The sequence below is a fragment of the Gastrolobium bilobum genome, unplaced genomic scaffold, assembly GCF_033153095.1.
Source record: "Gastrolobium bilobum isolate Gb01-03AN ecotype WA unplaced genomic scaffold, APGP_CSIRO_Gbil_v1 utg66262, whole genome shotgun sequence".
NCBI lineage: Eukaryota > Viridiplantae > Streptophyta > Magnoliopsida > Fabales > Fabaceae > Gastrolobium > Gastrolobium bilobum.
The window spans coordinates 1-72,089 of NW_026895848.1; the positions used below are offsets into that span (position 1 = coordinate 1).

At 35.7% G+C, this 72,089-nt stretch overlaps 5 protein-coding genes and 1 pseudogene across 5 annotated transcripts; 4 read left to right on the forward strand and 2 right to left on the reverse strand.

The window, feature by feature from the left end:
* Positions 1-95: 95 nt before the first annotated feature.
* On the forward strand, positions 96-1,445 carry LOC133296396 (uncharacterized). The gene has a single exon (XM_061495366.1). The coding sequence runs from the start codon at positions 96-98 to the stop codon at positions 1,443-1,445; it is 1,350 nt and encodes a 449-aa protein (XP_061351350.1).
* A 797-nt stretch (positions 1,446-2,242) lies between these two features.
* On the forward strand, positions 2,243-4,275 carry LOC133296383 (uncharacterized; annotated as a pseudogene).
* Positions 4,276-19,340: 15,065 nt separating this feature from the next.
* Positions 19,341-20,920, forward strand: LOC133296395 (DNA topoisomerase 6 subunit A). Its single transcript, XM_061495365.1, has 2 exons — positions 19,341-19,888; positions 19,969-20,920. Exons 1-2 carry the CDS (start codon positions 19,382-19,384, stop codon positions 20,713-20,715), a joined length of 1,254 nt encoding a protein of 417 aa, XP_061351349.1. The 5' UTR covers positions 19,341-19,381; the 3' UTR covers positions 20,716-20,920.
* Positions 20,921-23,870: 2,950 nt separating this feature from the next.
* LOC133296394 (zinc finger CCCH domain-containing protein 11-like) lies at positions 23,871-28,632 on the forward strand. The gene is made up of 8 exons (XM_061495364.1): positions 23,871-24,214; positions 24,333-24,417; positions 24,508-24,648; positions 24,754-24,842; positions 25,055-25,243; positions 25,324-25,454; positions 25,673-25,775; positions 28,008-28,632. Exons 1-8 carry the CDS (start codon positions 24,044-24,046, stop codon positions 28,188-28,190), a joined length of 1,092 nt encoding a protein of 363 aa, XP_061351348.1. The 5' UTR covers positions 23,871-24,043; the 3' UTR covers positions 28,191-28,632.
* Positions 28,633-42,319: 13,687 nt separating this feature from the next.
* Positions 42,320-42,951, reverse strand: LOC133296384 (uncharacterized). The gene is made up of 2 exons (XM_061495353.1): positions 42,712-42,951; positions 42,320-42,604 (listed from the first exon to the last, which is right to left on the reverse strand). The coding sequence occupies exons 1-2, from the start codon at positions 42,949-42,951 to the stop codon at positions 42,320-42,322; spliced, it is 525 nt and encodes a 174-aa protein (XP_061351337.1).
* Positions 42,952-43,714: 763 nt separating this feature from the next.
* LOC133296385 (uncharacterized) lies at positions 43,715-45,316 on the reverse strand. The gene has a single exon (XM_061495355.1). It carries the CDS (start codon positions 45,314-45,316, stop codon positions 43,715-43,717), a length of 1,602 nt encoding a protein of 533 aa, XP_061351339.1.
* Between the last annotated feature and the right edge of the window lie 26,773 nt (positions 45,317-72,089).

Here is a 72,089-nt window from a genome sequence, read left to right on the forward strand (position 1 = left end):
CACCATTTCAGCAGCAACAGCCGCAACAACAGCAGCCGCAACAGCAATACCAACAAACTAGACAACAATTTGACAACTCTAGTTCGTTGGAAAATATGCTGAAAGACTTCATTACAAGGAATGATGCTACTATTCAGAGTCAATCAGCATCAATAAAGAACTTGGAGAATCAAGTAGGGCAGTTAGCTGATGCCATGAGGAGCAGACCTGTAGGCACACTGCCTAGCAACACTGAAAATCCAAGGGGAGAAGGAAAAGAGCAGATCAAGGCTATAGCATTAAGGAATGGAAAGGCTGTAGATGAACCAGACCATATTAAAGACTACCACAAGATGAAGGAGTCAGAAGGCCAGAACGAAGTAGAGCAGGTTGTTGTGGAAGAAGAAATTGGAGAGCAACAGGTTGACAAACAGACCAAAAGTCCAGAACAGAATGCTGCAGTAAGAAAGCAGCATAGTCAGCCTGCTGACAAAGCAAGTAGACCACCACCTCCTTTTCCTCAGAGGCTTCATAAGCAGCAAGATGACAAGCAATTCAAAAGGTTCATGGACGTGCTGAAGCAATTACATATCAATGTTCCATTGGTAGAGGCTCTTGAACAGATGCCTAGCTATGCAAAGTTCATGAAAGACATTTTGTCAAGAAAAAAGGGAGTCAAGGAATATGAGACAGTAGCTCTCACTCAAGAAAGTAACAGGTTCTTGAACAAGTTACCACCTAAATTGAAGGATCCAGGGATTTTCACAATCCCTTGCTCAATTGGTAACACCTATGTTGGGCAGGCACTATGTGATCTTGGTGCATCCATCAATCTTATGCCCAAGAGTATTTTCACCAAACTGGGAATTGGAGAAGCACGTCCAACCACTGTCACCCTACAGCTTGCTGACAGATCCATCACTTACCCAGAAGGAATAATTGAATATGTGTTAGTAAGAGTGGATAAATTTATATTTCCTGCTGACTTCATTGTTCTTGCTTTTGAAGCAGATAGGGAGGTACCTTTGCTCTTAGGTAGACCATTCCTAGCTACTGGAAGAACTCTTATTGATGTTGAAAAAGGAGCTCTGACTATGAGAGTCAATAATGAGCAGATAACTTTCAATGTGTTAAATGCCTTGAAGTATCCAAGTCAAAAGAAGGAGTGTGCTGCAATAAAAGATGCTGATGAAGAGCTGCTACAGCAACAGGAGACAGAAATTGAGAAGGAGCCCTTAGAAGTTGCTATAGCAGAAGAAGGTGCAATTGATGAAGAGGAGGTAGAAGCATGTCTAGCTTGGATTGATGCCCAACCAGTGATGCCATTCAGAGCAAGACACTTTGAATCTCTGAACTTGCCAGGAAGAAAGACTCAACCACCAAAGCCTTCAGCTGAGGAACCACCAGTGCTAGAACTTAAGCCACTGCCTGATCATTTGAGATATGCATACTTGGAAAAAAAATGACATTCTTCCCGTAATAATCTCATCTCAATTGACCACGTTGCAAGAGGAACAGTTGCTAGAGGTTTTGAAGAAACACAAAACAACATTGGGGTGGACCATTGCTGACATAAAAGGCATAAGTCCATCACTGTGTATGCACAAAATTTTGCTAGACGAAGGCTATAGTAGTACCGTACAACATCAGAGGAGGCTGAATCCTATGATGAAGGAAGTTGTGAAGAAAGAAGTCATAAAATGGCTAGATGCTGGAGTGATATACCCTATTTCAGATAGCCAATGGTGAGTCCAGTCCAATGTGTCCCTAAAAAGGGAGGAATTACAGTAGTGGAGAATGAAAATAATGAGATGATATCTACAAGAACTGTAACAGGATGGAGAATCTGCATGGACTATAGGAAACTGAATGATGCAACAAGGAAGGATCACTTTCCCTTGCCCTTCATTGATCAGATGCTGGATAGACTTGCAAGCAAGGAGTTCTACTGTTTCTTATATGGGTACTCAGGCTATAATAAGATTGATATAGCACCTGAAGACCAGGACAAGACTACTTTCACCTGCCCTTATGGCACCTTTGCATTCAGAAGGATGCCATTTGGCCTGTGTAATGCTCCAGCAACCTTCCAGCGTTGTATGATGGCTATATTCACAGATATGGTTGAAGACTTTGTGGAAATATCATGGATGATTTCTCAGTTTTTGGGGAGTCATTTACTTCATGTCTTGCCAACCTATCAGATGTACTTCAGAGATGTGAAGACACTAATCTCATACTCAATTGGGAGAAGTGTTATTTCATGGTTAGAGAAGGCATAGTCTTGGGTCACAAGATCTCAAAGGAAGGGCTGGAAGTGGATAAAGCCAAGGTTTCAGTGATTGAGAAGCTGCCCATACCTATTAATGTGAAAGGGATCAGAAGCTTTTTGGGGCATGCTGGATTTTACAGAAGATTCATCAAAGACTTCTCAAAAATTTCAAGGCCACTTTGTAGATTGCTGGAGCAGAATGCACCATTCATTATAGATGAAGATTGCAAGGAAGCATTTGAAGAACTGAAAAAGAAACTGGTCACAGCACCTATCATAGTAGCCCCTGATTGGAGTCTACCATTTGAAATGATGTGCGATGCTAGTGAGCATGCTATTGGAGCAGTGTTGGGACAAAGACACAACAAAGTGTTTCATCCCATTTATTATGCTAGCAAAACACTCACATAAGCTCAGCTCAATTATACAGTCACTGAAAAGGAATTATTGGTTGTGGTTTATGCTTTTGAAAAATTCAGATCTAATTTGTTTGGTGCTAAAGTGACTGTTTATACTGACCATGCAGCTATCAAGTACTTAGTAGATAAGAAGGACTCGAAACCGAGGCTAATCAGGTGGATGCTCTTGCTACAAGAATTTGATTTGGAGATAAAAGACAAGAAGGGCACAGAGAATCAAGTGGCAGACCATTTATCAAGGTTGGATGAAGGTAAAGCGGATAAGCCTGAAGAGTAAATCAAGGATGCATTTCCAGATGAGCAGCTTTTTGCAATTACCATTGCTCCAGCACCATGGTATGCTGACATTGCAAACTACATAGTGAGTGGAATTCTGCCCAACAACATGAGTTCACAGCAAAGGAGGAAGTTCATCCATGATTGCAAATACTATCTTTGGGATAAACCATACCTATTCAAGAGATGCCCTGATCAAATCATAAGAAGATGTGTACCTGAAGGAGAAATACAAGCCATATTGGAGCATTGTCATTCATCTCCATATGGAGGCCACTATGCTGGAATCAGAACTGCAGCAAATATTTTACAATCTGGTTTTTACTGGCCTAACATTTTTAAAGATTCACACTCTTTTGTTTCAGGTTGTGATAGATGCCAAAGGACTGAAAATGTGTCAAGAAGGCATGAAATGCCCCTTAACCCTATTCTTGAGGTGGAACTGTTTGATGTTAGGGGGCTGAATTTCATGGGACCATTCCCACCATCATTTGGAAATCAATACATTCTAGTGGCTTTGGACTATGTGTCCAAATGGGTGGAAGTCATGGCACTACCCACCAATGATTCAAAGGTTGTCTGGAAATTCCTCAAAAAGAACATCTTCACAAGGTTCGACACACCAAGGGCAATTATCAGTGACGAAGGATCCCATTTTTGCAGCAAACAATTTGAACATCTATTAGCAAAGTATGGGGTTAGACACAAGATTGCTACAACATACCACCCTCAGACCAGTGGGCAGGTTGAAGTATCCAATAGAGAAATCAAGAGGATATTGGAGAAAGTGGTGAATCCTACAAGGAGAGATTGGTCACTGAGGTTGGATGATTCTTTATGGGCATACAGAACCGCATACAAGACTGCCTTAGGTGCATCACCATTCAGAATTATCTATGGGAAGGCATGCCATATTCCTGTGGAGCTGGAGCATAGTGCTTATTGGGAAATAACTAAGCTGAATTTGGATGCTAAAGCAGCAGGGGAAAACAGAATGCTGCAGGTTAATAAGCTTGATGAATTCAGGCTGGACTCATATGAAAATGCCAAGTTATATAAAGAGAAGATGAAAAATGGCATGACAAAAATATTTTGCATAGGAGCTTTGAGCAAGGAAAGCAAGTGCTATTATTCAATTCAAGACTCAAATTATTTCCAGGAAAACTTAAGTCAAGGTGGTTAGGACCTTTTAGAGTGGTCCAAGCATTCCCACATGGAGCTGTTGAAGTGATGAGTGAAAATGGGGGAGACACATTCAAAGTTAATGGCCAACGACTTAAGCATTATTGGGGAGGACATGCAGACAAGGACTTGGGAGAACCTAATTGAGTCCAAGAAAGAGCAAGTCAGGCTGAAGACTTAAAATCAAGCGCTCTAGGGAGGCAGCCCTAGGATACTAACAATTCATTTTGATTTAATTAAGCTTTTTCATTAATTTTTTCAATTAGGAAGCATGTGTTTTGATTCTAAGTTCTTAATTTTTGGGAGCAGATAGGAAAAAGGAAGGAAAATCAACGCTGTAGTAATGACACAACATCATCACAGGCTATAACAAAGGAGCTGTGGGCTAGGAAGAAATTAGGCCGCACTAGGCCACTGCAAAAGCAGGAAAAGCCCAATGATGCTACAGCGTGGGTTTTGCTGATTAACCCAACATGACCGTTGAGCATTTAAAACTGGAACGTTGGAGGAGAGAGGTTATCATGCCCTGCAGTTGAGCAGTGGGCCAATGGGAATGCCGCAAATGGCCATGAAGTAGTTATAAAAAGCTGCCAACATCCCTGCATCCTTATCCCCTCTCTGATCGTGCAAAAAGGTACCCATTTTCTCTTCATCTTCACTCTCTCTCAATCCTAAAGGAAACCTCAGATTGTTCCAAAGAGCCAAAGCAAGAAACTGAGTTTGGAGTCCCCATTGTCAATCACGACTGATAGCAAACATCTGAGTTTGGAGTCCTAGCAATGGAGGGAACATCAACCAGGAGTGGAAAAATTAAGGGTATGAATGTAAAGCACTCTGGCACCCCTAAGAAATTGGAAGCCATACCCACCTTCATCAATGCACGGGCTGTACAGAGGCATGAGGTTATGATGAAGAGGAATCTCTTCTCTGATAGAGGTTTCGTACAAGTCAGCATCGATGTTGGGGCATATGACCCATACATCACCAACATCATCGATGCACATCAATGGGGGAAATTCTGTCTCCATGAAGATGAAGCAGTAATCTCTATTGTTAGGGAATTCTACGCCAACATGCTCCAGAGCAAATTGACCAAGGTGATGGTCAGAGGAACAAGTGTGTCCTTTAGCAGTGCTACCATCAAGAAGGTGTACCAATTGCCCACCATTGTGGATGAATATCAAGGTCTGAAGACCACCAATGATGAGAAATTTCTGAAACAGGTCCTTGAGGACTTGTGTGTGGAAGGGACGACATGGAATGAGTCGGCCCAAAAGAGTCTCTCCTTTCTGAGAAGTGCACTGAAACCCGAAGCAAGGGTGTGGTACCATTTTTTGAAAAGTAGGCTAAAGCCTACTTCCCACACTGAAACTGTGCACAAGGAAAGAGCAATATTGCTCTCTTGTATTCTGGATGGAAGGCCCATTGATGTGGGCGAATTATTCAAGCCGAAATTATGGCTTACTCCAAAGCTGATTTTGGTTACCTGTTCTTCCCTGGATTGATCACCCAGTTATGCCAAGAAGCCAATGTTCCCATTGCTGATGATGAGGAACGGTTCTAGATCACAGAACCAATCACACCCTACACCACTGAAAGGGTCAGCAAGAAGGCAAAGGTGCTTGCTGGAGAAACTATATCCTCACCAAAATCACGAGGAAAGAATGCTGCAGCATCAACCTCCACAGTAGCAGTGGAAGAAAATCCAATCTGGCTGAAGAGGATTGAAGACAGACTGAAGAAGATTGAGGACGACCAGTTGAAAACCAGGAAAGAAATCATGGACAAACTGAATAACATGGACAATTTCATCCTATCTCAACTTGGTTTTCTCAAAGCTCCTGAACAGGAGGAAGGCCAGAACAAGGCTGCAGCATCTGAAGAAGAAGAAGCAGAAGGAGAAGAAGATGAGGCAGCAGAGGAAGAAGAAAAAGAAGGAGAAGCAAATGAAGAAGAGGAAGAAGAGGGGGATAATGATTGATCTCCTCTGATTTTAGAATAAATTGAGAAAGGTTGTTTTGTTCTTCGTTTTTCTTTTCTTTGTCTGTTGTAAATCTGTCCACTTGTCAATTGAAAACGAACTTAGTAAGAAATTGCATGTTGTAGGAAGTATTTTCTATTCAAATATTTTGTGTGTTTGCTTTTGTTTTTATTCTGAAGTTAGGCAAAATACAGAGAGAAAATAAGGGACTCAAAAGAGCAAACTCAGTACTAATGCTGAGTTAAGAGCAAAGAGAAGACTCAGTACTGATGCTGAGTTAAAAATACTGAAGGGTTTTAGCACGACATCAACCAGGCAATGATGTATCTGTGCCCATTCTGTTATAATCTGCATTCCTGCAAGATTGCTACAACACTGTGTAAGCATGGAAGTCAGTGATTTAAAGCCAAAGTCTAAATGGAAACTAAAGTCAGACTTGAAAAGCAGAACCAACTCAGGGTGAAAGGCCAATGGATGAACCATTCAAGCACAAGGATCAATTCAAGGGAAGAGAAATTAAGGAATGAATAGCGGAAGAGGGTTTAGGGTTCAATAATTTGTTAGGTTTTAATCCCATCACATGAAACAGATTTGAGGGCTATAGGGGTGAAAGAAGCCAAGCTACAAAGTGCCAATGCACAAAGAATTCTTCCTCGAGAAAATAGAGTCAAAAGAAAAAGAAAAGAGGGGAAAACCCTAAAAATAGACTAAGTGCAAAAGCACTAAAAAAAAATAGGAAGGCAAAGTTAAAAATGCAAGGTAGACACTCGTTCCTTCAAATCTTGTGTACATGGATGTGGATTCAATCCTGACAGAGCATGAATCAAGCAACTAGACCTGATGATTTTTAGTTTGAAGTTTCAAGATGGATCAACCTGAGAAGCAAGCTCCTAACACACACACACTGAATCATCCAAAAGCTATGAATCCCTGGGAAGATGAAGCCAACAAGAAATACTGAAGTTGAAGTAAGGATGATGCCTGAAGATCAACAATCAACTGCACAATGCTTTGGCAATGCTGCTGCAATCTGGAGAATCTCAACAATGGTCTTTGATACAGAATTGATGAATGTTTACCTGAAGAGAGTTTTTGTTGCTCGAGGACAAGCAACGTTTTGAGTTTGGAGTGTGATAACTCTCCAAAAGAGAGTTATTCTAGGCTTAAATGTGATGTTTTGGGTACTATGATTGCATGTTATTCTATTGATTTTATATGATTAATGCATGAATTCTGTGATTTCATGGTTTAATGGAGAATTATGTTAATTATGAGAATTTGGGCATAAATTGGGGTTTTAGAAACATTTAAATGCACTTGTTATTTTATTGCAGGTCGATGCTTTAGCATCAGGAAACAGTGATGTAGCAATGGAGATGAGGTCAGCAGTACATACTGTTGACATCAGCACCAGCAAACCATGGGTCCAAGACCAATTTGGTTGATGAAGCTTTTGTACGTGTACGAAAAGATCTGATTGGAAGACGCGCTCAACATCATTAAGAAATCACAAGATTATCTTCATCAAATCAATGATTACAGATCGGATTCAAATCTGAATTGTAAATATGGAAAGAATCCTGCGAGATATGCCATAGCACATGCTGTCAGCTTGACAACAAAACATAGTGCCAATCTCAATCAATCACAAGGCAGCTTTGAGTGATGATTTGCATGGACTGGAAGAGATGATTGAAGTCCAGAATGTCAAAGCTATAAAGGAACAAACTCTACACAAAGAACGGACGGCTGATATGTTTTGAGACACCCAATTGGAGGCAGATTTAGAGAGAGAAAGTGGATGAAGCACTTGGGAGGAATTTGAGGGTTCGTTGGGAGAAATCTCGCGGATCAAATGAGGAAGCTGAAGTTCAATTGAGAGATCATTGAACCCAGCATCTTGCTGCACTATTCCGGTGGCTGAGGCAAGGTTGATGGTGGTGGAGCTCATGGTTGCTGCGATAGCAGTGCTACAACATCGTCCCTGTTTTCTTTACTTTAGGTCTATGGAGTCTTATTCTTCCCTTGTGGTTTCTGTTCACCCTATTATGGGCTAATTGTTAGGATTGGGTGATAGAGTACCCTTATTGTAATGTAGTCAGTATTGCTTTAACTTTGTTACATGATTTTTCTTTCAGTTGCTTAATAAAGTGCTTATTTTTATTCTTGTTGACTTATCGAGAGAGAGCTGCAAGATAATTAGGGTTTGGGCTATAGAGATATAGGTGAACTCAGAAAGTTATTAAGCATTGTGGTTTAACTAATTTAATTAGTTAATTGTGGGTAGAGAGATCATTCACACCACAAAATCAAATGGAACTTGCACTTAATGATTCATAACTATATTGGCCATAGAGATGTGGGACTTAGTATACATGTATTGATGGTGAGAGCCCTTGCATGCATTGGTGTTCTGATTGCTGTTTGGTTAATTGTTGTAGCATGGTTACTGCATTCTTGTGACATTACAATAATGGGGAAATTGATCCCAATCTGTCTTGATACATTTGAAACACTTCTTTTGATACTGAATTTTTGCTAAGTAAATCAGTAGCCTTATTTTACTTTGCTTTATTTTAAAGTGTTAAATTAGTCTTTAGTTTCTCAACAAACCATATTTGTTACCTTGATTGCTTCACGAAAGCTATAGCATTATATAGTCTCTGTGGGAACGATATCTGGACTAACACATCCACTATATTACTTGTTGATACGTGCACTTGCGTTTTTGTGTGATTTAATTGATTACGAAATATCACAACAATAGAATGAGTTATTTCCTGGGCATCTATGATGTTGTCTTGAATATGTCTTTTAGGAAAAAAATTAACTTGAAAAGGAGATACTGCATTCCATTAAAGGCTTTAACCTATTTATAATGACTTTCCTTAAGTTTTTATATAACATATTACGTAATGAGATAGGTCTGTACTGATAAATAAAATCAAGCTTTTGGAGTTTAGATATCAAGACTAGTAGTGTGCCATTAATAAAGTTAATAGAAAAATGGTCTTGTATATGAGAAAGGATATCTTGGCAAACTTGAGTACCAACAATGTCCCAATTACATTGGAAGAAGGCGATTGTGTATCCATCTTCTCCTGGAGCCTTAGAACTGTTGGGTTTTTCTCTTTCACTAAAGACCAATAGGGCCTAGTGTGTAAAAAGAGTCCAAGAAACCTAAAACCCATTATGTTTAGGGCTAGAGTTTCTTGGAACCCATATATATTCTAAACTTATAGTCATCAGCCTCTCTGGTCTTCACTTGGTAGTTGCAGAGGCTGAGGTTTTGCTATTTCACTAAAGCTCAATAGGGCCCAGTGTGTAAAAAGAGTCCAAGAAACCTAAAACCCATTCTGTTTAGGGCTAGAGTTTCTTGGAACCCATATATATTCTAAACTTATAGTCATCAGCCTCTCTGATCTTCACTTGATAGTTGCAGAGGCCGAGGTAAGGTCATCTCCTCGAAAGTGAAAGAGTGCCCACACACTTTCTATTTCCCCTTGAGACATAGTCTGGAAGATCCGCCACTGTCCAACTTCAAGGAGGTTGTTCGTGCTGCGGCGTTGAGGTGAGCAATTCGTGAAAAAGAATCATACATGGGAAGATTTTGCACGAGATCTGCTGCCCATCAAGAGGTAATTGTAAATAATGATGATCCATTACATCCAAACCATAATGGTCTAAACGCTTCCGCTGATCCAATAATTCATACAAGAACAACATATGTTTAAGAAGGAATTCTGAATTTCTTGATTGGTGATAGACTGATTTTGATGATGAAACATATCATTATCAAGAATGGGCCAGGTATAGTTCGTATTATGCCAAATCCTTGAAGAATCTTCTTTTGTAAATAAATTAATGAAAAATATGAAATAAGCGATTCTAGACCAGAGAGTTCTTTAAACCAATGACCCATCGAATTTTTTAATGCTGTAATCTTATTTTTATTGCGGCGGATAAGGGTCTTAATGTGATAGTAACGAGTGTTTCTATCCCCATCCGTTAACCATTTATCTCTAGATTTTTCAAACCAAAGTTGCTTTTCTTGTTCCATAATTTCATCTAACTGTTTTCTGAGTTTTCTTTCCAATCCTTCTAAGTGGAACTCTTGGATTTCAACTATGGCTCGCTGGATTTCATTAATGCGACTGATTAAAACATTCTTTTTGTTAGTAGTATTACCGAAACATGTTTATTCCAATCTTTAACACAAGGAATGAAGGTGACCAGGTTCTCAAACAGAGAAAGATTAGGGTGCCACTTGTCTTTCAAAAGTTGACGAAATCTTGCATGATCTTGCCAAATTTGGTGAAATTGGAATGGTCTATCTTGCCAATGATGATATTCAATCCAAAGATGAATAAGTAATGAACTGTGATCACTATGAAGGCGAGGAAGTATTTGAACATAACCTTCTTCGAATAGAGTCCTCCATTCCAAATTACAAAAAACCATATCAAGTCTTTTATAAATTCGATCCATATGTAATAGTTTCTGTCCACGCCAAGTAAATTTAGCTTTATTTCCTTCTAAGTCTACCATACGACATTCATCTAACACTGAAGAGAATACTTGGCGGCGCTTAAGATTAATTGGGGATCCCGTTTTTTTCATGAGAGAAGTCAATTTCATTAAAGTCCCCTACAATGAGCCATGGATCAGAAACACTGGTATTAATTCGTCTAAATTCTCTCCATTGAGATCTTCTCCTCTCCTCTCTTGGACATGCATATACGAAGGTACAAAGTGTTGGGTATGGCTCATACTTCGCATGTTGATGAGGGCCATAGTTATTGGGGTTAGCAGAAAGGCAATTGGGGTCCCATGAATAGTTGCTGTTAGGGTTTTCTAATCCTATTTATATTTTTCTTATAAATCGAGTGACTTGTAACGAGTGGTGGTGAGGTGAATATAGTACAGACAAGTTGGACATAGCCTAAATTGAGTGAACGAGGGTAAATATCTGTGTCTATTATCACTCCCTCTCTTTTATTTTCTCTTTTTTGTTTGCTATTTGTGTGATTGTCGATTTCTAACATTTGGTATCAAGAGCTTTGGTTTTGCGACAAGGGTTCCTGTGACAGATTGAGGTTTCGCGATTTGGGATTTTTTCTTGGCATAAAGAAAACTGCGAAATTGATCTGGAGAGGATGTCGATTGGCCAATCACGGATCGAGGTTGAAAAGTTCGGAGCAAAAGGGTTCGAGTTATGGAAGCTGAAGATGAAGGGTTTTCTCGTTGACAGGGAGGTGTGGTACGTGATTGAAGATAAGAAGCCATCGGTACCAACGAAACCTGCCGGTGTTGTGACGTCAGGTGAAGGCTAGTCGAAGGAGTTGAAGGCGTGGACCAGAGACGATCGAAAGGCGCGAAGCCTGATCTGGTTATGCCTGGCATATAATGTTCTGGTGAACGTAACTTCTGTGAAGACCGCGAAGGATCTCTGGACGAAGCTAGGAGGTCTCTATTAGAGCAAGTCACTCGTGAACAAGTTATTCCTGCGAAGGAGGCTGTATAATCTGCGGATGAGCAAATGTGATTCTTTCTCTGCTCATTTAAATGAATTTAATACTATTTTTGTGCAACTTTCTTCTATAGACATTAACTTTGATGAGGAAGACAAAGCTTGCACCTTGTTGTGTTCACTGCCCAACTCTTAGGAGCACATCATTGTGTCAATTGGTACTGATGTTAATAAATTGTTGTTCGAGACGATTGTTGCTTCCTTATTGTCTGAGGAGATGAGAAGTGTAGGTTCTGAAGGTACCAACAAATCTCTGTTTGTTAGAGGAAGGAGTGGTGAGAAATCAAAGTCTGATAACAGAGGTAGATTGAGGGAACAGTCAAAGTCCCGTGATAAATCTGATAAATTTGAAATAAGGTGCTGGAGGTGCAAACAGGTTGGACATTTTAGAAGAAATTGCAGAAGCAAAAACGTAAGTCCTGAGAAGCGGGATGATTCACAACTTTCTGCTTCGGGCACAAAGAAGGATGATGATGATAGTACAGGGGACCTGTAAATGGCGTTTGACAGTCATAATGATTGCAATGACTAAATTATTGACACTGGAGCATCGTTTCATATGACACCTCATATGGAGTGGTTCTACACCCATGAATCATATTCTGGCGGTACAGTTAGAATGAGAGATAACACGACTCATGCTATTGTGGGTCGTGGAAAGGTAAAGTTGAAGATGAGTGACGGGACAATCAAGAATCTTTCGGGCGTGATGCATATTCTGGGGCTTACCAGAAATCTGATCTCCGTTGGTAGTATGGCAGATGCTGGTATTAATTTCAACAGTGACAAGTATTCTTGCAAGCTGACTCGAGGAGCTTTGGTTATTGCAAGGGGAGAGCGCCATGGTAAAATATGGAAATTGTTGGGTAGCACAATATTCAGTGATGAAAGCTATGTTTTAGAACAGGCAGAGGAGGACATTGTTATGTTATGGAATAAGAGGCTGGGGCATATTGAAGGAAAATGTTTGGAGACTCTAACATCAAAGAAGCTGGTGGATGGAATTTTGAGCTGCTCTATGGGGTTTGGATTTTGCGAGCATTGCCTGCAAGGGAAGCAAAAATCGGGTATCTTTTGATTCCATAGGAGGAAGAGCTGAGGGGATTCTGGACCTGATACACAGCGATGTGTTTGGCCCCACACCTGTAGCATCACATGAAAAATCAAGGTATTATGTTTCTTTTACTGATGATTTTTCAAGATATGTGTGGTTATATTTCTTGCGCAGGAAGGATGAAGTGTTCAATAAGTTCTGCGAGTTTAAGGCTTTGGTGGAAAATCAGTTTGATCGAAAAATCAAGGTACTGAGAACTGACAATGGAGGGGAGTTCTGTTCAACAAAATTTGACCAGTTTTGTGTGAGTAATGGAATTGCAAGGCAGAAGACTACGCCCTACTCATCTCAACAGAATGAGGTGGCAGAGAGGTTGAATCGATCTCTCATAGAGAAATCACGGAGTATGCTGAGCGGTGCAGGCTTGGCAGCTGAGTTTTGGGCAGAGACAGTGGCTACTGCTTGTTATATGAAGAACAGATCTCCTACATCGGCCTTGAAGGAGAAGACTCTATATGAAGCACTGTTTGGAAAAAGGCCAGACGTATCTCATGTCAGAGTGTTTGGCTGTGAAACATATATGCACGTACCCAAGGAGAAAAGAAGCAAGCTTGACAGTAAATCTGAAAAATGTATCTTTATTGGTACAAGGATGGCGTCAAAGGTTAAAAGTTGTGGAATCCAGATACTAGAAGTGTAACTTACAACAGAGATGTTATATTCAGGGAATGTAAGTTGAATCAAATTTTTCCTGAAGCTCCTAAAAATTCACAGATAGTGGAGTTGGATGTGGGTTTGAAAGAGGATATAGTAAACTCACAAGTTGAATTTGAAAATTTGAATTCTGAAGCTGCTAAATATAACGAGGTAGAGGATGAATTTTCTGAAACCGAGGCTGAGGTTGAAGCACCAGTGCTGAGGAGATCCACGAAGGAAAGAAGACCATCTAAAAGGTATACACCTGAAAATTATATCATGTGTACTAGTGATGATGTTTGTGCATTTAGTATTACAAGTGATGATCCGAGCACTGTAAGACAAGCTAGGAGCTCGGAGGATGCCAAACAGTGGAAGGAAGCTATGAAAGAAGAGATGAAGTCTCTGATGAAAAATCAAACTTGGAGTTTAGTGAATCTACCTGCAGACCGAAAAGCAATTGGTTGCAAGTGGGTGTTCAAGAAGAAGGTTGGTGCCAATGGGGAGATTGAGCGCTACAAGGTTCGATTGGTTGCAATGGGATATTCACATGCAGAAGGGGATGCTTATGGTGAGGTGTTTTCACCTGTTGCCAAGTTAAATTCCATAAGGCTGGTTTTGTCTGTAGCAGCTGCATATGACTTAGAGGTGGAGCAGCTGGATATGAAGACGACTTTTCTTCATTGTGATTTGGAGGAGGTTATTTTCATGAAGCAACCAGAGGGGTTCATAGCAAGAGGCAAAGAAGAGCTAGTCTGCAAGCTGAATAAATCTCTGTATGGCCTGAAGCAGTCCCCTAGGATGTGGTACATGAAGTTCGACACTTATGCGATGAAGCTTGGCTTTGACCGCTGTGATGCTGATCACTGTGTTTATGTGAAAATGTTAGAAGGTGACTTTGTTATTCTAACTTTGTATGTTGACGACATGTTACTCGTTGGAAACATTTTGAAGATGATCAACACTGTTAAAGGACTGCTAGCAAAATAGTTTGAAATGAAAGATCTAGGCACTACAAATCTGATCTTGGGTATGCAGATTAAGAGGGAGCGTGACAAAGGAAGATTATGGTTAAGTCAGCGAAAGTATAAAGAGAATGTTCTGAAGAAATTTAAGATGACTGACTGCAAGCCTGTGTTGACTCCCATGTCTACTGGTTATAAGTTATCGGCTTACCAGTGTCCCAAGACTGAAGAAGAAAAAGATGAGATGGCGTCAGTTCCTTATGCTAGTGCAGTTGGGAGTCTGATGTATGCCATAATTTGTACTCGACCTGATATTGCTCAAGCAGTGGGAGTATTGAGAAGGTATATGTCCAAGCCAGGAAAGGAGCTGGACGGCTGTGAAGCGTGTGTTCTGCTATCTTCGTGGTAGGTCTGACCTTGGGTTATGCTATGAAGGCGTAAAGGGCTCAAGGGGACATACATTATTAGAGCTGAGATGCTTTGTGGATGCTGATTGGAGAGGTGACATTGATAGTAGAAGGTCTACAAGTGGATATGTTGTTTCATCATTCGGAGGAGCTATCAATTGGATAAGTAAGAGGCAGAGCACTGTTGCTTTATCTACTACAGAGGGCTGAGTACATGGCCTTGACATATGCTGTTAAGGAAGCTATTTGGTTACGGAGATTGTGCAAAGAGCTTGACTTTGCACAAGGAGAGATGATCGTTGGGTGTGATAGTCAGAGCGTCATTTTCTTGGCTAAGAACCCAGGTTTCCATGCGAGGACCAAGCATATCAACACACAATATCACTTCATCAGAGAAAAGATTGAAGACAAGGTTGTATTGCTGGAGAAGGTTGACACAAAGGTCAACAATGCTGATTTTCTAACAAAGGCAGTGACTTCAGAGAAGTTTGAATGGTGTACGCATTGGCATTGAAGAAACATGCGAAGTGTAAGAACCCGCACTGTTAAATTAGAAAATTAAATTAATTAAATGTGAAATTAGGAAATAATTTCATAATTAACCCTAATTATTATGAGAAGGCTTAAATAATTATGATTAGTGATTAATAATGCTGAAAGTCGCTTTTCTGACGAAAAGTGCAGATACCGGTTCTGCCTCTCGGTATAAGATGAAGTATCTCGAAAAATTATAATAAGTATGAGAATATTCCTAGAATAATAATACATAGGACTAGTATGTCAAGTTTCAAGTCAAAATAATGAGTTTTGGTGTCAGAACTGATACTGGTTACGTAAAAGCGCGTACCGGCAAAGTGCTGCGAAAAATAAAATAAAAATATGACAAATTCTAGAAAAATGGCTAGGTTAAGATTCTCAAGTTTGAGATTAAAATGATAAGCGTAACTATTAGTGCTAATACAGTGGGATTAAATTTAATGAGACTATAAATAGCGATTGGCACAAAGACCTAGGTCAGATTATCATCTTTCATACGAGAGTTTTCTGAAGCTTGGTTCAGCCACATTTCCACCCTTCTCCTCTCCAAGAAATCACTCTTCTCTCCATGGAAATGACCAAAGCTTTCACCTTTTACCTTCTCCATTCCATCTAATCACTAGGGAACCTTGAAAGCAAACACTTTGGTAGGAAAAAACCTCATTTTGGAGCCACAAATATTCTGCCCATGTGTGTTTAAACACCATCTCCATTTGGGAGAGCTTGAATCACCCCAAGCCATTGTAGACTAGTTGTTTGGCAAGAAAGAACCAACTTTGAAGAACCATTTTCGTGCTCTTACCTTGGCAGCAGTGGGGAGTGGGTTGCAGACCATGAAGTCCCTTCCTTTTGCTTTCTTGAAGCTCTTGGATATATACCTCAACACCTTCCTTTGTGTTTTCATGAATATAACATGATCTGAAGATGTAAAACTATGAGTTTTGATAATTTGAACGTTGGTTGATGACCTAAGTGTTAAAATACATGCTAAGTCGATGGGATAGATGTATCTAGGTGAAAGATGGAATTTTTAAAGGATAATTTCGTGCTAGGCTGCTGTTTTTGGCCTCTTTCGCGAAATATCCGGATATGATATCCGGATATGGCATATCCGGATATTGAGACAGCAATGAACCTGTTTCGGTAAAAATTTGATATCTTGAGCTACAGAGCTCCAAATCAAGTGTCGTTTGGACCTATATGTAGCTAACACCTAGTGATACAACTCTGTAAAATTTAGTAGCCATTGGATAAGTTGTTTGATCTCAGTGTTAGTTTGAAGTCGCATTTTGGTTGTTGGAAATTCAGTTTGCAGCAGTCACTTTGCGAAAATCATAACTGTAGTTATACAACTCCGATTGAGACATAAAATATGTCGTCGAAAAGCTTGTGATGTCTAGTTTAACATACTAAAATCTCATAATTTTTGGTAAGGAGTTGCAACTGCAATTTTAAAAATGGCAGGAGAAGTTTGTTGTCGTATTCTTAAATAGAGTTGAATTCTTTGGAATGTTCTTCAAGGAAATGAATTATAGACTCTATGGTACTTGTAAGTGATGTTCTAAGGTTAAAGGACCTTAGAGATTTGACTTAGTTTGTCCCACCTTGAGTTGGTGTCACTACGTAAAGAATGACTACGTAAAAGATAATATATAGAAGAATGTCGTAAATGAGCATATTTATTAATTGTCTTTATATCTTGAAATAGGTTGTGATTTTGTGAGGGCCTATGATTGTGGTCCTTTGGATACTGAGAGTTCATTGGAGCATGTTGCGGATAAGGTAAGCTTTCGTGTCATCGGTTTAGCCATTGTTGGTTCCACCATACCCCATGGGGGAATGGTTTATATGTATAATGTGTTTTTATGTATTGATTTATTGAAATGCTTTTGAGCTGTTAAGTGCAAATGCCCTATGATATGTATGTGATCTTCGCCTAGACGGGATCATGATCCTGTGGGCAGGTACGACATTGGTGTGTACTATTATGGGTTGTAGACGTACGTACATCCTGCGCTTCTCTGGCCAGTAGAATAGTTGACACACATGACATGATTATCTACTGCATTGCACTGATTTTGGAACTTATATTGTTAAACTGTTTTTAGAAATTATAGTGCACATGTAAGTGAGCTTGGGGTGGAGAAATACTTGAGGACCCCTTGTCTTACTGAGATTTCTGTTTAGAGATCTCACCCCACGTTTGGGACACCATTTTCAGGTTCAGGTAATGCGGGGGTGAGACCTCTAGCGGCAGGAGGCCGAAGCTTAGCTGATATTTCTGCTTTTATGATGATATGATATGCTTGGATGCTGACCTGTCTTGTATTTATTATCATGTTTTTGGATTTGAGACTTGTTGGGCATTGTTGCCTTATTTGGTGAGCATGAGGATTGTCCATGCCACATTGACTTGACTTTATGCTTTTAGATTCGAGTTGTATATTGTATCAGGATTATGTCCGGTCTACGTGTTGTATTTCCGTCACTTAGATACTCACTTATTTATATATTGAGGTATTTCAGTTAGCTGTCTATTTGCAATTACATACAGGCAATATTTTGTAAAAGGATTTAATAATCAACTTGGTTAATGATAATGACGTCATAATGAAAAGTAAAAATTTATTCCGCATTTTTAATTAAGCGTGACTTAATACAATGACATGTTAACAAACCGGGTATACACGGGGTATTACACGAAGCATTCACCAAGTGGGGGAATATTGGGTATGACTCATACTTTGCATGCTGATGAGAGCCCTAGTTATCGGGGTCAGCAGAAAGGCAACTGGGGTCCCATAAATAGCTGCTGTTAGGGTTTTCTAATCCTATTTATATTTTTCTTGTAAATCGAGTGACTTGTAACGAGTAGCGGTGATGTGAATATAGTACAGACAAGCTGGAAGTAGCCTAAATTGGGTGAAGCAGGATAAATCTTTGTGTCTATTCTCTCTTTCTCTTCTCTTTTTCGTTTGCGATTTGTGTGATTGTCGATTTCCAACACAAAGGAAGATTGAAGTGTCTAGAAATTTGATGGAACAATGGATGAACTGGGAATTTTGTTCCAGCAAAGTAACATCGACATTAGCATTATTCCATAATATCCATATTCCACCAGAAAATCCATTTGCCTCTTCAATAATTTGGTCTGAAAAATCGAGTTTGGAAATAATTGCATGGCCTTTTTTATCACTGGTACATGGTTCAAGAATAGTTGCAATTTGGACTTTATATTTCCTAACATAATTGCTAAAAATACCTCTGAACTGTAATCTTGCTGCTCCACAACAGTTCCAAGTAAATAAAGTCATAAAGAAACATTAGAAGTTACGAATAAATCTTTGGTGCTACTGTTGCACCAAAGATTCAGTACATCTCACCAATCGAAATATTACATGTTAGCTAAAGTATTTTTTTCTCTGTCAAATTTTTTCTCTCTCCTATGATGTGTAATATTCTCATTAGTGAGATGCACTGAATCTTGGTGCAGCAGTAACACTAAAGATTTATTCAGAAGTTACAGGGTTACAGGTCACCTGTTCACCTTGTAAATCATTTGCATGGAGTGTTTAATGAGAACTATCATATATTTCCATTTTCATTGTATTAGAGATATCAACTTCGTGTTACAGGAATTTATGGTATCTTCATCACAACTCACCATGTTGTCAAGGTCTAGTTCCTTTGGTTTCAAATGATCATTTGTATTTTGGTGATATGAAGTCTCGCATTGCTCACCAGAAGTAGACGATGGAGGAACATATACGTAGAGATGAGTTCTATCACTCTCAATACATTATTAGATAATATAAATTTTGTTAGCCTAATAGTAAATTTAATTTTTATATGACTTAAGTTAACATATTTAGAAAAGTTAATTAATTTTGTCAGTTTGTTCTCAAGCGCTATGGCTTTAACATGTTTTACTAAAGAATGTTTATTTTGTAACTTAATTGAAAATATTTAACTATTTTTCCCATTTATTAATTATAAAAAAAAGGAATTAGACAGAAACACAGAAACAGGGAAACAACGCTCCTTAACCCCATTTCCCGCCTTCACAACACAAATTCGGCGTCCATGGCGGACAACAAGAAACGGCGGCGAACGAACCCAACCGGCGAGGAGTTACCCTTCAAGAACAAGCTGAAGCCAGATTCAATGATTCTGCAAACCCTGAAGGACTTAGCAGCTTCATGTTCTTCTTCGTCCTCCACTAAAACCCTAACCCTCCAAGACCTAACCCTACCCTTCCCTTGCCGCGAGGTCGCCGACCTCTCCCTCTCCTCCGTCGAATCCAACATCGAATCTCTCATCCTCAAGGTCGCACACTCCATCCTCTCCGGCCACGGCTTCTCCTTCGACGTCCCCTCCCGCTCCGCCGCCAACCAACTCTACGTCCCCGAACTCGACCGCATCGTCCTCAAAGATAAATCCTCCCTCCGCCCCTTCGCCAACATGTCCTCCGTCCGCAAAGTCGCTATCACCGCCCGCATTCTCCACCTCATTCACCAGCTCTGCCTCAAAAGCATCCACGTCACCAAGCGTGACCTCTTCTACACCGATGTCAAACTCTTCCAGGATCAGGTATTTCGCTTTCCCTTCTAATTTAATTTAATTAATTAATTAATTGAAACCAAACAATTAAATGAAATGTGAATTAATAGATCCAATCCGACGCCGTTCTCGACGACGTTTCGTGTATGCTGGGGTGCACTCGATCGAGCCTCAACGTGGTTGCAGCGGAGAAAGGGGTTGTAGTGGGAAGGTTGATTTTCAGTGACAATGGGGATATGATTGATTGCACGAAGATGGGAATGGGTGGAAAAGCTATTCCGCCGAATATTGATCGAGTTGGGGATATGCAGAGTGATGCTCTGTTCATTCTCTTGGTGGAGAAGGATGCTGCTTATATGAGATTGGCTGAAGATAGGTTCTACAACCGGTTTCCGTGTATAATCGTGACGGCGAAGGGGCAGCCTGATGTTGCCACCAGGTTGTTCTTGAAGAAGATGAAGATGGAGTTGAAGCTGCCTGTGTTGGCTCTTGTGGACAGTGATCCTTATGGGTTGAAGATTCTATCGGTTTATGGATGTGGGTCTAAGAACATGTCTTATGATAGTGCCAACTTGACTACACCTGATATTAAGTGGCTTGGGGTTAGGCCTAGTGATTTGGATAAGTACAAGATACCTGAGCAGTGTAGGTTGCCTATGACAGAACAGGATATTAAGACTGGGAAGGACTTGTTGGAGGAGGATTTTGTGAAGAAGAATCCTGGTTGGGTTGAGGAATTGACCTTGATGGTCAAAACTAAGCAGAAGGCTGAAATACAGGCTTTGAGTACCTTTGGTTTTCAGTATCTCTCTGAAGTTTATTTGCCCTTGAAATTGCAGCAGAAGGATTGGCTGTGACTCTGAGTGATGTGATAATGTCTGAGAATTAAGATACTGGTTAATGGTTATATCACTGTTTGTCCCAACTGCTCTGTAGCACCACTTTTCAGTGGAATGTGGATGAATTTCTAATTATCCTTCCTTGCAAAATTGTTCAATAACTTTCGTTCAAATATTATGTTAATGGTCTACGTTTTCTCAGACTTTGTTTATGATGTTCTGTCTTATTGTTTTCTTCTTATGCTTGCATCAGTAAACGTAGGGCCAACTTTACCAAATTCAAAAACTTTAGTGCTTTTGAATTGCTTGAGTTTCTCTTGATGTTTGTTCATAATTCTGAACTGAAAGCTCTATAGGTCCATAGCAATTGTTTCCAGTAAGTGCTAGTGCAACTTGGAAAAAGATACTGAAAAGCTAACCTTCCTGTTAAGTGGTCCAACATTTTTCTTGGTGAAGATTATCATTCAAAGTTATCTGATATTAGTTTGGCTAAACTTGGCCCACTGGGGTAAAACCCATGTATCAACAAGGGTAATGAGCACCTATGGATATTGTGCTCCATTGTATGCAATGACAGGGCAACTGACTCTGAAATCAGATGTTCATAGCTTTGGTGTAGTTATTATGGGAATAATTACAAAAAGAAAAGCAATTCAAAATCTGCAGGAGAGCAGGATATTGTTGCATTGGTAAGACACTCATACTGTTATTTCATCTCACAGGTATAGCTGATGATTTAAAGCAGGAGAGCAGAATAATGAATTGTCAAGAAAACATTTTGGATAGTTTCATTCGCTTATTAATGGTTAAAAAATAGTCAGCGTGGATTCAATAAGGGGAGGTAAGTATTTCCATATGAATTAACCTTGGTTGGGAATTTTTACCTGCACAATTATACTTAAGCTTGAGAATTTGTGGTAAGAAATCATTCCATTTAAATACTTTATGGTTCTCGGTCACATCTTCGTTAAAAGTAACAAAACATGGTATGTAATTAAAGATGTACAGTATTTTGGAAGAAATTTTTTTTCATTGTTATTCTCCTTTCAGATGATATTTTCTTCTGAGTTCTATTTTTTTTCCTTCTAATTTGCCTTTCTTTTGGAAGGCTTTCTGATCCTACTCTTTATTTTCTTTCCTGCTCAATAAATTATTCTCGGATAAAGAAATTCCTTTTATTGTGATGTTGAAGCAGTGAAGCTAGTGGTCAAAGTTTTGCGTATCCCATACACTCTTTGACTGACTTTTGGATATTCCCTTGTGATATTGTGACTTGGTCCTTGCTCTTTATTTAAGTAATTTGATTAAAATTTGAGTTGAAGCTTTAGACAGATTACTCTCACTTAATTGCATACTAGACTCTTGTTTAAAGATCGAATTTTTTTTTTTTCACGAATGGCTGATCCAATGCTCCAAGGTCAATATCCTCCAAGAGGGTTATACCAGGCCCTTGCTGTTGCAGCAATGTGTGTTCAGGAGCAGGCCAATATGCGTCCAGTTATAGCTGATGTTGTCACAGCTTTGAGTTACCTTGCTTCACAAAGATATGACCCCAATAAACAGGCAGCTTGCCTCCTCCCTGGTACTCCTCCTAAAACCAAGAGGGGACGGTGATATAGAGCTCGATGTTTGCTGGCTATTTGATAGTCTGATGCAAATCTCAAAACATTTTACAACACTTTGCAAGATATAGATGTATAGATGTTCATACCAGTGGTCTTATGGTGGTGTTCTCTCAGTTCAGAGCACAGTTGCTAAAAATCTTTGAAATTTTGTTATGCTTCTGGTGCACAGAACTGCTCCTATTTCCATTTGGAGCCAAGATAGTATTTCCATTTCATTTTTAGTGAATTCTATTTTAAAGCAAACTGCTACGTTCATGATTTTCCTTCTAAGCAATGGTTCCACTGGTGTGTACCCGCATTCAATAGATGTCTATTCTTCTTTATCCTGGTTGTTGTATAGTTAAGAAGCACTGTAAAAATATAGCTTTTTCAACCAAGAAGTATGCATATATCATGTGTTCTGCCCTTTTATCTTCTCTGGAAGTTTATCTGGTCGTGTGGAGATTTTTTATGTAACTTGTATTTTACCGTTTTATGCCGTGCAAATTGCTCATGAAACATACATTTTTCATCGCAAAATACTCGAACTCAGTATCATGGCATATGCACGCTTCTGATAATGAATAACAGTAGTTAACTTTACATTTTTCATTGCACAATACTTGTCCTTTGTGTCTGATTGAGGATTGGTCTTGTACGATGTTTGTTGCTTTGCACTGTCATCCATGCATGGGCAGAATTACTGTTGTCCTCATGCACCCCACTCTGAACCCCACCCCTTTTCTTTGGCATCTTTCTCATCGACCAACTCTTCGTAACTCTTCTCTAGACATTTATCTTTATCATGACCAACTCTCCCATAATTGAAGCAAATAAAATGACTACCTACATTTTTCCACGAAGTTCATACTCCTGTTCGTTCACCCTATATACTATGATAATATAGGCTTTCACGGATCCAGTTCAAATCATACAGCAGCCACAACTTTTTTGAGTCATTGAGGTATTAATTAATTAATTTGCAAGCAACCTCATGAGTTAAGTCGGCTAATTACTAACCTTAATAGCAACTCGAGCTTTTAAAACCGGCTAACAAAATCCATTTGGATGAGGTCATTTTTAGACTGGTTGGCCCATTCCAACCCATGTGAGTTTAGTCACCCAGTTGCCCATGCATGGCTTTTTTATTTAAAATAAAATAAAATAATTTTTTTCTTAGCCCGTCCTAAAATTAAATCAATCTAGGAATCAACATAAGAGCCAAACCATAAATCAATTAAATCAATTTTTAAGGCAATTTTAGGAATTAAAAATTAATTTAATGTCGAATAAATTAAATAACTAGTCCATTCATTAATTCATCATTTAATTAAAAAATATATTTTTAGTTAATATTTTATAAAGAAAAAAATTTAAATTAGATTTTGAACCAACATCTCTGATGTGAATGGGCCAAATCATAGTAAAAGTATTTATATCTAGCTACAGTTTTGGGCTCAGGCGCTCAGCTTATTTTCTATACGTAACTTTGTACTGACTTGACACGTGTGGGACTAGGGGTAGATCGGGAATTCCAGTCCAATATTTGGTCGCCATCTTTAATCTCGACCCCATTTCCGGTTCAAACTCCAAACCCTAAACTAACCAGACATCCTCTTCCCGGCAGACACATCGTCCTACACGACACGAACATAGAACCTTAACCTCAAACCCTAATTTGATTATTTCCGAATTATATTGAATCTATACACATACATATTAATTTTTGATGCCGATAAGCGATGCCGCCCAAGCAGCAATCAAAAGCTGATGTAGCTAAGAAGCAGAAGCTTGTAGAGGACAAAACCTTCGGTCTCAAGAACAAAAACAAGAGCAAAAATGTCCAGAAATATGTCCAGAGCCTCAAGCAAAACGTGCAGCCCAAGCCCGATCCTTCCAAAGTCGATGCCAAGGTATTTTCCCCTCTAATGTTTTTTTTTTTTTTGTTAATTATAAAATTCATTATTTATAGTCGTAAATCCATTGAAATTTGCATTTGTTTTTAACTGTATTGTGTAATGATGATAACAGAAAAAGAAGGAGGAAGAGAAGGCCAAGGAGAAGGAGCTAAATGATTTGTTCAAAGTTGCTGTTAGTCAGCCTAAAGTGCCAGTTGGTAATCATAAAAGTTTTCCTTTTTTTTTTTCTTTCCCCAATGGGTTTATTCAGTTTTGTTAGAAACTAATATGTATATGAATTTGGTCAGGTGTTGATCCTAAGTCCATATTGTGTGAGTTTTTTAAAGCTGGGCAGTGTGCAAAGGGCTTCAAATGCAAGTTCTCACATGATTTGAATGTTCAGAGGAAAGGGGAAAAGATTGACATTTACAGTGATAAGCGAGACGAGGGTATTGCATAAAAAGTTCAATGATGATAATCTTTGTCAAATGTTGTTTTGGTTTTGGGGACTTTCACTTTTTCCTAACTTTTTGGTTTGGATCTTATGTTGTCAGAAACAATGGAGGATTGGGATCAAGAGACCTTGGAGAAGGTGGTGGAGTCAAAGAAAACCGAGTATAATCAGAACAAACCAACTGACATTGTACGTTTTATTAGATTTTTGGAAATGCCACTGTTACATTGGTTTACTTTTGATATTTTGCATGTTCTTTTTTCATGGTTCTCTATGGTTTTGGTTCATTACAGGGCTTCTTTCGGATTTTTGATGATATTGCATTATTTTGGAATCATAAGTATGATTTGGCTAATGCAACTCGAAATGACCAGTGTCTGTTGTTTATGTACTCTGTTCAGGTCTGTAAATTCTTTTTGGAAGCGGTGGAGAAGAAGCAATATGGTTGGTTTTGGGTCTGCCCCAACGCTGGTAAGAATTGCCACTATAGACATGCACTTCCACCTGGATATGTTTTGAAATCTCAAATGAAGGCTTTGTTAGAGGAAGAAACTGAAAAAATATCAATTGAAGAGGAGATTGAAAATCAGGTCAGTTATTTTTTCTTATAATAAGCTATATTATTTAATATTGTATCAGGTTATCTAACAGAATATTTAACATGGTTTAGCGTGCCAAAGTGACAACTACAACTTCTATGACTCCTGAGTTATTCTTTCAATGGAAGAATAAGAAGATAGAAGAGAGAGATGCCAATTTGGCTGCACAACAGGCAGAGAGGGCTAAGAATGACCGCATGAGGTACATCCACTATCTTTCGCCTTTTGTTCACTTGCAAATGTGTGTACACCCCCTCCCCCAAAATTACTCAAGAAACAAATGTGAATCAGGGAAGGAACTTTATGTTGTTGAACATGTTTCGAAAAAAGGAATTTACAGGTTGATACGAAGGCTGATGATCTTTACTTGTTTTTTTTGTTGTTGCTAATCATGTTATATTATTTCCTCCTACAATGCAGTGGTCGGGAGCTATTCTTGTCAGATGCTAGCTGGTTTGTGGATGATGCTGAAGCATATGACAAGTACCAGAGAGAAACGGAATCTGATGATACTGAACAGAGGGTAAGTTTTTTCTTCATGTCTGTCTCTGCATATTTTGATTGCCTTTTTTATGGATGTAGCTGAAAGCCTGAGAAGCAACCTGGTGAATGAAAATCTGAGATGAATGATGCTGCATGATTTTCATTCACAAAAAAATAATAATGCTGCATCACCACCACAGCTGTTGGAATGTTGTGACTTTTGTTCAAAAAAGTAAAAACGTAAAAAATTTCACAGCTTTAAACTTGAAAAATTTTTGTGGCCAAATTGGCTGCAATGCAACTGCTTTGCTGTAGTCAGCATGACTGTAATTGCAGTATCTGCAAAGCAATTGCGACTACAACTGTAATTTAAAACCAGTATATGTACCCTTTTTCTATTATAACATTGTAAATAAACTAATTATGTTTTTGAAGTTTTGCACACTTGTGTATTGTTAAACTTTGCTTTTGGATCCATTGGAACATGGGTTACATGTCAGGGTGTAGCTCATCCTCCCCTTCCATATACCCCATCACACTCAATACCAATTGGGATTTAAGTTAAGACCTCTAAGTTGAAGAATTGAATTCATTGGGTTTTCCCCTTGGGAAATTTGATAATCTTTTAAGTAGTGTCAAAAATGCACAAGGCATTGCCGAGGAGGACACAATTTTCATTAATGACTTTCACCTATTATCTTAATCATTTAGGTTGAAAATTTTCTCAACATACTCATCTTGCTTAATACTACTGAAAAGAACAATCTCCAAACTAAGATGTAAATGTTGTCTGCCACCAAATTGTTCACAAAGCTTCTTCAACCTAAAATTGTGGCCAATGACCATACAAACTCAGTTCTTGATGTTAGCCCAGGATTTGAAAATACTGCTTAGCACACACTATTCAGTTCTTATTGAGATCACTAGTCCACTATGTGTTGATTCGAAAACCTGTTACATTATATAACCCATCCTCCCCTTCCATATACCCTATCCCACTCAATACCAACTGGGATTTAAGTTAAGACCTCTATGCTGAAGTATTCTATTTTAATCTTTGGGCTGTCCCTTGGGAAATTTGATAATCTTTTAATTAGTGTCAAGTTGGTCTTTAATACAACATTGTGCATGAGTCCCATATCAAATGGATGTGGACGCAAAACCCCCGTTTAAGGCGGAGGCTCTTCCCTCTTTTCAGGTTGGCTTTTAGGAATGGGTTCTGCTCTACATCATGCCTTGAATTATAAATTTTGCTTAGGAATTCAGGCATATGACAATGGAGCTGTAATGCAATGCGTCATCTCTGAGCTCTAACTATACTTCTTTAGCAGACACCTTGTAGCAAGTTGTCTTCTCAGTTTTTTTTTTTTTGTATAATTGTCCATTATTTTCTTGAAAGAAGCACACTTGGTCTGTAAGGTAGTTAGAATGTGTATTGCCAAATTATCCAGGAATACTTAAAAAAATTTGTATTAAGTACACAACTTGTAAATGGGAGCCTTGGTACAACTGATGGTGTTGTCGCCATGTGATTTGGAGGTAGGTCACGGGTTCGATTTATGTAATTAGCCTCTTGTTAATGCAAAGTAAAGCTGCCAACAATACACAATACACAATACACACATACATGGATTTGACCCTTTCTTATACCCTGCACATAGCGAGCTTTATTGCACCAATGTGCCCTTTAAGTACACAACTTGTGCTTATTTCCAAGCACATTGAAATGGGGATATAATGTATCTGTAACGAGTTCAAAAAACTAAAAAGCAATGGAGATTAAAAAACAACTCCCCATTAAATCTCAACTAATGAGGATTAGGTTGAGAGAAATTCTTGTACGCATGCAGCTTTACCCTTATATGTTTGCAAAGATGTTGTTTTCAGAAGTCGAACCCATAACCTTCTAGCAATAGAGGTTCTTGAATAAAAAATGGTGACTTTGTTAGTGCTTGCCTCTGGTTTGCTGATGTGGTTGGCTTTAGACTAATACTCTGATCAAGTCAAGTTCTTCATATGCTTGTGTTTTCCTTTGTTCATGGAGCTCTGCCATTAATAAAGAATTATAGCCTTGTTGAAGTTTTCTTTATTCACCATTAGAAGGACAGTATTATGATATGTTTCTAGGGGCAAGGGCTAGCTCTCTGATCTCATTCTCCTTGTTTTATTTGATGTGCAGTTGAGATATGTGCTCTTAAGTTTTTTAATTTGGTATCATTTTTCACATTTACCGACATATATTTCATATTGCTAATGTTCAATCCAATTTCAGGCGAATGGAAATGCTGCTGAAGATGGTCCCAGCTCCTCAGCAACAGCTGGTGTTGATGCTGAAGTTCCTGATGACGTTGATGACGATGATGATGATGAATTGGACATGGATGAGTTGAATGAATTAGAAGCAAGCTTATCAAAGACATCAATCCAAATTAAGGAAACAGGAGCTGAAGCTTAATTCTGAGAATTAGTTGTAACCTTCATGTGAAATATGCCTCTGCTGAACAATAGAGCATTTGTTTGTAGCCGGTCACTCCTTGCTTTCAAGGATGTTTTTTGAATGAAGCATTTGATGATAATGAAATTATCATTCGCAGCATCGCATTTGGTATGAACTATGGCTGTTTGGTATAATCCGGTTTTCTGCAGTTAGGTCTCTCATTGGACCTTCAACAGACGTTTTTGTTGTTTGGGCACGGGTAGTCTTGTTTTGTACCTTATTTTGTTCATGAGTTTGTCTATTTCGCAAACCGGTTTTTGATATTGCTTTTATGCTTGTGATTTTCTTGAAACCATCAAAGCATAAAGTGGTCTTTGTTATGTTATGGATGTTATAGCTAGATATCATTAGGGTATGCTTCTGAGTTAGGAGGGGGAGGAATTTAAAGAAAATGAATGGGAAAGGAAAGAGTATGCGAGGTTATATAATAAAAATTCTTACTTGTTTAGAAGTTTGAAATATTTCAGAGTTCTTTAAATTGGATGAATTTCGAAATGTTTAAGAATTAATAAATGAGGGTTTATATAATCTTATTTTCCCTCATCGTTCTTTCAGTCTTTCTCTATTTCCTTTTAATAAAAAAATTCACTGCGCAAATTCTTACCTTGTAACTTTATTATGTTGACGTTATTTTTTTAAGTTTGATACTAATTCATCGAGTTTGTATATGTAGGTGAATCTTTTTAAGAATAGGGTAAATGTATTTTTATATCGGTGTAACAAAAAGAAGGTTTACATTCATTTTTGGTGATCAATTCATTTGTATTCAATCAATGACTCAGATAATTAATAAAATCATTAGGTATAAGTGAGATTAATGGCCAATTTAAATTGATATTGTAATTTATACTACTATAAAATAATCGTGCTTATTGTTTTCTGTGAAGGGATATTTGTGATTTATCAAAATAATAATAATAATCGTGCCTAATATATTAGGATTTTTTTTTAAAATTAATATAAGTTAAACTCTAAATTTTAACCCTTAGTCCTATTATTTATATTCAATTACTTTAATTGATTAGATATGTAAAGAATTCAGTACAAACAAGTTAACCGCTATTATTGAAAGTAATGCAAGTCAATCCTGTCCATGTATATATAGTATTAAATATTTGTTATTTTTTTAAGTCCTATCCTTATTTACGTTCCATTCATTAATATTGAAGTAACAATGTACAATTTTTTTTTTTTTTTTTTGTAATAATAACAATGTACAATTTGGATACTACACTCAATGTACAACGACCAAACTAGTATACTATTCACAAAAAATTACCTGAATGCTATGGGTTGGATTTTTTTTTTTCAAAATACCACATCACCTAACTTGTTATAACACCTAGCGAGTTAAGTGTGGGCACGTGGCAGCAGATTCATGGTCACGTGGCAGCAGCGTGTCAAATTCGCTATCCTATATAGCATGTTATGTACTAGCTTGACGTGTTACGTATTTAACACATGTCAAACTTGCTATGCTGCTAGTAGAGGTGTAAATGGACTGGGTAGGTTAGGCTGTGGCTTAAATAGGCCAGACCTGTGTAAAAGCATTGTGTATGGCCTGGCCTGTTAGCATGTGTAGGCCCTAAATTATAAGTCTGGCCTGACCTATATTTAAAAAATAAAAGTTTTAGCCTAGACCTGTTAGCCTGTTTAAGCCTATTAAACATTCAACAATTAAAAGAATAACAAAAATAATATTATTTTATTATTCAAAATTATTAAAATAATAATTTTATTTATTATATTTTAAATAAATAATATGATATAGGCTGACCTGTAGGTTTATAGGCCACACATGTACAAAAAAGCCTATGGCTTATTTTCTAAATAGGTATTTTTAAAAGCCTAGGTCTGTTCTATTTTACTATTTATAATAGGCCAAATATGATTTAATATAGGCTAGGCCATAGGCCTCTGTTGGCCGGCCTATCCCATTTACACCCCTAGTTGCTAGCATTGTACGTGTCACATTTTCTTACACGTGGTCATACATGCTATGATGCATAGCATATTATGTGTAAGTAATCCAGCACTCTAGTATTTTTAGTCTAATAAATTTACTTCTCCTAAAATTAATTAATTAATAGTTTTAAAATAATTTAAATTAATATAAACTAAATTAATTAACAGATATAAATTAAATTTAATTCATTAACACTCCTAAATTAAACTAAATTACTTAATAGTTCAATTTTTTTTAACTTAACATAAACTAAATTAAATGAAATTAATTACCACTCCTAAAAATAATTAATTAACAATTCTAAAATAATTTAAATTAATATAGAAAAATTAAACTAATTAATTAACAAACATAAATTTAATTAATTCATTAAAACTCCTAAATTAAATTAAATTACTTAATAGTTAAAAATAATTTAACTTAACATAACTAAATTAAATTAAATTAATTAACACTATTGCATTAAATTTAATTAAATTAATTAACACACATAAATTAAATTAAATTAACAGTCCTAAACTAAATTATTTTAACATAAGTTATTTAAAAAAAATATTCAAACTAATATTAATTTTCCTTTTTATTTCAAAATATAAAATTCAATAATTAAAATTATCCTATAATTTATTAGACCACAATGATGCAAGAAATGAGAAGAGAAATAGTGAATTTATTAGACCAAAAATGCTGGAATGTTGGGCTACTTACACATAATATGCTATGCAGTACAATATGTATGGCCATGTCAGAAAAGCTGACACGTAACGCTATGTAGCATAGCGAGTTTGACATATGTTAGACACGTAACATGTTATTCAGTATAGCGAGTTTGACACGCTATATCTACCACGTAATCTCGCTGCCCTCAGTGGCAGAACCAGGATTGAAAGGGGGGGGGGGGGCGAAAATTAACTTTTTGTCTTGCATAATATCAATGTTTTCTCCACCTATTGACCTCGTACCTTCATGAAACTCATTTAGGTAATTTTTTACCAAAATATTAACATTAAGAACATTTCAAAGACCGAGAAAATGTACAATTGGCCAGGTCCAATAGATATAAAAAGTAGTTTAAAGTAATAATTAAACAAAAAAAAGGAGAGTGGCTTCATTCAACTTTAACATTAATTAAAACAATGCTTTTACTATAATATTTTTTTAAAAAAAGAAGAAGAAGACTGCAACCAAGTTGTCCCAAAAAGTGAATTTTTTAAGTTAGAGCAAACTCATTTTCTCTACATGAAACCACTACACAAAGAGAAACAACATCATGCAAATGAAAAGAGAGCAAAGCAAAAAGGCCAAAGCTTTCATTAACCAAAACATAGCAAATGAAAATAAAGAAAAAAAATGCAGAAAAGGGTACACATAACCCACACACGTTAGCTGAAGTGGAGATAGATTTCAATTTGGATCTTAAACCAGAACTTCCAAAAGAAGCACATTTAACAATAACAACAATACCACGTCTAGCCTCAACTGCATCAAATTTTTTTTTTAGGGGAGGGCGCCCACCCAAGCCTCCCCTTGGCTTTGCCCCTAGCTGTACTATGCAGCGAGTTATGTGGCCATGAACTTGCTGCATATATCGATACCTAATTCATTAGGTGTTGTAGCGAGTTAGATAATGTGATATTTGGGAAAAAAAATTTCAATCCATGAAATTCAAATAATTTTTTTGTGAATAGTGTGATATTTTGGTCATTGTCCCACTCAATGCAAATATGAGAAGACCTATGACGAACTATTCCTGAGATTAGTTTGATTTACGTTATGTTAATTTATTATTTAATCATAAAAGTGATATTGGTACTGTATTTTCATGGAAATTTTCATATATACAAAACTGAATTGAGATAATCAGTGCACCATGGACCACAACTCAGATATAATGGGAGAGGGACGTAAGTGACGAAAAGTTAGTTCCCCACGTGCATTCAAAGACAAACAGCAAGAAACGTATGTAGATTGTAGAATATAAAAAAAACAGTTGGCAAGCAATCTGAAGAGGCGTGCTTCATATACAGTGAAGGAATCACAATAAAGTATAAATCATTGACCTACAAGGGCACAATAATTATAAATAATTGATACACTTTCGTTTTCCATAATCTATGTCTTTATGATATGCATTATCGAATTTTTGAGAGTTTCATCTTAATTTTCAGTTCATTTTATTTCAACCTCAAAATATTCTAGTTCTAGTTTTTATCTCTGATCATTCTACTATTCTAGGTGGAGTATATTAATATCAACTCGCGTTCATAATAAATCTTATACCTAAGATGTATTCAGTATTTTAAAATCTCATTCCGCCTCCCGGGTTAACTTAGGTAAATCTTGACCTCTTCTCTCTAAGAGTTGGGGTCGCAAGTTGGATCCTATATGCGAATAAATCTTTGGTATTAGTGTTGCACCAAAGATTCAGTCCATCCCACCAATAAAAATATGACATGTCAGTCAAAATTTTCTTTTTTTTGCCAAATTTTTTCTCTCTCCTCTGGTGTGTAATGCTCTCATTGATGAGATGTACTGAATCTAGGTGCAACATTAGCACCAAAGATTTATTCCTTATATGCATATCAATCCCTCCGACCTCCAAAATCCGGCCGGGTTTCAGTGACTCCCGATTTAGGGGAGTCAAAGGGGGTCACTGCATGTTTTTTTTTTTTTTTTTTAAATTTCCATGAACCAACATCGTTTTATTAAAAAATAAAAATAAAAATGCTTGCAAACCTAAATCTAATCGTTCTCTTCTCTCCCAGCGACCTAGACATCTTCAATCTTCACCTCGTTGCCGTGAATCTTCTAGAAAAGGTAAGAATTTTACCCATTCATATGAAATCCTTACGGTCGTTGATGGAAAACAAAAACTCATTCTTACTTCCTTTAAATTTTTCTTTGTCAGAGACCTTCTCAAAAGAGACAGAACCGGGTCAGTGTAGTGACCCTATTAGAATATAAGTTTTGTACTTTAGTATCTTGATACTTTAATTAGGTTGTGTAATATTGATTTGTCGTTGTAATTGGTGAATTATGTTAAGTATATTTTGAATCTTTGATGATTGGTGATTTGTTTTTTAAAATATTTTCATATAGGATATATATAACTATATTTTTTAATATATAAAACCAGGTCAGCATAGTAACCCCGTGACCCCCGGTTGAACCCGTGACTTCGTGACTCCTGACCTCGGTCAGGTCGATGGCCGAGTCGGGTTTTTAAACACTGGATGTATTTATCATTCAAAATATAATTTAAAAGTATAAATATCTCTATATTATAAAATTCAATAATGAATTTATTAGCAGGTATAAGGTATATTACAAATCCGAGTCCTATAGCAATTCAACTCTTATATGTGAGAGACTCATTTTAAGGGCATGACATGATACAAATATAGTGGGAAATTGGGAAAACATCACATAACATTGAAATATGAAAGTTAAGAGCTTAAGATGTAGCTTTCTAAGTACTTGCTCAGTTGATTTTTTCACTTACTATTTATATTATTTTTCTTCCATATCTTAATTTGGGTACACAATATTTTTCAATGCTCTGCCAAAAGTGGATAACCATTTGAACTAGATTTTACAATTAAGAAATAGTAATAACAAGTCTAAGAGCAAATAATTTGAAACAGTACCATAAATTTTACTATAATGTGCCAAGCGAGCAAACATAACACAAAGGGGATCTCAGAATTGAACGGGGTCCATATAACTGTCTTTTAAAGACAGGTTGTATGCCATTGCGATAACCAAGAGATACTTTCTTTTGTGATGTTTTGTCTCATAAAGACATGGTACATCCAACATAATGATAGAGGAGGGCGTAAGTGCACAATTGTTGTTTGGGTAGAAGAGTTCAGATTTTCCATGTTTCAATTCAATCAACCATAACTGAAGCATAAGTGACTTCTTTAAAATAGAGTTCTATTATTTGTCAAAGTGAAAAACTTAACCAACCATGCGTAGCGTTTATATGCTTACGTTAGCTTGAATTTTAATCTAGACTCATGCATGGTTTAACTGTGGTATCGCTCAATACAGAAAATAAAAATAAAAATAAAATAACTATTCAACTATGTCATAAGGGCTTGTGGAGAAAAAGAACAACTTCAGAAAAAAAACTTTATTTAACTTCTTGCTTCTCTATTTTGTCTTTTTGGTTACTATACCATGAACTATTTGTAGGCTGTGGTCTGCCTTTTTCTAAAAAAATTGAAAGATTAAAATCTATTAATAGCCATAAACCACAGTAAAAACGTCTGACTCTTGACCTTTCATTCTCCTAAAAAAAACTACTGAATTAATCTCACTAAAAATAAAATTGACATTTAATGTCTATTGAATTAATTTCACTAAAAATAAAACTGATATTTAACGTTTATTCAACAAAACTTCCTCGTAAACTTAAATGGTTCTGCCATCTTTCATGCTGATCAAATTCTTGCCTTTGTCAAGAAGTATCGTCGGTAGCGGTTTCATGAAGATATTTGTGACTTGGTCCCGACTTGCCACATCCACTTATTTCACACTTCCTTCACATGATCTCGGATGAAGTGAAAGCGAACGTCAAAGTGTTTTCTTCTTACATGATTCACCGGGTTCTTTGCCAACTCAATTGCCAATTTGTTATCAACTCGTATCACATTCGCACTGAGTTGTTATTGCTTCAACTTGCCTAACAAATTTCTGAGCCATAACGCATGAGATACACACCAAGATGCTGCCACATATTCAGCTTCACATGTCGAGAGCGTCATTGTTGCGAAATTGGCAAGTATATCGTTCGTTTTCAAGTAATAAAAGTGATGAGTAAAGATCATTCCCTCGAGGATTAATGCACCAAGTATTAATTTAACTATTCCCCTTAAGTTGGAAAAGAAAATTTGTTCTGAATTGTGAAAGTAATTAATTTTGGTATTTTAAAAAAAGAATTTAAAAACAATAATATTTAAAAGCAAAAAATTAAGAACAATCGCATGCAAAAAAAGATCAAGAATGTAAAGAAAATATTGATTGAAATTTGTAAAAAGACTGTAGCCAAGATGCACTTTACCTCCGATCCTCCCTTATATTCCTATATTGTATTTTATAATTAACTAATTGTTTGCTCAGACAATTCATTATTTTCCTATAAATTAGTTGAACCCTAATGTCTTAGTGATTTCAACCCTTTAACCCAATTAGAATCCTAGTGTCGTAGTAATCCCTCTTGAATTAAGCATTAAGCAAATGAATTAAAAGTCTGCAATCTATGTAAGCCTATGTCTAGGTCATGCACAAATTGTTATTCTACCCTTGTCTAGACTAAAATCCCAATATGTCTATTGTGAGTCCTAACCCTAAAAGCCTTATAATTAGATTGGCCAATTCTAATCAGAAGATGGAAAAATTAACACAGGTAGAATAAAACAAACTAACTAATTAAGAAAATATAAAGGATTCACATCGGGTCTGTGATCCCAACTACAAAAAAGAAATTAGCCAGACATAGCTGGCTTAAACAAATTAAAATAAGAAAAATTGTTCATAAAAGCAATAAAGAAAAAGAAGCAGAACAGGGAAGCTCAATGGTCTTCAGTCTTCAACTCCGGTGGAATCCTGATCTCGAGCGTGAGTCTCCAAGAATTCTCTCAATTCTCTGATCTTCACAATTCTCTCCAGCCAAAGATGTCTGTCCCTGAGAGTCTAAGTCTCTATTTATAGACTTTGTGTCTTGCTTATAAATCTTGATTATATCTGCATCTTGTATCTTGGTCCAATCTTTCTCTGATTCAGAATAGGATATGTTCCAGATTTTTTCGTACCTCCCACGCTACTAGCATGGTTCCCACGCTGTGAGCGTGGTTGGCAAGATTGTCTGGCGCTACTAACGTGAATACCACGCTAATAGCGTGGACGTTCTGGATGAAAAGTTCTTCTAGCGCTACTAGCGTCACACCCACGCTATCAGCGTGGGGCTTCAGTTTTGTACTTCCACATTGGGCTTATTTTTGTCATGTTTTCCTATAAAATCAGAAGGAAATCAGTTGCAAGATCTCTGATTGAGATTTATAAAATTAACAGTAATCACAGCCTTTTTTATCCAGGATTGATCAAGATTCTTTCTCTTTTTGGCTTAGCTTTATATTTATACTGGAGGCATATCAAACAATTCCTAGATTTGAACGTTGCTGTCCTCAGCAATGTAATAGATTAAAGTTAGAAGCAAGGAATAACTCTGTGAAGAAAAACATGGAACATGAATATCTTAAGAGATCAGACTGCTATGCATGTATAACTCCCTGTTAAAAGCTTCAGCAGTTGTATCAAGAATTCAGATCATAACTTGAATATTCCTTACTAGATAAATATATACTCTCATCACTCTAGTGTTTGAGGGGTTCACACTTATTCCATCAGTGTAGTAGTAATTCCATAAGCTTGATTATATTCTCAAGTTCTTAAGATTGAGGAACCCATTTGACATGCATAGACTGATCAAAAGGTCTTTGATATGTTATAACTTGGTCTGGTTTGGGGGTAAGAATCTTTTGGACAAAGGATGATTAATTTGAGACTGAAATACTGAAATTTCTAACTATGCTTCCTTCTCAATCTTTATTTCTGCCACTTTCCATCAATTCAGGATTCTTTTTCCCTTTTTCACTATCTTTTTCTTTGCTTTTCTTGTTTGCAGATGTTTTCTCTCTTTCCTCTTTTGAGTTGCATTTTTGCATTTTGCAAACCATTCTTCTTTTTCCTTTTTCCATTTACTTAACTTTTTCTTTTTGAGAAGTACCTTGATTTTTTTCTTCGATCAGCATTTCAATCTCTTTCAAGGTGTGTCAATGGAGAAAGAGTTAAGTAATTTTCATCAGGTTTTTGAATCAATTGGTCTAAGGCTCAAATGGGCTAAATAATGGAAATTCTTTCTAGGTAGGCTGTTTGGCTCTAAGTTAGCAAGAATAAACATGCCTTTATCATGTCAGCAATGCATGGAAGCCAGAGAAACAATTCAAGTTTTAGAAAACTACTACAGTAAGGCCTCTCTGAAAAATAAATCTGTTTAGGCTCAATCCTCACAGATATAATTCAAGCTAGAATCTAATTTCAAAATTTCACATCAAGCATTATCTAAGAATTTTCACTAAAATAGTTATACAAACGAGCACTCATCATTCTCAGATTATTAAAACAATTTAATGCTCCACAGATATCATGCTTCTTATAATCAAATCTATTTACTCACTGAGTAAACTTTGTAAAATCTAGGAACGCTTGTTCAGGAATTCACTATTTTTGGGTTTTATTAATTTTTCTAAAAAAAATTGAATCTAAAAAAATTAAATTAAAAATTAATTGAATTAAAAGAATAATTGAATTAAAACTGCAATAAAAAAATGAAGTTTAAGATATCTCCCCTTTTAACAGAAAAATTTCTGTTAGATGTCTCTGTTGTGTAATTCCGTAGTTAGCAGGTATCGCATATGGTATGCGCCCAATTCTCAAATTTAGAAAATTGCTATCCTCAGCAACAGACTAAACTAGTCGAGTGAAGCTACTTCTACGCAGGTGGAACACACACACACACACACACACACACACACACTTGTTAAACATCAACAGATAATCATAACTCAACATGTATAAATAAAGGAGACATAATTAAACCCAGACTGTCAAAACAAAATACTCAAAACATCAAAATAAAATGCTAAAGTGAAATAAATGGTGAAGTGTGTGATATGTCATGCAAAATAATCAGGAGTCCTCCATGGTGTCATTGACGTCATCAACTGCGGTGGCTAGAGGATCATCCTGCTGAGGAGGTGAAAACTGAGGTCGGTAGTTGGTGGTGTCAATCCCACGGTCCAAGAAGATCTGCTCCATCATCCTCATAATATAATCATTCTGGACCATCATCCGTTGTGTCCGACGATCAAGAGTCTGGAGGAGGAGAGAATCTGCAGAGGGGCCTACAGCTGCTGCCGGTGCTGGCTCATCCTCGGGCTCTGGAGATGCTGGAGGTGGTGGTGGTGGTGGTGGGGCTCCATCTGGTCCATGAGACACTTTCAAGAGTGCATTCCTGATGGACTCATTCCTCATCACAGTAAAATGTTGTTGAGTCATTTCCCGCGTACTCTTTACACCTATGGGCTCCTCATCAGGTATCTCCACTCCAGCCTGCAAACATAGCTCTGTAATCAATGAACTATGTGCTAGGCGAGCATCCGGCTTCCCATGAGTGATGACGTATACTATCCTATCAGACAAGATAGCACTAATGTTAAGATTCTCATCTCCCATGAGGGTATATAGCAATACCGCTCTTTCAACATTGACATCACTCAGATTTGTGGAGGCCATGACAGTAGAGTTAATGAAGGTATGCCAGAAAATAGCCTCTGGATTAAGATCTAGCTTGTCCATCTTTTCTGGCTCCTCCGGTTTCCCACTCTTTGTCTTCCACGCAGAATGTGGATGAGTGATGGAAATCCGGACTCTCTCAACTATATCCGGCATGTCCTCCCGGTAAACGCCTTTTCCTTCAGAAGGCTGCATATTGTTGAATGTTTACTGGAATTGACAGCTCTTGCTAGGATCATATGTGGCTTGAAGGAAGCTCTTTATTACTGCAGCAGCAAAAGAGACTTCATTCCCTCTTACCCAACTCTTCTGAGTCTCAGCCACCGTCTCCTTGTTAGCATTTGTACAAAACTCTTTTAATATTGTGCTGGAGCTGGGCTCAGGGAATCCCACCAATGTTTTCCATTTTTTCTCACTATTGTTTGCCACACTAGACAATCCTCATCTAGAAAAAGGCTTATTGGCCTCTCTGATATGATTTTCTTGGGTAGGAACCACTTGACGTACCGATCCTGGTTGTCAGGTGTCAGGAACCTGGTACTGTCAAATTCAGAAGATGAAGAGGCCTTGTGCCTCTTAGTGCCAGAGGTGGTGCCTCCTTTCTTGCCACCTGTAGTTCTTTTTTTTGTATTTTTAGCTTGCTTTCCCTGCACTCAGAAAAGTACCAACACAGTAGAATTCATGTTTGTTAACTTTGAAATTTATCAGTTAAGAACATGTCATGAAAATCAAGCAGACAGAATTCCCAGATTGGTATCTTCACAATCATGAATCACTTGTAGTTCATTATAATTTTCCACATAAACATAATCAATTCAGTGTGTATGTAACAATATTTGTGCTATCTATGTAACCAAAAATATTATCTTGCTAGACTATGATCATCAGAGCACCAGGGAACACTATCAATGCTTTTATTCTAGAACATAGCAGAAAGTATCACATGGCATAAGTTAATTACCAAATTAAGTTAGCAGAATAGGCAGCCATCACTAATTTCATATTCTTGCAATAGGATCATTACTATTGTATATATGAACTCATCAGAAAAAATAACAATTCCCAATCAGATGTTAAACCATCAGCAGGATATTACTCTTTTTAAGCACTATCTACCAGTAAGGATTTTAGACCAATCAGGTATCAAACAATTAGTAGGTATAAGAAAAATTTCTAGTTATCCTTAACCCATTCTGAAATTTCCTTGTTCAACCCGTAAGTCTAGTATAGGTGATGATTATTTATTTTCTACTAACAATTCTCATGATATGCAGCTACCTATCTCACCAAGCCATTTACTCAAAGGATGTGCTACTATATTTTATTGTAATCAATGACATTTATCTGCAAAACTTCTGAACCATACACAATCAACCAAAAACATGAATTTGGCAAACACCCAATCACCTTATATTTATGGTATACCAACTCGGTAAACAACGAAAAATTGTGCCATTGAGACCAATCAACAAACACTTAGCATGCCAGGAAGAAGGTTACCTTAGTTTTATCCATGGATGTATTTGAAGAAACAATAACCCTAATGTTTTCCATCATGCAATTAAAAAGAATCCCCAAAATTTGAATTGGGTGCTCCGGTGAAGGAAGGTGGAAGACTGGTGGTAATGTCGTGGGTTGTTTAAGGAGATGGTGGAATTGGTTACCGGTGATTTGAGTGGTTTAGGGAAAGGAGGGAGAGATAGGCTTGCCGGTGGTTATAAGGTGGCGACCGACGATTTATGGTGGAGGCTATGGTGGTTAGAAAATAGAAAAAGAGTGAGAGAGAGAGAGAAAGGAACGGTGGTGGTGAATGGTGGAACTTGGGCTGAATTGGTGGTGGTTGAGGGAGGAATGGGTTGGCTAGGACGAACTGGTATAGTGGCTGAGGAAGAGGTTTGGGGTGTGGTGGATGTGTAGTGTGAGAGAAGAAGAAAGAGGGCTGTGAAGAAGAAGGGAGGAAGAGTGAGGGAGGGCAGGGAGAGGGCTGCGAGAGGAAGAAAGAAAAGAGGGGATGGGGGGTTACTTTTAGGGTTTTCTTTTAAAAATCTGATTTTAAAATTGGTGCTGACAGCGTGGAGTTCACGCTGTGAGCGCGGAGCTCTCTGTGTCTTTTGGGTCTATTGACACTGACAGCGTGGGTCTCATGCTGTTGGCGCAAATCTTTCGTGAGTCTCTGGCGCTGACAGCGTGGGATTCACGCTGTGAGCGCGGAACTCACTGGAAATTTTTGGACCTATGACACTGTTAGCGTGATACCCACGCTTCTGGCGTGGATTTCCTTGTAGAACTCTCACGCTTACAGCTTCATCATGGCGCTGAAAGCGTGAAACTCACTGTGAAATTTTATCTTCTGGCGCGACTAGCGCCAGGTTGACGATAGCAACGCCACTTCCCAGATTTTTCTTTTCCTTTTGTCACCAATTTTTCACCATTTATTTAATTTTGTTTTCAACTAACCTAAAAAAAATTAAAACTACCATAATAAAATTGAAACAAAGAATTTTAAATTTTTCTACTGGGTTGCCTCCCAATAAGCGCTTGTTTAACGTCATGAGCCTGACGCAAACAGTCTAAGACTTAGGTGAAGTCATAGGGACAGAAACCTTGTCCCTATTTACCTATCCTCCATAGTACAATTTCAGCCTATAGCCATTAACTTTGAAAGGATTATCAGTGTCTATAGGAGAAATTTCTACTATACCATAAGGATATTTCACAACAAAGGGACCTGACCAGGGAGATTTGAGTTTACTTGGAAACAATCTCAGTCGAGAATTGTACAATAATACCTGTTGTCCCGCTCAAATTCCTTCGGAGCTATCTTCTTGTCGTGCCATTTCTTGGTTTTCTCCTTTTAGATCCTAGCATTCTCATAAGCAGCTAACCTGAACTCATCCAACTCATGTGATTGCAGTAATCGTTTATCATTAGCTTTAGTTGGTTCAAAGTTTAGAAATTTAGTTGCCCAGATAGTTTTGTGCTCTAATTCAACAGGGAGATGACATGACTTATTGTACACCAATTGGAATGGTGACATACCTATGGGAGTCAGGCTGTTCTGTATGCCCATAGTGCATCATCAAGCTTCCTTGCCCAGTCTTTTCTAGTGTTGCTAACGATCTTCTCTAGGATCCGCTTCAGTTCTCTGTTAGAAATCTCCACTTGCCCGCTTGTCTGAGGATGATATGGTGTAGCCACCTTGTGTGTGACTCCGTACTTCGTGAGAAGACTCTCAAATTTTTTGTTGCAGAAGTGGGTTCCTCCATCACTGATGATGGCTCTTGGAACTTCGAATCGTGTGAAGATGTTTCTTCGTAGGAAGGCCACGACTACCTTAGCATCATTTGTCGGTAGGGCCACTGCTTCCACCCACTTGGACACGTAGCCCACAGCAACCAAGATGTACTGGTTGGAATATGACATAGGAAAGGGTCCCATGAAGTCAATTTCCCATACATCGAAGACTTCCACTTCCAGTATGCAATTCAGCGGCATCTCGTCTTTTCGGGAAATTTTTCCCGTCCTCTGGCATCTGTCGCACTTCTCTACGAACTCCTTTGAGTCTTTGAATATTGTGGGCCAATAGAACCCACTTTGTAGGGCCTTCTTTGCAGTTTTATTTCCACCAAAATGTCCTCCGTAATCTGACGCATGGCAATGCCAAAGAATCTTAGGAATCTCCATCTCGGCTACACACCTGCGAATAATCTCGTCAATACATTGGAAATATAAATATGGGTTATCCCAGTAGTACCGCTTGGCATCATGTAGGAACTTCTTTTTTCTGTTTCCATGTGAGTTCTTCAGGAATTGATCCTACAACTTTGTAATTCGCGAATTCGGTGAACCATGGTCCGAAACGAACTGCCATCACTTGTTCATCAGGGAAGGATTCTTTTATCTCAATCTCAGGTCCATCTTGCAATTCTTTGTCTTGAATCCTTGACAAGTGATCAGCTAATTTGTTTTCAACTCCCTTTTTGTCTCGAATCTCCAGATCAAATTCCTGGAAGAGAAGCATCCAACGCAATAACCGCGGCTTCGCATCCTGTTTACTCATGAGATACTTCATTTCTCATTTATCAAGTAAGGTCTAAATTTATCTAATGCATATACTACAGCTAACATTTCTTTTTCAGTTGTGGCATAATTTACTTGCGCCTCATTTAAAACCTTGCTAGCATAGTAAATCACATGTAATAGCTTATCCTTATGCTGACCAAGTACTGCTCTAATTGTGTATGCGCTTGCATCACACATGAGCTCAAAAGGAAGGTTCCAATCAGGCACCATCAGGATAGGCGCATTTGACAGCTTTTCCTTTAGCAGATTAAAGGACTTTAGAGATTCTTCATCAAATTTAAACTCATTGTCCTTCACCAAGAGTTGACTCATTGGCTTTGCAATCTTGGAGAAATCTTTTATGAATCGTCTATAAAAACATGTATGGCCTAAAAAGCTTCAAACACCATTCACATTAGCAGGAGGGGGAAGTTATTCAATTAATAACAGTTTTGCTTGGTCAACTTCTATCCCTTTTTCAGAAATTTTATGGCCTAATACTATTTCATCTTTTACCATAAAATGACACTTTTCCCAATTTAAAACCAAGTTTGTTTCTTGACAACGCTTCAATACCTTAGATAAATTGACTAAGCATGAATCAAAGCAAGAACCAAAGATAGAAAAGTCTTCCATAAATACCTCCAATGATTTTTCAATCATATCAAAAAAGATGGAAAGCATGCACCTTTGAAAAGTGGCAGGTGCATTGCAGAGTCCAAATGACATTCTTCTGTAGGCGAACACTCCAAAGGGCAAGTGAAAGCTGTCTTCTCATGATCCTCTGGTGCAACATGTATCTGGTTGTAGCCGGAGTAACCGTCTAAGAAACAATAATATGCATGTCTGGACAACCTTTCCAGCATCTGATCAATGAAGGGAGAAGAAAGTGACCCTTCCGTATGGCAGCATTTAATCTTCTATAATCCACACACATCCTCCATCCAATTATAGTTCTGGTGGGAATCAGTTCATTACTCTCGTTCTTGATTACTTTAACTCCACCCTTCTTTGGAACTGTTTGGACAGGACTTACCCATGCAGTGTTTGAGATTGGGTAGATTATGCCGGCCTCAAGGAGTTTTACTACTTCCTTTCAAACTACCTCTTTCATGGTAGGATTTAGTCGTCTCTGAGGTTGTCTCACAGGTTTAATGTTGTCTTTCATCAGTATTTTAGGAGTGCAGAAGGAAGGATTGATTCCTTTTAGATCAGAGATGGACCATCCTATGGCTGTTTGGTGATCTTTGAGCACTTTCGTCAACTTGGTTTCTCCAGTCTCTGATAAATCATTGTTGATGATGACAGGATACGTCTCCTCATCTCCTAAGGAGGCGTATTTTAAATTAGGTGGAAGTTCTTTTAACTCCACCTTTGGTGTTTCTGTAGTGATGTCTGACTCTTTCTTTTTCAACTCTTCCGTTGGAATTTCAGCATCTTCCTTCGGAGGATTTTCATCGAAGAATTCCTTCTCTTCATCAAGAGTCTGATCTTCTTCCTTTCCAAGGAAAAGTTCTTTAAGAATTTCCACCCGGAAGCAGTCGTTATTATCTTCAGCATGCTTCATTGCATCGAACACATTGATTGTGACCTTTTTGTCATCCATTCTCAGCTCTGGCTTTCCTTTCTCCACGTCAATTATGGCTCTTGCTATAGCGAGGAATGGTTTACCCAACAGAAGAGACATGTTTCCTTCTTCTTCCATGTCAAGTACTACGAAGTCAGCAGGGAAGATGAACTTTTCCACCTTGACCAACACATCTTCAATAACTTTGTTTGGTCTTCTCAACGTTCTGTCAGCAAGTTGGAGAGATACCATTATCGGCTTCAACTCGAAAATTCTGAGAGACTTCATCACGGACAGCGGCATGAGGTTGATGTTTGCTCCAAGATCGCATAATTCCCGGCCAACATTAATGTTGCCTATCGCAATCGGGATGTTAAAACTTCTTGGATCTCGAAGCTTTGGTGGAAACTTTTTCTGAATTATGGCACTGCATTCCTTTGTGAGAGCCACTATTTCAAATTCCTGCAACTTATGCTTTCTAGACAAGAGTTCTTTCATAAATTTAGCATAGTTAGGCATGTTAGCTAAAGCTTCAGCAAAGGGAATATTTATTTGCAACTTTTTAAATATTTCTAAAAACCTGGCATGTTGTTGCTTCTGTGCTTGCCTTGACTTTATGGGATAAGGTGGTTTCTGAAAGCGAGAAAAATCCCATTGCTTCTTTGGAATATCTGAAGCTTTCTCCTTTGCCTCCTCTTTGTCTTTTTTTGCAGGTGTTTCCTTCTTTTTTTCTTGCTCCAGTTCAATGACTAGATCATTTGCCTTCTTTTTCTGAACCGCTTTTGGTTTTTCTTGAGGAGTGATCACAATTCTGCTTCTTGTAACAATTGACTTGCATTCTTCTCGCGGATTGACTATTGTGTTACTTGGAAACTGGCCTTTAGTCCTTTCTTCAAGTTGTCTTGACAATTGACCAATCTGGTTTTCCAAGTTTCTGAGAGATGTATCCTGATTTTTGTGATGAGCCCTTGTCTCATTCATGAATGTGTCTGTTGTCTTTGTCAACTGTATCAATGCTCTCTCTAGCTCAGATGGTTGATTTTGTGGGACTTGAGGAGGTTGTAAAATTGTTGGATTTGTAATCCAAACATGTCCCTTGAACTCTCCTTTAGAAGTTTTTCCCTGGAGCATTGTTCTGGTTCCTCTGGAAATTCTGCTGTGGTTTTGGTTCATACCAGATTCAGTTAACTTGTACAGCATCTGATCCTACCAATGTTAGGCACTCGTTGGTATCATGCTCTCCTTTGTAATACTCACAGTTAACCGAGTTAACTTGAGCTATAGAAAGTTGCATCTTGTCCAACTTAGCGTTCAAACTGGCTATCTGTTCAGATATGATCTTTTGTTCTGCTAGCGATGCATCATTGTTTCCCAATTGCAGAATTCCTTTTCTTGGTTGAACTGGTTGAACTTCCTTTGATGCGTTCTCAGTCCTTGCCATGAAATCGATCAGCTCTAAAATTTGAGCTGCTGGCTTCTTTCTAATGGTTCCACCGGCTGCACCATTGACCACCATTCTGGAGTCTGGTGTTATTCCATAGTAGAAGACTCTGACTTTCTTTCCGTCCGGCAAGTCATACTGGGGGCACTTTCTGATCAATTCTTAGAATCTGGTCCAAGCTGTGCACAACGTCTCTCCTTGTTGTTGAGTGAAGTTGGTGATTTTATTCACCAACTTGTTGTATTTATCCCTGGAGAAGCGCGCTGCGAAGAATTTAGCTGCCAGATCATCCCACATTCTGATGCTGTTGGGAGCTTGTCTATCCAACCATATGAGATCTTTCCCTGTTATAGCAAAAGGGAACAGTCGGAGTCTAATTGCATCATCTGACACTCCGTTATGCTTGGTAGTGTCACAGATTCTCAAAAATATGTCCATTAAATCAAGGGGGTCTTCGTAATCTTTCCCGCCAAATGGATTTTTCTCCACCAAGGATATCAGTGCTGGCTGGATATCAAAATTATTGGCGTTGATTGGTGGTATGATGATGCTAGAATTTGGCCTTGTGAACAGTGGAGCCAAGATTGAATCCATCAACTCCTCCTCTGGTGGTGGTGGATTGTGAGCGGCCATCTCGGGTTCTGCTTTTGGCTCGGAACTCGAGGATTCCTCTTGCTTCTTTAGTTTGGTTAGCTTCCGGTTCTTCTTTGCAGTCTTCTCGATTTCTGGATCAAACTGTAAAGGTTCGCTGTTAGCTTTACCTCGCATAAAAGAGAGAAATCAAATTAGTAACAAAATAAAAATAAAAATTCTAATCTCAAAGATCGAAAGTTAAAACTAATCTTTGCAGTATTTTTTTTTTTTTTTTTGCTTATAATACGATGAACTATTTGTAGGCTGTGTTGGACAAGTGGCTTCAATACTCAAGAGTGGGGGTGAATTGAGTTTTAAAAAATCTTTTTGCAAAGTGTCTCCTTTGATATTTTAAAGAGTTTCTTCAATAAAATAATTTAATAAGGAAAAATCTAAGTGTGAGAGCAAGTGTGAGATCAATAAAGTAAGCAAGCAAATAGATAGACACAATCAAAAATTGCAATTTCAATATTAAAGTAAAGAGTTTAAGGTTAGATAAACTGCAAACTAGATGTATCATGGTTCGGTCACCACCATCGTGACCTACGTCCAGACTGAAGCCGCTCGATCAAACTTTTTCACTAACTATCGAGTTTGAGGGTGCTTGACAAACCACTACAACTTTTCAAGACTTCGGGCTCTTGATGCCTTACAATTTTTCACTCCAAGTTTTCTTAGGAATTTGGTGACCTCTCAAGTGTATAGGGTTCACTCCCCTAACTATTCAAGAAATCAAATAGAGGTATTTAACAATGGCTAAGTACTCTCAAATTACAAATTATATAAGTTGAAGAACTATGGTTGTTGACATTCTCACAAGAATAAAGCTTAAAGAGAATTTATGATCAAGAAGACAAGAATAATGAAAGAAGTATGATATAAATGAGTAATAATGATCAAGAAGTGTAGTCTAATCAATGGAACAGTAATCTCTATTTATAGAGGGCCTTCATGGGTGTTTTTCTACTCATTTTCGCAAACTAGCCTTTTTATAGCCGTTATTTTATCTTCTGCACAGTAGGTAATCGATTACCATTGTGTGAGTAATCGATTATCATGAAGAGTAATCGATTACCATTGCTTGGGTAATCGATTACCAACCTGTTAAAAGGTTGGATTTCGTCCCAAAATGGTTTTTCTCATGATCCAAGTCAGTTTCAAATCCTTTTTAAGTATTTGATAATCACTGAAAATAGATTTTCATGTTAGGAATGCATTTAAATGATAAACGATGATTTAATGCATATATTTGAAAAATTCTTTGAGCTTTGTTCATGTAAGAAATCAATTTCCCTTTCAAATGATCCTAAGTCCTAAGATATGTTACTTTGAGATTGTTTGGACTTAGAGTCTTCTCTTGAAGCTTGATTCTTGATCTTCTTTCGACTTTGTTTTGATGGTTGCACTTTGAGGCTTTCTTTCTATACTTGTTTGTTATCATCAAAATCGTTGAACCTTTATATTCTTTGCGTAGAGTGCATTGGTTCCACAAGCTGTGGTTCGTTTTTTTCTAAAAAAAATTGAAAGATTAAAATCTATTAATAGCCATAAACCAAAATAAGAATTGCTGACTCTTGACCTTTCATTGTCCTAAAAAAAATGTTGAATTAATCTCACTAAAAATAAAACTGACATTTAACATCTGTTGAATTAATCCACTAAAAATAAAACTGACATTTAACATTTATTCAACATTAACTCTATTCAAAAATAAAGCTGACATTTAATATTTTGTTCACCAATGCTAAGTGATTACAAATATTTCTAATTGAGTTTCTAGTAGTTACCCCTTTGGATATATCACCAATTACCACATCAATGAGGTGTCCTCTAGCTACTCTTCAATCTTGTGGTAGATTGTTTATGTCATTGTTTGTTAACTTGGTGTTTCTTCATTGTTTGCTTCCTTTTCTTTTTGCCTTTCATCTTTCTCTTTTCCATCCAAGTTTATGTTTTTCATGCTTTCTATAAGATCATCATCACAAAGTTCTTTTCTAGGCAAGACATTGTTAGTCTCATTAAATACAACATGAATAAACTCTTCAATGACCATTGTTATCTTATTATAGACTCTAAGCTTTACTTGTAAGTGAATAGCCTAGAAATATGCCTTCATCTGCTTTAGAGTCAAATTTGCCAAGGTTTTCTTTTTCATTGTTTAAAACAAAATATTTGCAACCAAAGATATAAAAATATGAAATATTGGGTTTTCTTCCTTTGTAAAGTTCATTGGGGTTTTCTTCAAAATAGGTCTAATTAAAGCACGATTCATAACATAACAAGCGGTGCCAACGGCTTCAGCCCAAAAATATTTTGGAAGATCATTTTCATTTAACATGATTCTAGCAAGTTCTTCCAATACACGATTTTTTCTTTCTACAACTCCATTTTGTTGTGGAGTCCTAGGAGCGAAAAAATTATGTTCAATACCATTTTCTTCACAAAAGATTTCAAAATCTTGATTTTCAAATTCTTCACCATGATCGGTTCTAATTGAAACAATATTTGAACATTGTTCATTTTGAATAAATTTGGCTAATCTCTTCAATGATTTGCTTTTAAATGTGAGAAATAAAGTCCAAGTATAGCAAAAATAATCATCCACAATGACCAATGCATAGTAATTGCCACCAAAGCTCATGGTTCTAGTTGGTCCAAAAAGATCCATATGCAAAAGTTGTAAAGGCTTTGTGGTAGAAAAATATTTTTTGATATAAAAGAAGTCTTTACTTGTTTTCTCATTTGACAAGCATCACAAACTTTATCTTTTTCAAATTTGAGCTTTGATAACCCAATAACTAGGTCTAAGGAAATCAATTTGCTTAATTGACCCATGCCAATGTATGCTATTCTTCTATGCCATAACCAAGACTCATCTTCCTTACTAATCAAACATTTATCTTCATTTGAAAGCATACCATCTAAGTCTATCATATAAATGTTATCTACTCTATGACGAAGAAACTTAACTTGTCCATCAATTAGACTTTCAATTTTACAAGAGGTTGAGTCAAAAATTACTCTATAATTTTTATCACATAAATGACTAATGCTAAGCAAGTTATGTCTAAGGCCCTCAACAAATAAAATATTTTCTATAGAGTTCACTTCCCTAACTAGAGGTATTTAACAATGGCTAAGTACTCTCAAAGTACAAATTATATAAGTTGAAGAACTATGGTTGTTGACACTATCACAAGAATAAAGCTTAAAGCGAATTTATGATCAAGAAGACAAGAATAATGCAAGAAGTATGATATAAATGAGTAATAATGATCAAGAAGTGTAGTCTAATCAATGGAAGAGTAATCTCTATTTATAGAGGGCCTTCATGGGTGTTTTTCTACTCATTTTCGCAAACTAGCCGTTTTATAGCCGTTATTTTGTCTTCTGCACAGTAGGTAATCGATTATCATTGTGTGAGTAATCGATTACCATGAAGGGTAATCGATTACCATTGCTTGGGTAATCAATTACCAACGTGTTAAAAGGTTGGATTTCATCCCAAAATGGTTTTTCTCATGATCCAAGTCAGTTTCAAATCCTTTTTAAGTATTTGATAATCACTGAAAATAGATTTTCATGTTAGGAATGCATTTAAATGATAAACGATGATTTAATGCATATATTTGAAAAATTCTTTGAGCTTTGTTCATGTAAGAAATCAATTTCCCTTTCAAATGATCCTAAGTCCTAAGATATGTTACTTTGAGATTGCTTGGACTTAAAGTCTTCACTTGAAGCTTGAGTCTTGATCTTCTTTAGACTTCTTTTTTATGGGTTCACTTTGAGGCTTTCTTTCAATGCTTGTTTGTTATCATCAAAATCGTTGAACCTTTATATTCTTTGCGTATAGTGTATTGGTTCCAAAGACTGTGGTCTGTCTTTTTTCTAAAAAAATTGAAAGATTAAAATCTATTAATAGCCATAAACCAAAATAAAAATTGCTGACTCTTGACCTTTCATTCTCCTAAAAAAAATGCTGAATTAATTTCACTAAAAATAAAACTGACATTTAGCATTTGCTGAATTAATCCACGAAAAATAAAACTGACATTTATCATTTATTCAACATTAACTCTATTCCTCTTTTAAATACCACAAAAAGAATTAATAAATGTTCTTTTAAAGAACCAATTCAACTCAAAAGCTTAAGCTTTTAGGCGAGACAACATTAATGATTTTTATATTTTTCTAACACGCCTCCTTACACGAGAGCCCACTAAACTTGAAGGGTGGATAATGCACAGACCCGTCTACCTGTACTAAAAAACTTCACAAAACTTAATTAATTATTAATTAAAGGGGGTGGTAAGGATCAAATTCATGACCACTTGGTCATTCCAGTTCTGATACCATGTAAAAAACCAATTCACTTTAAAAACTTAAACTTATAGGTGAAGCTATATTAATAGTTTTTATACTTCTCTAACAATTCTAAAAAATTCTTTACCAAAGTCCTCTGTTTCATTGTGATTTGTAATATGACCATGAATCACTAAGAAATCAACTTCATATCTTTTAAGTTTTGGATTAAGAAATTGTTTTGGTTCTGTTTATTAATTTGAGGATGACCTCATTTCTTTGAAGTTTATATTTAAATAATCGAAAATACTATTCTTCTGCCGCGGGAAGGAAGAATAGTATTTCCTGCATCAAAAATTAAATTCTTTTTCTTTTTTTTTTATTTTAAAAAACAATGGGACCCATGAATATTTGTATGTGTAGGAACACTTGGTTATCAACTGCAACATATGATAAATAAAGCCCTTAAATAATTGAAAATCGATTCATATTATCACAAAAAAAATGATTCATATGACGTGACGTGAGCAATAAATATCTTCAATGGTGGAGCCAGAAAAATCAGAAAACCTGGGTCAAAATTAAGTCAATGATGGAGAAAGCCAAGGCCAAAGCCAACAACTATAGAAGAAGCCAACCATTTAAATAACTTCTGATTTAAAAAACAAGCCAATGCCCTAGCGAGAGTTAATGTGGCTCCGCCACTGAATACTTTGTAATATTTAAAACATCAAAGCAAATTACTACATAATTTTGCAAAAGAATATTTTTTTTAAAAAAAAAAAACTGGTTACTATGTTTTTCAATATTCAATAAGATCTTGTCTACCTTTTCAAATACTTACATAGAGTTGGATTACAAGTATTAAAAGGGCTAATGACCACTAAGCATGTAGATTATTAACTCGTGACTGATATGCGTGATTGGTGTACAGTTGTATTAAAAATTTGAAGTTTTGCAACTTTTGTGATCCTACCTAATCCGGACATGACTAATTGAATAATGGATAAACATGTAAAGAAATGTAACAAAAAGGGGTCTTAATTGAAACATAGTAATTAAACTGTAAATATTAGGACGGTGGATTCCCCGATCATTATCGTCTTGCTTTATGGTTACCTACGGAGCATGGACCCGTATGTTTTTGAAAGTTAAAGTTCTTCGCACTCATGGTTCTTTCAATCTTTTTGGTCATTCTTGTTCTTTTCACTTGAAAAGCCAAATGAAATACACGACTTCAACTTGACCTGCCAGAGACCTCATCACGCAGTTAATATTCAAAACTGCAAATATCAATACCATGGGAGAGTTTGCAAGCAAACTTAATGAGGTTTATATTAAAAGTGGCAAATTCCTATACACAAGACTCCCCGACTTATAAGATAGGAGTGGTGGTTGATTGCATGTAGTTCTACCTTTATATTTTTGCAAAGAGATTGTTTTTCAAACTCAAATAAGTGATCTTCCTATCGCAAGAAGCAATTTTACTACTACTCCAAGAGTCGTGAAATGAGGTTTTATTCCCAATAATTGCATAGTTCTTGGTTCACTTCCTAACTAATATGTCACTTATGTTAGACCACGTGGGATTAAAAAATCCAACAGTAGATTGTTGCCATCAAATAATCAAAAACCGAGAACAGAACCCAAAACAAGTCCACCAATAACCTCAGTTTGTTTTACCACAGGAAACTTACAAAGATGATATATAAAGTAAGTAACATGAAAACATGAGGAGACATAAAATGAAAGAGTAGATTCTACACAAGCTCATTTTTAAGCTTGAAAGCACAAAGCATATATTTTTTGAGGTGAGACTTACATGCCAAGTAACAGAGCTGCAGTTATTAGAGAGACAGGAATATAAAAGCTAACAATTATTGAAGGATTCAGAGACATGGCTGAAATTACAATAAAGTTGGTTGTTTATCCAAGCAGCATAATGCTAATGACTTTCTGGACTTAAGCGTGACTAGAGTCATGTGGTTGTGAAGGATGTGACTCCTCTGCCACCTTTTCCTTGCTGCACATTGCTCTTCCTGCATCTTCTACCATTCTCACAAACTTGGTCATTATTTTAGCTTTTATCTGGCCTCTTTTTGGAGGAACTCTAACCATCTTAGTAGCAGGGGAATCAACATTTTCATTGGTTTTTGGCATTGCTTCAAATGAAAGAGTTTTGAGAATACACAGGTAGAACAGAAGAAGCAGGTAGTATATGCCAGAGACAGATAGTAAAAGAAACAACACAATTCTGCCAATTGTTTGCGTGTGACAAAAGGGTGAAGCATATTTATACTGTTGAGAACCCTTTGGTCCCCGAAATAAGTGTTGCTGCCTAAAAGATCTTTTATGTTAGTGCTGATTGATGACACCATTAGAATTTGTACTTTTATAGTCATTTAAGTAATAAATAGGTTTTCTACCTTAAGAAAAAGTGATTAGAGGGTTGTCTTCCTGCTGCACATTGAAAAGTCTGTGTGATAGGAGACAAGATGGTAAACACCAATCAAACAATAAGTTCGTGCAAAAATGATTACATTTTAAACAAACAATTACATATAACTTTTTAATCTAGACAAATGAGGATAAATTGTTCTCTAATTATATTAAAGAAACTCAACAACAAGGTAAGAGTACAAGTAAATAGTTGAAGTGAATTTATTTAGATTTTAGATATTCAATTTCATAATTAGTAATTCTTAACTATTGAGTTATCTTGCTTTATAGACTTATAGTGTACTATGGCATTTAATTAAGTCATTTAAGTCATCACAAATGTGATACAAAATAGACTGAATATGACACCATGAGACAAGATGAAATTATTTGGACGGTTGTATAACACATAACAGACCAAGTCAACTCCTTGCTTTAATGACCAGACATGCTTAAAAACAAAAAAGAATTCTTAACCAATGAATAGAGTTGGACCTTCTTTGGTGTCTACCATGATAGGAACCTAATCCAGTCACCTAATTCAGAAGGGCAGACAAGCCTGACATGTATTCTTTTGAGGAAGGGGGCACAAAAATGTGGAAACGCTGATGATAATAGGTCATCTGAGTTTGGTTTAGGCATGAAATGGCACACAAGGATGAGTCAGAACTTAGAACTCTGCTTAACAGTTGGATTTTCAAAACTGGTGCTGGTCATTCTCCATGAAACTTGAGTCTTACTTTCACAAACTCCTGAGGTACAGGGAAATAATGGATTAGTCTATCCATAATCCTGAGACATGTCTCATCGTTGTTCTCAGCTCCTCAAGCCTTTTTCTGATCAGTGTCCTTGTATGTCTGCTCAGTTTGATATACGTTTTTCTATACTATACTGTACCTTAAGGACGGTGCTCGTACTTGCTTTGAATGTTGGCCAAAACAATGTGTCAACCAAAAATATAAAGGAAAAGTCAAGAATGCATAAGGCATTGTCGAGTAGGACACAATTTTCATGCATGGCTTTCACCAATTATCTTAATCATTTTGGTTGAAAATTTCATCTCTATGTTTTGTACCGGTTTCACAGTCCAAAGGCTCCTGCCTTTCTAAATGGAGAATCATAGACCATATAGTAGAAAATCTCTCACCTCCAATCCATCTCTAAGATATACATTCGTGGTGATTGCCTCGAGTTTTGGTCCATACCACTCTCTATAACGAGGTCCATATAAATTCAGTTCTTGATGTTATCCCTGGATTTACGAACACTGCTTAGCACTCGCTATACCTAGTGCTGATTGAAAAACCGATATGATGCATTATATAATACTTCCTACAGTTACCCCAGCCATTGCAGGTATCCATGACTTGAGAATTATTTGGGTGTGAGTGTAGGTACCCCAGCTAGTTGCCAAGAACCTGGTTAGTTGCCAAGAACCTGATAACCCATATATGATAAGAACCTTGGGATGCATCCAAAAAATTAACTCAAAGGATGAGAATGTTCAAGGTCTTAAAAATCTCGTGTTAGTTGCTCATACAACCAACGTGGAATTTCAAGTCTCATACCTTACAAATGGGATCAGAATAATATATTATATAAAGAAATTTGATTAATAAAAATATTGATTAACTAAAATTTATTCAATTTGTAAACACTATTAACTGGTTACTTGACCAGAATGAGCACTTCCCACTAAGCCAACATCATGCCTGGCCTTGACATTTCAAGAATTCTCTCGAGAAAAATAATTCAAGCAAGAATGTACCAAAAAAATAAAATAATAATAATTCAAGCAAGAACATCATCTCATTGGTATGTGTCATGCCTTCATGCTACATATACAATATTTGAAGCATAAGCCCCTAAAACAGAGGGGAGATAAGCTTAACCCATAGACTTTTTGCATTTGGAGTGATACCAAATGACATTGTAGAACTCAAAACAATGATCACATTTACAGTTCTTTCAAACTACAAGATATACTGAATTATTTTTTAAACAAATAAATTCCTAACAAAAAGAAAGAGAGAAAAAAAGAAAGAAAGGGGGCATTAAAAGTTAACAACAACGGTAGTTGTAGAGCAATTTTTGTTATTGATGTCACCGTTTGTTGGGATTCTCGGAAGTCCCCCTTGTAATAGGAAAAAATTGACAAGGAATAAGAAGAAAATGATGTGATATTAGGTTTGGCATTGAAATATGAATATCCAATTCTCATCCTATCTAAGACAAAGATTCCATTTCGGAGCAGACTCTTGCAAATCTCATATTTCATCACCTAATCTATGGCATGACATTGACAAGTTTACTTCCACTTTGTATTATTTATGTAAGATAATAATTTTATATTTTTATTATGGGCAACATTGACTCTACTGTCGCGGGAGAAAAAAAATTTCGCTGCTGTTTTTTATTTTTCTCCTGGTGGGTCCCATGATTTGATGGGTAAGATGGAGAATTTTTTTTTTTTCTTGGAGCCGTTTGGTACACGGCATTTGGTAAGATTTTCGAGAAATTAAATTTTTTTAAATTTTAAATTTTCAGATATTATCGTAAACTGAATGTAAAAATCATATTTTTAAAAATTAAGATTTCCAGCTAAATAAAAATTTCTCTTCTACTAAATGACAAGTATTGCCATGTTTAGCATGAGGATTTAGTTTGGAATGCTGGAAAAGCAGAGGTGGGAAATTTTTTTCCCATGTTCAAAAATTATCCCAATTAAGTTTTATTCCCATCATTTTTTTTTTTGAACTACACTTTGGTAAAAATCATTACCAAATAAACCATGATTTTTTTTTTCTCCCATGTATGTGGATTCACATAACAAAATTTGCAGACAAAATTGCCTTCCTTAATGTGTCTCGGGAGATGTGTAAAACAACAACCTTGTTCTTCATCTCCGTCTCATCCATCTCTGTTGTGTGGCTCGTGGGTGCTTGAAACCTTCGTTTCATACAACCATGGTTTTTTTGGTTGTTTTTGTTTAGTGGGTATTGAAAATTCTTGATCCGCGGTTAGACTCAGTCCTGTATCAACTTGCTATAGAGAGTGTACGCGCACACACAGAGAAAAATAGGAGAAATTTTCATAATATAGAAATGGTTGAATGTATATACTTCAAACTGCTGGAGCAATTCAGAGGCAGTTGCATATGAACTTCATTTCTTACCATGTATTTTGTTGTTAATGCACAAGCGAACTGAAGAAAAAAAAAGAACACAGAAAGACTGTGTTTTATAAAACGAACGTTGAAAGCAAATATTCAAACACAATGGCTAATTTCGTAATTTAAGTACAGATTTCCATAAATATTTTATAACCAATCAAATCGTAGCATAATAAAAATAACTCAACATTTTCGATAAAAATTTTGATTTACCAAACACTTTTTAATAACTTGTCTAAAAAAAAATATTTCATATCATATTCCCATTAACATTTTTTTCACAATAAAAAAAATATCTCTTATATCAAACGCGCAAGACAAGTATTACCATTTTATTATTTTTTTTTGAAAAGCTATTACCATTTTACCATTTTATTATTAGTACAATGAAGATCAGCCTACATAACGGGACAATTTTTTTTCTTCCGTATTTTGAATTTCGACTGAAACCAAAATAATAACAATTGTCATAATGAGGATAAACTCAATTTATAGGATTGATCCTTTGTTCAACGTAGATATTTTATAGGAAAAAATATCTATTCTTTTAAAGGATATAACCTTATATTATTTTAGATCTTAACCGTTGATTTACGTCTATTAATGATTATAATCTATTTGGTCAAACTTAATGGGTCAAATTTATTATTAATTAATTAATAATTTTGATCCAATAAATTATAATCGTTGATGGACAGAAATCAACGGTTAAGATCTAATATGATATAAGCTTATATCCTTTAAAATGACGGATGTTATTCCCTATTTTATAATAGGATAACCTCTCTTTTCTCTAATTTTAAAAATAAATTTAAAGTGATGTAGATGTTGATATAATAGTAGTTATCTAACACTCGATCAAATTTTAAATAATTAATATTATATAAAACATTATTTTTCTTATTTCAAATTCTATTATAAACAGCTTTCGTGTTCGGGACTCTTTTTTTACACACACATACATTATCTCTGTATAAATTTTGGTACAACTGAATTAGCATTATCGAGAAATTTCGGTACAATCAGATTAAAAAAATGGGTATAATATTAACAACTATGAATTATTTTTTAAAAAACTTCAACCAAGAAAAACCAATATAATTTAATAAGGAAATACTGGTTATGCATAAGCACATAATTACTTAAACTTAAAAATTATAACGACCAAATTATGTGATGATAATTCTATTTTAAAATGAATTAAAGACGCAATTCAAAATAAATGTAGGTCATTTGTTGGGTATTGATCTAGGATGGAAAACCTGGATATCTTAAACAAATTGTGGAAGTGATTTGATTTCTATCATTAACAAAATACGCTGACTGGTTTGCTAATAAAGAACCTAGAGCATGAGTTTTCTTTTTTGGAGTTGGATACCCTATAAATGTAGTTACTATATTTCAAGATAATGTAACAGGGTTTGGGTTTCATTTGCTCCCGCCATGTTTTAGTTGCGGTGTATCTTTTTCCCTCTTTGGGCTTCGGCCCTTCTGAAAAAAAATTCATGTGCATGAAAGGCACGAGTAGTTGAGCAGAAGAAGAGATTATGGTGATTTATATTTGAGAGTTTTTCTTCCTTTTAGCACAATTCATTTAACCCTTGAATCATGGTATTCTTTATTTTTAAGTAAATGTGCTAATACCAATGATGGCTGGGGTCACCCATGAACTATTATGCTTATGAGAATTTCGTTACTGATTCCACCCCTTTTGGAATCTCCTTTAAATTCATTAGAAGGCCATCTTAAAATTTTCATACTCTTGTTAATTGTGGTAGGTAACCATGTGTTGAACAAACTCTCTTTATATAGAAGGAGCAAACACACTTAATACAAGCATTATTACCTAATCACTTACATCGCACTTCACTACAATCCTTGTCTTATAAATAAGCGTGGAATCTAAAAATACTAGAAATACACAAGACAAACAATATTACATAATTGCTAGCATTGCATCTCACTCCTTTACAATTCAAAAAGTTCAAAAAAATATTGGTGACTCATTATTTGTTTTCATCACTTCAGCCCAAATTGGGTTCATAATCATCTAAATGTTATAATTACTTATAATCTACTAATCCTTTCGAGACGTAGAGATCATCGCAGTGAGTTTTGCCTCTATCAACAAAACTTTTTTCATACACACAGTCAAAGATCGAACCCCTGTCAGCATGCTCAAGGGATCCAGCCACCTACCAACTATGTCAGGCTTTGTTGGTACAATCAATTGTGATTTTCTTGTTTGGATAAAAATGAGGTAAATCATAATGATTACAAGGTGTATCGTATAAGCCCATTTCATTAAATTATCCTTATATTTTAGGCTTGAATATCTATATTGTCTATGTTGCACCGATACTGACACGTGACACGACACTCCGACACATTAATTTTAAAAAATGTTAGATTTCAACACGTTAGGACACATTTAGATATTAAATAATGGAAAAAATGTTTATCATTTTAAATGACATAACTTATATCCTTTCACTCTCATAAAAAGGTGGGACCCACACATTTATTTTTTTTTGTCAACTCTCTCTCCTGCTTTATCTATCTCTTTCTCTCTCGTAAAATGACACAACTTTACATCCTTTAAAATGACACACACTTTACCCTTAAATAATATATTTAATTTATGTAGTGTATACTATATTTAATATTCAATATTTTAACAAAAAAATGAAACTAAACTTATAATATTCATCAATTTTGCAAAGAAACATAAGATATCCTAAATATTTATATTAAACTCAATAAAAATCGTAATCGTAATCCGACAAATCTAATAGTTGGAACTAAAAACTCAACGCAACGCAACCTTTGAACCTTTTTTTTGAATATCTATAATGCGTGTTGGAGTGTCGGTGAGTGTCGGAGTGTTAGAGAGTGTCGGACACGACACACCAGGATTTTTGAAGTGTCGGTGCTTCATAGTATATTGTTGATTAGTGTGGATAATAATGTAGGTTTAACCATAAGCCATAATGGGAAGTGAACTGGATTAATATGTTTGGCTAGTCCTATCTGCATTTATAATATGCTTTACTCCATACGAAAATATAAGAATTATGTTGCAGGAATGATACTGTTCATTCTTGTGGAACCAATGCATTCAATGTAAAGAATATGAAGGTTCAAGAATTTTGATGATAACAAACAAGTATGGAAAGAAAGCTTCAACATGCAACAATAAAAAAGAAGTAGATCAGGACTCAAGCTTCAAGAGAAGACTCTAAGTCCAAACAACCTCAAAGTAATATGTTTTAGGACTTAGGATTATTTGAAAGAGAAATTGATTTCTTACGTGAACAAAGCTTAAAGCATTTACATGCATTAAAATCATCGTTTGACATTTAAAATCAGTCTTAGCATGGACACCTATTTTTAAATGTTTATCAAATAATTAAAAGTATTTGAAACTGATTTAAATCAAGAGAAAATTATTTTGGGGCAAAATCTAACCTTTTAATAGGTTGGTAATCGATTACCCAAGCAATGGTAATCGATTACCCTTCATGGTAATCGATTACCCTCACACAATGGTAATCAATTACCCACTGTGCAGAAGACAAAATAACGGCTAGTTTGCGAAAATGAGTAGAAAAACACCCATGGGGGCCCTCTATGAATAGAGATTATTGTTCCCGTGATTGGACAACTCTTCTTGATCATTATTACTCATTTAAATCATACTACTTGCTTTATTATTGTCTTCTTGATCATAAATTCTCTTTGAGCTTTATTCTTGTGAGAGTGTGAACACCCATAGTTCTTCAACTTGTATAATCTGTACTTTGAGAGTACTTAGCCATTGTTAAACACCTCCATTTGATTTCTTGAATAGTTAGGGGAGTGAACCCTTTTACACTTGAGAGATCACCAAATTCCTAAAAAAAATTGGAGTGAAAAATTGTGAGGCATCAAGAGACCGAAGTCTTGAAAGGTTGTAGTGGTTTGTCAAGCACCCTCAAGCTTGATAGTTTGTGAAAAAGTTTGATCGAGCGGCTTCAATCTGGACGTAGGTCACGGTGGTGGTGACCTAACCAGATACATCTAGTTTGCAATTTCTCTAACCTTAAACTTCTTACTTTAGTATTGAAATTGCATTTTTAGATTGTGTTTATCTATTTGCTTGCTTACTTTATTGATCACACACTTACACTTAGATTTTTCCTTATTAAATCATTTTATTGAAGAAACACTCTTTAAAATATCAAAGGAGACACTTTGCGAAAAGATTTTGTAAAACTTAATTCACTCCCCCTCTTGAGTATTGAAGCCACTTGTCCAACAATTCCTGCAACCATTTTTTAACTATGTACTTCTGCGAATACATAATTAAAAAAGTGACTTAATATTACAAATATGTACTCCCGAAAGTACATAGTTAACAATGAGTTGCATAATGTTCTATAACAGGACATCCAATGCACCTTACTCCGTAACTTACCCCGTCAAGAGTTATGAGTAGGGAGTGATGTGACTTTCAAATTTATAGGATTATCATATCAAGCGTGAAAATTCCTCATAATATCAAAAATCACTTCTTCAACAAGTAAGAGTGATCTAATTTCATATAATCATATTTTAACTTTTGCTAACATTTGATATCAGAGCTAGATTATATGAACTATGACCCAATTGTTTATCACCGGATATGATTGCATTTTTTAATTATATTTTTCTACCCTTTTTGTTTTTGAATATATATATTCCTAATAGCTTTTTTTTTAAGGAAATTAAAACTCAATTTTTGGTTTTGTAAAAAATAATGAGGTGTGGTTTCACCATCTTCCCTATTTTCTATATTAATTGTGAGGTTTGAAATTGTTGCAATAGTAAATAGGTCCTATATAGTTTAGATGCATGTTTAACAACTTATAATCTAATCTAATTTAATCTAGATGCAATAGTGAGCTTTGACTTTGCATTTAATGTATAATTATACTTATGCTGTTGTAAACCATTCCATTGGGGATGAGATGATTTGAGTGAATTCCTTTGGTTCCTATACTAAAGAGATAATCTTATAATCCCATTTTGCTTAATTGAAATTTTTTTGGACCTTTAGTCTCGTAATTTTTTTTTACTCTTTACTTTGAAGATATTTTTCCATGCTAAAATTGTTGTGATTATTATTTTATCTTCATCTTAGTTTTCTTCATGTTTTTTTGTTTGTTTTTCAATATTTGTACATCTTTTATCTTCATTATTTCTTACAGTATATTTGAAGAAGTATGGATTTAGTGTAAGCAGAAATAAAAACAAAAATGTGATTATATATAATTTGTAGGATTATCATATTAAGTGTGTTACTTTCTCGAGATATTAAAAATTATATCTTCAATGAATATGGGTGTCTAATTTCATATAATTATGTTTTTACTTTTGATGAGGAAAAAGTTTTAAAATTAACTAACTTTTAGGGGAAAAATTAAAAAAATTATTGTTTTAATAAATAATTACAAAAATATAGCTATTTTGAATCAATTTAAGAATTTATTGCATATTCCCTCCCCAATTTGGATGTGACCATTGATGCCTAAGTTAGGCATAACTCACGAGGCATTTGTGTCTTTTCTAGGCATGGCTCATCTGGTGTTGACACGTGACATAAAAAAATTAATAATTTAACCGTAACACTCCGGAAGGCCATAACTTTTGAATCGAGTGTCCGAATCAGATAATTTATTTTGATTCCATATAAATTTTTGAAATCTATGTAATAACACCTTATTTGTCATATTTTATCATTCACAAACACAGTTCAAATTTACAACAATAGTACTATAAGAGCATTTAAACTCAGAAGCTTTCGAGTTTTTTCTGAACCAAAATAAGTCATATAATTCTTTATTTAATGATCTGAAATCAAAGGAAATTACAATCTAAATTTTATTTTCACATTTTGTGAGGCCATTTTTAAGAAATTAAAGTACTTCACTTCGAAGGAAATTATATGTTTTTATGTTGTGCAGTTAATATGTCAAGTTAAACTTGGGATCAGAAATTTTACCTCTTGTCATGTGTTTAAGATATACACGAACCCAAAAATAAGTCCTTATGCAAATGTAATATGTGGATTAATATAAGCCCAACAATAATCCATCAAAGTAAATGCATAATACTTACCTTTCCAAAAAAATCACATATGTTTAGAAAAAACCAAACTAGAAAAAAAATACTAAACTAGTTTTGACACTGCTACTAAAATCAGACCGAACTAGCCAATTCATCTAAAGCATACATACAACAACAACTACTAAATCAAGCAGCTATATATATTTGTAATAATACATTCTTCGGCGTCTATTATAGTATAATTCACCTCAAACACTTTTATCAAAGTATGTTTCAGAGTATAAAATCCACTGTAAGAATCTATGAGTCCCATAAAAAGCCTACTATTGGATGCCACAGTTATAGTCATGAAGTTACAAAATGTTAGAAATTAAGAGAAACAGTTCATGGAGAGAAAATTTTATATATTTTAATGTAATACATAAAAAGTTTTTCATTTTTTAATGCAACTTAAAGAACATAGAATTGTTTACCAAAAAAAAAATACATAGAATTCATGTATAAAAAAAAAGAACATAGAATCTCACCAATCTCTCTCAAACATTGTATTCTCACAAATCTCACACACACTTTTATATTGTGGCACTTTCTTTTCTCACAATGTTATACACTTTTTTTTTCAAACATTTAGTAGAAAGTATATATTTTACTATGACATTAAGTATTCTTATTTATAGATGGACTAACTCACTTTGATGCCATCTTTAATTTCAGACCACGACTTACAAGATAAGGTCTCAATTCACAGTGATAAGAATATAACTCATAGGATAGAGATATGCAGATTCTAGTAGGTAGAAAACTGTGTTTGGTGTTGATTCGGAAAGAACTCAGAGGCTTCTGGGTTTAAACGCTCTTATAGTACCATTGTTGCAATTTGAACTGTGTTTGTGAGAAATAAAATATGTGAAATAAGGTGTCATTGTGTAGATCTCGAAAAGTTATGTGGAATAAAAAAAATTACCTGATTCGGACACCCGAGCCAAAAGTTATGGACTTCCAAAGTTTTACAGTTAAACTATTAATTTTTTTGTCACATTTTAACACCCGATGAATCGCGTCTAGAAAAGGCATGAATGCCTCATGGGTCACGCCTAACTTAGGCGTGAATGGTCACACTCAAATTGGGCGTAAATAAATGCAATAAATCCGTAAATTGATTTAAAATAACAATATTTTTGTAATTATTTATTAAAACAACAATATTTTAATTTTTTTTTCGAACTTATTACAATTTTTATAACTAACTAGCATAGAAGATATCACATTGATTGTAACTAGGGGTGAAACTGGGCCGGGCCGGCCTACAGGGGCCTACGTCATGCCATACTTGACCTAGTATATTTCGTAAAATAGGCCGGGCTTGAGCCTTGAAAAAGCTTGTTTAATAAAAAGGTCGTAGGCCTACTTTCACAAGGCCTGACCCATAAGCCTACAGGCCGGCTTATATATTATTTATTTTAAATAAAATAAAATAGAATAAGTATGCGTTGAAGAAAAAACAAAAGATATAAATTTTATCAATTGCAAATATTTATAACTTAATTATATTCGATTATATTTTAATAGAAATCTGACTTTATTTCTTATGTAGAAGGAACCAACATCTCAGCATAAGCATCATGATGTATTTGTTGGATTCACGTAGTTATTTTAATTTACATAGTATGGATTTGTTTGTTAAATCTGGTGAAATATGTGTTATTTAGTTTGAGCATTTTACTTTTGAAAGTGACTTAAATGTAGATTGTATGAGTTTTGTTGTGATTCATGAATCTGTTTGGACGTTGAAATTATGATTTTTGGTTTAGCAACAGAATTTGAGTATTTTGTAAAGTTCATTCAATTCTGCTTGGAAGTTAAAAATTAACAGGCTAATGGGCTAGGCCAGGCCAATTGTTTTTTTATAAACGGGCCAAGCCAGACTAACAGTTAGACTCATACAAGGCTTGGGTTAGGCCAAATTAAAAAAAATTTGCGAAGGCTTGAGCTTTTTGGGGCAAAACTTGGCCCAGCCCAACCCACTTTCACCCCTAATTATAACCATGTTAGTTCTCTTTATAGCCTTTTCTCTGCCTTAGCCGTAAAAAGTTTTTTTTTTAGATTTTTTTATTGATTTATCAATTAATCACGTGTTTTAACTTAAACTTAAACTTATTTTTTGATTAATCACGTGTTTTAGTAAAGTGATCATTAAAAACTTAAACTTAGTTTTAGACTCGATTGTATAAATATAAATAAGTCAAGCTCACACTTGACATTATAAGCTGGTGAATAACTTATGTAAACACGTGTGTGCACATAATAAAATAATAATAATTTTAGATAAGAAAATGTGTATAAATAATAATGATTTATATTTGTATATTGTTTGATAAATTATATTTATATTTAAAGAATTAAGATTACTTAATTTTAATGTTTAAATATTTAAAGAAACATGCCTATAAGGAAAGTTTCTTCGGTGTTACGGAAGCACTGAGTTTTTGGTGTGTCTTTCACTCATAATATGACACGTGTCTTTTTTTCAAATTATTAATAAATAATTTGAAAAAATCAAGTGAGATAATTATTTGATAAAAATTAAGATACGTGTTATGTAACACCTCGTGTGCACCCGGTGTATTAAACATATAAATGGTAATAAGCGCAACTTAATAAATGTAGAAGTTAAACATTTTCAATTATGAACCTTATCATATTAACTTAGTAATTCTTTTTCAAAAATCGTCTGTATGTAAACTGCAATAAACAACAAAACTGAATAACCTCATAACATAAATAATGTATCAAGTCATGGAACTACAACACGTAGACCAAACATATCTTGATACAATAATACAACTCCAATCTGAATAACATAGCTTATTCAAATGTGGCATGGACAACCCCCATGCTCACCAAATAAAACAACATACTCAAATCATGTCTCAAGTACAATAGCCATATAGAAATAATAGCAAGGCATAAAACATAATAAAAAGCAAGGTGCATGCATCATCTCAACTCAACTGCGGCCTCCTGCCGCTAGAGGTCTCAACCTCAAAAGTACCTGTACCTGAAAATGTGCCCCACACGGGGTGAGATCTCTAACAAAAAATCTCAGTAAGGCAAAGAGTCCTCAAGGATCTCTCCACCCCAAGCTCACTTACATGTGCAACATAAGTTCAAAATGATAACAATAATAAAATAGCAAAATGCAATGCAGCATATATCCATGTTATATGTGTATGCATCTTATTGGCCAGAGAACAAAATGTAAGCATTACGTACGTCTACTACCCACAGTACAAGCAGTCCACCATGTACCTCATGCATGTGGCCCGACATGCTCAGTGATTACCGTCTCGTGTCGTGTGGAATACCCCACATACATATACATATGGCAAATGCACTCCAGCTCAAAAGCATATCCAATACTCATCATGTAAACAAATATATTTTCAGAAAAACACATCATGCATAATAACCATCCCTCCATGAGGTTTGGTGGAACCATCAATGGATAAAATCGAGGATACAAAAGCTTACTTGCAACGCCAAAATCCCTATCTAAAGGCTCGGTATACACAAAAACACCAATCATACCCTAATTGGGATTTTCCTACGCATCAGAACTGGTTTCTGGTCTTTCTAACAGGGGGTAATCGATTACCATACATTGATTACACCACATGGTAATTGATTACCATGAACATGGTAATTGATTACTCCATATGGTAATCGATTACTATGCAGAGGGTAATCGATTACCACGCAGACAGAACACGAAAACTGCATATTTTCTGTATAATCCGCGGGTTCCATGGCTTCCAAGGGTCCAAGGTCCAATTTTTCATCAAACAGAAGTTCAAACCACATGATAAAACATAGTTATACCATATTTTACATAAATCATTAATGTGTCCCCTTTTTACTTCACAAACTAAGTCATTTTCAAGAAAATACAAGGGGAATGATTTGTAGTTACCTATGGACCTTTGAAAACAGAAAAATGGGGAAGTTTTGAAGACGCTTCAAGCCACTGATTTGGTGGTGCATGAAAATCACACTCAAAGGTAGGTCCTTTCTTCACAAAGTTTGGTTCTTGGAGCTTCCTAGAGTGTAATAATGGTTCACACTCTTAGAACTCAAATGGTCAGCCCTCCCTCTTATGCAAACAGAAGTTCAACTCTCAAGATATGATTTTTCTCTCACAAGACTCAAGTTTTACAAGGAATGGTGATGGTTCAATATGGTGAAAGATGACTACTTGGCTAGATTTCATGCAAAAAGCTCAAGTGTTCGAAGAATGGGATGTTGCAGTCATGGGGATCAGCCTTGGGGTCTGAAAACTGACCTAGGGCTTTGTGTCAATGACTATTTATATAAGTGTGCCCACTAATCAACAATATTAGTTCTAATAGCTCCGCTAATTATTTTTCTACCAAACTTTATATTCTAAACCTAGACATTTTTTTAGGAATTATTATATTTGTATTATAATTTTTCGAGATATTTCATCGATACGCGTTTTATACATACTCGATATTAGTTCTAATATCACTACCTATTATTTTTACCTCAAACTTGGTATTTTTAACCTAGATATTTTTCTAGAAATATTTATATTTTTATTATAATTTTTCGGAATACTTCACCGGTACGCATTTATACCGCGAAGCAGAACTGATATTTGCATTTTTCATCGGGAAAGCGACTTAAGCATTATTTGACCTTCTTGATAATTATTCTAATATTTCTATATTTATCCAAAGTTAATTATAGAACTATTCACTAAACTCATAGTTTAATTATTTAAATTCCTAATGTAGCAATGTGAGTTCTTATATGTCACATTATAAGTAAAAAATAGATGTACCAAAAAAAAATACATAAAAAATTTAATATATCTGTAGCACCAAAGGTATTCTCGCCTATAAGAATAAGTATATTCACATGGGGTAGGTCCAATTTGTATTAGGTCAAAACTTGGCTTGGACATAACAGCGCCTAACATCTCGCTCTTCTTCGCAACTCGCATGATTTGGTCACTGCCAGACATGTTACAGCAATGCAGCAGTGCACGCTGCACAGATAGATAAGCTTATTGCTTCAAAAAGAAAAGAAAAGAAGAAAGTAGGGCACGATTTGAGTGGGTGAGGGTCTCTCTTTTCTCTTATGAGTGGTCGATTTAGTAAAAGAGGAAATACAATAATCTAATATCACAAACCGTGTTTGACAGAGAGATAAATTATAAATTCTTAAAAAATTTATACTGAGAATTTTAGTTATTCACATTTGGTTCAAAGATCTTAATTTTTTTTTGAAAAAAATGAGATTCTTATGAATTAAAATTGTAAATAAGAATCCCATAAAATAATATCAATATGGGTGATATTCTTGAATTTTTACCTGGTAAAATTTCTTAACATAATTTATAAAATATAAATAATATTGCTTTAATATTTTTGTGACTAAAATATCTTTTTTAAATTGTTTTAATCTTTACCTGCTATTTTTTTTTTCCTTATTAAAAATGGAGTTGTAGCTTTGAGGTGATAATACTCTGACTACTGATGAATAGGTTGCACAAAAATAAGGTCTCATTTTTCGGGCCTTTGTTTGGTTTCCAAGTTGTAGAAGCATCCATTTTCTCTTTACGAATTTGTTCATATTTCTATTTTTAAATGTTGTCTTCCATATGATGAATAACAATGCTCAGCAGTAAAAATGTCCGACTTGTTAAACAATATTTTGAGAAAGAGGGAATCACATGCGTGTATATTATACCTCAAAATATGTCAATTCATCAAAGGTTAATTTTGTAAAATCAGTTAATTTTCAAAAATCATTGACAATTAACCATATTTTTAGAAATATTTTAACGTATCAAATAATTTTTTGATAATACTTTTGAAAAATTTATTTTTTCAACATAGATAACAAATTTTTTTTTCACTACCAAACACTCCTAAAAAGCACAACATTGAGTTAATGAATTAAAAAATATATGATAAGTAAACAAACGTATTAGGTCATCAAACAAGAAGAGACCCAAGCCAATTTTTTTTAAGTTGCTGATCTTTAATCATATTCAATTTTCAATTCAGAATGATCCGACCCATTAAATATTCTTACTTTTGATTAAGGTTACACAACTTTGCTTACCCAAAAAAAAAAAACAAATTACAGAACTTTGACAAACTTTACAATATTATAGTGTAAAAAATTACAAAAATACTGTATTTTGACTTGTTAATATTTATATTTTTTTAAATACTGTCACTTTTTGAAAGATTTGTTTTTTTATAAAATTATAAATTGACACATAATGCACTGTTTTTAATTCGTACTGTACCCCGCTCATAAACAGTTAAAGGTTCAGATAATGAAATTAGAAAAGAAAAGAGTAAATATCATTTCTGGTCTTTAGTAAATTTCATGATGCCTGCTTTAGTCTCTAGCAAATCAAAAAAACTATTCATGATCTCTAAAAAATTCAAAATGAACTCATTTAGTTGAAATCGTGGTCCCTTACAAATTCAAAAAAGATCCACATTAGTACCTCAAAAGGACTAAAATGAGTCCACTTTAAATTCCTTAAGACCATGAATAGTCTTTTTATTTGCTATGAACTAAAGCGGATATCGTAAATTTTGCTAAGGACCGAAAAAGATATTTACTCAAAAGAAAATAAACAAAAATCGGTTATTTTAACTCACTTTTATTGAATGGTGAAAAATCAACTTAACTTATTCAACAAAACATGACGTGATTGATGGATTTATTTGAGACATCGACGGTATGATCCTTTTTTGAATATAATATATCTGAATGTTATGGAATTAAAAAAAAAATTCAAACTGCCACGATACTATAGTAATTGAAATAGTCAGCTACTATGGACTGAACATGTGTCACTTTTAGTGGCTAAACATGCAACTCATTCAACTCAAAATTGCTACATAAAGTAGCTACTTTAGTGTTCCGACAGCTGGGGAAGTGAAACGTTTCTCGTCCATAGCAGCTGACTATCTCAGCGACTATAATGCTGTGATAATTTGGAAAAAAAAAAATTAATTACATGACATTCAAATATATTATATTGAGAAATGTGAGAGTTATGTAACATGAAGCAACCAAAATGTTCATGCACTCACATTTTTTTATCGATAACAGCACCTCTTTCTTTTCTTTTTTTTAATTCGTGGATCCTACCGAAAGTTGTTTGTACAGGAAAGTGGTTTTGGTTCCTGTTACATGATTCTAACATTTCCCTATTATATTTAAAAAGGGACAGTATGGTAAATGTCCCAATTTATTTTACGTTGACACTTCTGTCAAGACTCAAGACACTGTTAAAGGATAACTTCGTTTTCAGCTCACGTAGTTATATGGTTCCGTGTAGGGTTGGCAAAACGGGCCAACCCGGCTCGACCCGGCCCAACCCGCATTCAGCCCGAAAAAATGGGTCGGGTCGGGTTGGCTCGAAAAAAAAAACGAGCCAGAAAACCCAACCCGGCTCGACCCGAGCCGAGTTAGGGTTGGCTCGATAATCAACTCGCAGGTTGGCTCGTAAAAAAGCTCACGGGTTGACTCAAAAAAAGCTCGCGAATTAGCTCGAAATGATGCTAGAGGGTTGGCTCGCGGGTTGGTTAGCTCAAAATATTGGCTCGCGGGTTGTCTCGCGGGTTGGCTCAAAAAATTTAATTTTTGTGGTTTGTTCTCCTGTATAAAATTATTGTATTTTGCAGTCCAACTACAAGTAGAGTAGTTTACAAAATCCAAAAACATTAAATGAAACACAAACCACTCCACGAATCACACAGGAGTCAGTTATCATGATTTTCTGAATTACTCTAACTCACGATAACCATAAAACGTATATAAAGCCAAAAAATAAAAAATAAAAGAAATCCATTATATATTTCAACAATAAGCATCTAGAATCAAAAGCCAATCATGAAAAAAAAAGGACCTGCAAAAGCGACCAATATAATAAAGTCCATCAGTAGAGAATCCATCAGTAAAGTCCATTGTATTTTATTTAAAAAAAAAAAAAAAGAGTAACCCGTGAGCTGGCTCGTTCAACCCGCGAGCTGGCTCGTTTGAGCCCGGGTTGGCTCGGGTCGGGCTAAATCGAGCTGGCAGCTCATTTTTGCCAACCCAACCCGGCTCGTTTTGTGCGAATTACGAGCCAACCCGACGGGTTGACTCATTTTTGCCACCCCTAGTTCCGTGCTTTTAAATTTATTAGTTAGATTTATGGTGATTATAAAAATATATCATTTAATTACTTGTGATTTTAAGATATTACATATACTTATTGTGATTATAAAAATATATTACTTAAATTTCTTGTGATTTTTTATACACGCATGCATGCACCACACATACATACATAGGCCTGACGAGGTATAGATATAGAGGCCAATTGGCTTCATTTTGGTGAATGAATATAACATTCTCCTACTAAATATCCTTTGAAACACCGATGAGTGCGGGAATCTCCTGATCCATGTCAGCGCATCTATAGGCTATAGCTAAGGCAAACTTTTGGGGAGTGGATTTTCTTATATGGAAAATTAGTCATGTGGTCATGTTATTTGATCATAATTAGGGGTGTAAATGGGCTGGGCTGGGCTGGACTTTGGCCATCCTGGCCCAAGCCTATGTAAAAAAAAAATTCAGCCTATCTGACCTACTGGCATATTAAAGGCTTTATTTGTAGGCCAAGTCCGGCCCATTTTCAAAAATAAGAAAGCCTGACATGGCCTACAGGCCTTGTAGGCCTCCCTGTATATATACCAAGCAAAAAAAATAATTATATAGAGCAAAGAAAGTTCCATTCATGCATGCACTAGTACTTCTTATAAGAAAAAAATGACAAACAAGAAAGAGTCAACATAATACCTCAGCTCTAGAATGTATATCATAGAGGAATAGAGTCAAAGAAATGGAAAAATAAGAAAAATACAATTACTAGATGCTGAAATAAAGTCTACAAGAAAATGTCATTCATCTACAAATCTTTAAACCACCATCAAGACAAGGGAAATAAGAGTATTATTGAAAGATCTTCATCATGTAACATCATAATCCAGCAAGGTACTCATTGTTCCATGGTATTAAGCTGCAACAGCATGTAAAATTTGGAGACATCAGACAAGTTTTCCTTTCATAAAATAAAATAGCACAAAAAGTAAGAGATATTGGTATTTGGTACTTTGTGTCTTTGCCACATAAAATAAATATTATTTTATTATTTTATTTTAATAAATTAAATAGGCCAGCCTACAAGGATGTAGGCCGAGCTTGACAAAATTGGCCTATGGCCTATTTATTAAAAAAACTTTTTTATAAGCCTAAGCCTACTCTACTTTTCTGAAAGGCCGGGCCTGAGCTGGGCTCAATGTAGGCCGGGCCGTAGGCTGGGCTGGGCCAGCCTGGCCCATTTACACCCCTAATCATAATCACTCATTTAAAAATTATACACTTTTCTCTCTCTTATCTCATCATCAATGAGTGATTCTGATCAAATAACATGACCACATAATCACTTTTTCACATGAAAGGATCCACTTCCAATTTTTTGATAGAGCATAGCAGAACTGAACAGGGTAAATTATAATGTAGTAAGTACAAGGAGAAGAAAACAAGAAAAAGTTATATAAGATTAGAGATCTATTAATCTCATGTTGCATGAAATAATTATCTCATGCAATAAAGATAAGATAGTAAAGTCCACCATTTGTAAAAAAAAAAATAAAAAAAAAAAATAATGTGGATCTCACTACTTTGTATCTGTTGCATGAGATAAATTATCTTATGCAACATAAAATAAT

Bases quoted from the DNA above. Each gene is read 5' to 3' on its own strand.
- LOC133296396 (XM_061495366.1), top strand. From the start codon at position 96: ATGCTGAAAGACTTCATTACAAGGAATGATGCTACTATTCAGAGTCAA.
- LOC133296395 (XM_061495365.1), top strand. From the start codon at position 19,382: ATGGCGGACAACAAGAAACGGCGGCGAACGAACCCAACCGGCGAGGAG. The intron at 19,889-19,968 runs GTATTTCGCTTT...GTGAATTAATAG, and splicing joins TCAAACTCTTCCAGGATCAG to ATCCAATCCGACGCCGTTCT.
- LOC133296394 (XM_061495364.1), top strand. From the start codon at position 24,044: ATGCCGCCCAAGCAGCAATCAAAAGCTGATGTAGCTAAGAAGCAGAAG. The intron at 24,215-24,332 runs GTATTTTCCCCT...TGATGATAACAG, and splicing joins CTTCCAAAGTCGATGCCAAG to AAAAAGAAGGAGGAAGAGAA. The intron at 25,455-25,672 runs GTACATCCACTA...CCTACAATGCAG, and splicing joins GCTAAGAATGACCGCATGAG to TGGTCGGGAGCTATTCTTGT.
- LOC133296384 (XM_061495353.1), bottom strand. From the start codon at position 42,951: ATGAGTCAACTCTTGGTGAAGGACAATGAGTTTAAATTTGATGAAGAA. The intron at 42,605-42,711 runs GTAAATTATGCC...ATGAGTAAACAG, and splicing joins AGGTTTTAAATGAGGCGCAA to GATGCGAAGCCGCGGTTATT.
- LOC133296385 (XM_061495355.1), bottom strand. From the start codon at position 45,316: ATGCTCCAGGGAAAAACTTCTAAAGGAGAGTTCAAGGGACATGTTTGG.